The sequence below is a fragment of the Cyprinodon tularosa genome, unplaced genomic scaffold, assembly GCF_016077235.1.
Source record: "Cyprinodon tularosa strain WSP-4 unplaced genomic scaffold, ASM1607723v1 ctg40, whole genome shotgun sequence".
In the NCBI taxonomy this organism is placed as follows: Eukaryota; Metazoa; Chordata; class Actinopteri; order Cyprinodontiformes; family Cyprinodontidae; genus Cyprinodon; species Cyprinodon tularosa.
Window position 1 is genome coordinate 3,443,990 of NW_024039119.1, and position 61,695 is coordinate 3,505,684.

Sequence of the window (61,695 nt, forward strand, 5' to 3'; positions counted from 1 at the left end):
GCAGCATGTTTGGAATATCAGATGAGTTCGTTTGTTGTCGCTTTTAATATTGTTTTTGCACGAGATGATTAAAAACAAACAGAGCCACATTGCTATCAGGAGGGGGCCAATATGGAGGACTGCAGGATTCATACAGATTCAAAAGCTGGAATAATAAGACATGAAAATATTTTCTAGTTCAAGTTGAGTTTGCTTATCAGGAAGAACTCTCTTTATTGCAGGGGTGAATTATTTCAGTTCCTAAGGGCAGATATCCTGCATTTTTTAGATGTGCTTTTGATTCAATACATCCCTGCCTTGTTGTCTAAATCAGTCCTTCCCCTCAATTGTCCATTTATGGTTCTTTATTTGGAGCTCTTCTTCCAATCTGTTCCTCTAATCTGTCAGTTAATCATCTGCTGTCTCTTTTTCCACCTCTCAGGTATCTACGGTGTCGGAAAGGCAGCGGTACATCCTCCTGCATTAGCAGTGTTGAGCCACACTCCTGACGGGGCGACACAGAACATCGCCTGGGTGGGAAAAGGCATTGTGTACGACACCGGTGGACTCAGCATCAAGGGGAAGGTGAGCAGTAAACCCAGAACCATCAGTAGAGCGTAACAATAAGACGAGTGAAGCTAGATGAACTGATGTTAGTGTTTGAAATCTTTTTTTCTTTCATTGTCGTCAGACTACGATGCCCGGGATGAAGAGAGACTGTGGTGGAGCCGCCGCTATTTTAGGAGCTTTTAAGGCCACCATCAAACAGGTGAGGCAGCAGCCGGGGGGGGGGGCTTATACTCAAATGTGTTTGATCTCTATATAACTCTATAGTCTTAGACTGCTGGTGGACATAGGGACCATTTTTTTCATCATTCTGCTTCATTCTATCTCTATTCTCCCACTCTGCAGAATCTGTTAGTTCAATCTCTAACGTTCTGCTCTCTCTGCTTTTTCTCATAGTAGCTTCATCTGGTCTATTCCTGTTTGGCTGTGACTCCATCCTGGAGAGAAATATCAGCTGTGCTGCTGCCATCAACACCTTTGTTTATAGATGCTGGAGATCGGGCTGTTTTTCCAGTGTAGTCCTGTTTCTCTGACTGTGACTAACTGGATGTGCTCTCTTCGTCCTCTGGCATGGGAGCTGGCTCGGAGCTCGTCTGCCTGGCTGTGTGTTTCCTGGATGGGGCCGCCTTTTACAGTTACCTTTTGTATCTCTGCTTCTGTCTCCTTGAACCCCAGTGGGCCTCAGCAGATGGCCGCTCACACTGAGCCTGGCTCTGCTGGAGGTTTCTTCCTGTTAAAAGGGAGTTTTTCATCTCCACTGTCGCTACAAGCATGCTTAGTGTGAGGGATTGCCTTCGAGTCAATGAGTCGATGCAATCAACTGGTTTTCCTTAGGTAGAAAACTGCATAAATCTGACTGGATGATCTGGTGAACTGTAAAGTGCCTTGAGATGACATGTGTAATGAATTGGGGCTCTATATATAAACCTAAATGAATTGAATCTCCGTCTACAATCCTCCTGTCTCTGTTATCGCCCTCAGGGCTTTAAGGATAACCTCCACGCTGTGTTCTGTCTTGCTGAGAACTCTGTGGGACCCACGGCCACCCGCCCTGATGACATCCACACACTCTACTCTGGAAAGTGAGACTCTTTTAAAACCATTCAGTATTTCTTCCTTTCATGTCCATCTTAGTCCTCCGGTTTCAGATTCCCGTTTCATTTTCGTCACGGATGCATTTAATGTTGCTTTCCCAGCCGTACGTGTGCGTGACCTGGTGTTTATGTCTGAAGGACGGTGGAGATCAACAACACTGATGCTGAGGGCAGGCTGGTGCTGGCAGACGGTGTGGTGTACGCCTCCAAAGATCTGTCCGCCGACATCATTCTGGACATGGCAACTCTCACAGGAGCTCAGGTCTCTCTTTAATTCACGATCAAGGTGCAGGTGCTCCAACTTTCTGTATTTACAGCCTTCTTTCTGTTCAGGGAATCTCTACGGGGAAGTACCATGCTGCAGTCATGACCAACAGCGAGCAGTGGGAGGTTGCGTGTGTGCGCGCTGGGCGGAGCAGCGGCGATCTGGCCCACCCGCTCGTTTACTGTCCTGAGCTGCACTTCAGCGAGTTCACCTCAGCTGTGGCAGACATGAAGAACTCTGTGGCTGTAAGTGACAAAGCGCTTATGGTGGATCTCAGTTTGGTCCGTCTGCTGCTGGAAGGATCTAAGAGGATCTTAGGATCCAATCACTGTTTGAGCACATTGAGCTAAACGTTTACATTCACCCGTTACTTTAAAGGAGAAGCCCGGCAAGCAAGGAATAACCAATGGATCATTATTTATACCTAAAACTAATATGTTTGCCGTGATTTAATGAATTTAGCATTAATCAGTAAAAAAAAAGAATGTAAAAATCATTTTCATATCACTTAGTCCAAGAGGCCATTTTTGCCCAAACATAGTAACACCTCCCCCGACATCTTCCAGCAGTGACGTCACGGTGCGGTAAGCCTAGCGCCATTCTTCCCGCTTTACAAGCAAAATCAATGGGAACTACTAGACACATCTGCAATCAACAACAATTATCGGTCTCCGCCAGTCACGTGACATTTGTTGCTAAGACGCCATTTTAGGTGGAGAAGGCAGCATAGCTAAACGAAGGACTAAAGGATTGAGTTTGTTTCTCTGACTAAATGGAAAAAAGTAGGCAGAATGCGTAATTACCGTACCGGCAAAAACTTAATAACGAGGCCAGGGACCGTTACTTATCGAAACTGTCGGATATTAACGGCATAGATCCTTATGATCTCCGCAGCAAAGACTGGAGCTCCGACTTCACTTCACTGCCTCCGACCTCATCAGTGGACATAACAAACTACCTAGTGTTTGGCGTCAGTGCCTACACTTGCGAGGAATTCAAAGCATATAAGTCACTGGAAGCACACGGACAGTTCACAAATGGCTCCTTTTTTGTTTGATTTAGACAGGGGGAGCAGATTATGGCAGGTGACCTGCTATAATTTGTTCCCCTTATAACTTTAAGAAATAAAGGTCAATCAACTCCAAAGTTTCAGGGGTTAGTTGTCATCATAAAAGATGCTTATAAGCCAGAAATGAAAAAGCTGGGGCCTTTTTTGCCTGATTTAGACAGGGGGAACAGACTATAGCAGGTGGTCTGCTATAATCTGTTCCCCCCTTATAACTTTAAGAAATAAAGATCAATCAACTCCAAAGTTTCAGGGGTTAGTTGTCATCATAAAAGATGCTTATAAGCCAGAAATGAAAAAGCTGGGGCCTTTTTTGCCTGATTTAGACAGGGGGAACAGACTATAGCAGGTGGTCTGCTATAATCTGTTCCCCCCTTATAACTTTAAGAAATAAAGATCAATCAACTCCAAAGTTTCAGGGGTTAGTTGTCATCATAAAAGATGCTTATAAGCCAGAAATGAAAAAGCTGGGGCCTTTTTTGCCTGATTTAGACAGGGGGAACAGACTATAGCAGGTGGTCTGCTATAATCTGTTCCCCCCTTATAACTTTAAGAAATAAAGGTCAATCACATCCAAAGTTTCAGGGGTTAGTTGTCATCATAAAAGATGCTTATAAGCCAAAAATGAAAAAGCTGAGACATTTTTTGCCTGATTTAGACAGGGGGAACAGATTACAGCAGGTTTTATTTCATCCCATATTGCCAGTTCTGACAATATGGGATGAAATAAAACGGCTGATGTTAGAACACAAACTGTTTATTAAGGATAGTACAACATAGATAAATTGTACATTACTATAAACACAAATATAGATTTGAAGTACTAAATTTCAACCAGAAAAAAATTATTTTCCTTCTGCATATAGTCTTTAATGATTACTCGTGCACTCCATTTTCTATTTCATTTTTATTACAAGTATATGGTTTACAACAGTTTTCAATGGGATGAGAACATTTGGACACTGTGAAACAATGAGAGTTTTTTTCAAGGAACGTGTGGAAAAGAACAAGGATCTGTTTGCTTTCAGAGGGAGGAGTAGACACTGCTGTCAGCGACCTGCTTTCAAGCAAACGTTTGTGTTTTATTATTAGTTTTAAATCAATATCACTGGCGATATTCTGCTATAACATTTAAAGTAAAGAATAGAACAGTGAAGCTCAACTTTCATACATGTAAAACCTTTCAAATTTCAAGTTCTGCACGTTGGAATTGAAGCGGAGTTAACTCGGGTTGTTCTTCCTACTCCGTGCGCGCTCCCGACGAGGGGATACAAATTTTCGCAGGCATAACTACCTTGGCACGACACCGGGACTGGCAGCCTCTCACACAACACAATCGTGTCATTTCTAGTAAATAATTGTGCCGAAAGAACAGCCGCATGTGGCTTATCTCGACTTTCCACCTAATATGGTGGTTTTCCCACGATGCACCGCGCCCGAGGTAAACAATTGACGTCACCTGGCGAAGACCGATTGAAGATTTCCAGAGGACTTCATCATTGAAATTCACCAGAGCTATAGTGAAACTGACAATGCCCACGTGCATGGCAGCTGGATGTTGGAATACATCGAGTAAAAGTGATTCCTGATCAACTTGAAGAGGGAGGATTTGCCATCAAACTTCTGGCCAGAGAAAAAACAGGTAATATGTAGCCAACATTTGGAAGAAGAATGTTTTCAAGATGACTTGGATAATTGCGCGTTGTGACAAACACCAGATACAGCACTGGGACTTGATCAACAGCCAATACCGCACCGTGACGTCACAAACCAGTAGGTGGCAGTAGTGTTCTTTGAAAAAATTCGATACCTTCAGTAAAGCACATTCAGATGAAAATTACTCTTAATTAAAAACACTTATTCAACAGTAAGTTATAATTTTCTATTTAATGTATTTTCAGAAGTGCAATTTGTACAATTTTGTGCTGAAAGCCCTAAAAAGAAAAGGCGACGATGTATTTGGACAAAGACATGGCGGAGCAAACATGGCTACTACAGTCTTTCAATTTTACAGAAAGAACTCCATTTCACTCTCACCCCCGCTGTACTTCTGTGTTTACATCTGAGAGGAAGAAGAAGAATCCTTGTTGATTGAAAATCAAACATGTTTGATTTTCCCTCGAACTCACGATTCATGATTGGAAGGTGGTCGTGAGAGGCTGATCAGCCCTCGTTAACCTGTGTATACTACACGACTCACGATCCCGCTGTAGGTCGGCCCAATCGGAAAATTTACGTACGACTGGAAAGTTGCCCTGAAAAGGGCAAAAAATGGCACAGTGTAAGCCCAGCTTAAGTATTCTAACACCAGAGAAATTAAAAGCTGCCTGTTAATTAAATCTCATGTGCATTTTCAAAAAGTGAATTTGGTGGTTGTTTTTTCCAGGATCGGGAGAACGCCCAGAGTTCCTGCGCCGGCCTCTTCATCGGTTCCCACCTGGGCTTCGATTGGCCCGGTGTCTGGGTCCATGTTGACATAGCCTCTCCAGTTCATGCGGTGAGTAACTTTAGCTTTCCCTCCGGCACGTCTGATTGGTCAGATATATATATATAGAAAATCAGGTGATCGTTGGGACTTTTTTAAAGGGGATTTTTCTTTTATGCATATTTTTTACAATTACATTTTTCATCATGATCCAGTTTAACTTAGTATCTTGCAATCCAGATCTGTTTTGGCTGTTTCTGATTATTTTTTATGTCTGAGAGATTGTTTGACCCAAAACTTGACTGAATATAAAACCTTTACTTTCTACCATTTGTGGTTTAATACCGTATATTTCTGACATCATAGGTGAAGCTTCTGGCATCAGGATTCTGCCAGAACTCTACGCACGCAATAAATACTCCTATGAGCAGCTTTACTTCATACAGACACTCATATCTCACATGCACAGCAGAGTCCCTGAAAGTCCATGAAAGCTTATTCCTTCTCATTATTATATATAACATGGTGTGGATGAATACTGGATTCTGATTGGCTGTAGGATGTCCCTTAAACAGGGTTACAGGACATCTACAAAAAAAGTTCCAGTCAAAGCTGGAAACGGGAAGACTGTTTACACTGGTTACCTTGGTAACGTGTCACAATTCAAGATTCACAAATTCCTGAAAAGCAGCCAATCACAGGAGGGTTGCTTCGTCTGGCGGATAACGCCCTCAAAGTGACGAAGATCGACGGGGGCGAGCAGAAATGGATCCACATGTGAGGAGGAGGGAGGCTGAGCACATGTGAAAAAAACCACATCCATATATTGGGATATATTGGGACCCATTGGCCCCTGTTTGCACATTTAACATGTGCAAATATCTTTAAAGTAATCTTTAAAGTAAAGCTGCTTGTAGGCAGAATCCTGACCCTTATAGTAGCTGCAGTATTATGTTGTAATGTTTTTTGTTGACACCGTTTCTTTCTGGTTGGAGAATCATGCATCACTCAGACTATAAATTGAAACTCGAGGTAATTTTCCAGCACAGCTGCTTTATTTATACTTCAGAAGACAAACGAAGGACCAAGTTGTTTTATTAGGACTTTATAAGTTCTGTAAAAATAACACTAAAAGTTCAGCTTTGTAAACCGTTTTTTGTTGTTTGCATAATTTAAAAGAAATCCTAAATATCTGGATTAGAATGCAAAAAGGGGATTAAAAGTCCTGAAATGTATTTGTGCTTCATTTAAGCGGGTAAGTAAAATAATCTGCCATGGAATACGATTTTTTTTACTTATTTTAAGTGCAATAATATATACATTTCTAACTTTAGGGACTCAAAATACTCATTCCATTGATAATTATACCCGCCTGCTTAATTAAAGGGCCAGTGCATTCTTTTTAGAGGTTCCTTGTATTTTGACGTGTATTTTTGGCAACGTAAAACAAACATTTAAAGATGTTTTGGAGTTTTACTTTTCTTGCAGAATTGTCTTTTAGGTAAAGGTTTGACATTTTTTCTGTTTGTTTTTTCAAAATCTAAAGCAAAAAGTCATAAATTGTTTGCCTTCTGGGCGGTCCTAGCTGCTGCTGTTACAGACACGGAGCACACAGCTGCTTTCTCTGAACCTTCAGAGCCATTTTTAGACTCAGAAGCTAATCGTTGAAGATGAGCACCAAACTTAATGTAGATCCTGTATTCCAGGGGGAGCGTGCCACTGGGTTCGGCGTCGCTTTGCTCATGGCCCTGTTTGGCCAGGCCTCTGATGACTCCATGTTGAACCAGGTGTCTCCTCTGGGGGCTCCGTCCAACAAGTCAGAGGGCCAGATGGAGCGGGACTGCAAGAGGCGTAGACTGGTTTAGAGGCGACGCTTCACTCCTCCAACCTCTGCATGGCCGCCGCCTGGCCGTCGAAGCCCGTCCAGTTAGTGGAAACATTTTAAACAGTTTGATGGAACCTGATGAGTGAATAACAGGATAATAAGATGTAGTGTAAATGATCAACACTGCCCTCCACTTGTCCTCGTTACTCATCGGCTCCATAACTCATTTCCTTTTTTTTTTCAGTTTACTATGACAAAGATTAAATATTAGAAATAAAATAAAGTTGATTGAATTGTTTTCGTATCAGTCTATCAAAGATAATTGTGTTGATTTTTTTCTAAAGACTAAGATTTTAACACCTCGCAGATTCTTCTTAAACATCAGCAGGAAGTGTATTCTTTTATGTAAATCAAGGAGTACGCCATCATGTCTTACACGTTGTGTTTTTTTTATTGGATCATTAAACTTGTCAGGAACCACCGCACTTTGTATTAATGCTAGATGACAATGTGATCCTTGAACTAAGAAGCATTAAGCACCACCGCAGGTTTTATCGGTTGGTTTTTGGGAGAAAACATGTTTTGTCAATTTCAAATATGTCAGTAGCAGTGTTTGTCAGAGTCCTGCACAATGACGTCTATCCACATGTCTGACAATCATGTCCTTGTTTCAAAGCAGTGCCATCAGAGAAAATTAATAAAAGATCTAGTCTGTCAACGTGAAGCAGATCTGTTTGTATTTATTTTAATAAATGTCCTTTAATGTTGGAGTCGCATGCCAAAAAAAGTTTGTTTCCAAGTTTGAAGACGTTTCATTTCCTACCTTGGAAGCTTTTTCAATTTAAAGTGTCAGAAATAGTGTTGAGTTCCAGGTTTTATACAGTAGCCCATCGAAACCTTGTTTTTGTTCTGAAAAGATGAAATTGAAACGGAAGAAGGGGTCCACCCCTTTGGAATGGGGGTCGTTTGGCTTCTTTAGTCAGCCTGCAATGCCCCATACCTGTCTATCTCTCTGAAAGGGGGGACGTTAAAGGGAATTGTTGGCCTGGCTGGAAAAGCGAGGTCCTCTTTTGAAGGCCAGAATGATCACATTTTGGACAAAGAAAATGAGAGCTATGAGAGGGGTATGAAGGAAGCCATCTATGTTAAAGTCGTAGGGAAGCAGCTATTCCAACCTTTGCATCTCTGAAAACTCCAAAGTGGTGCATGACTTTACACGAGTGAATAAAGTGAATGTGATTTGTCGTTTATCTAGGGTGCGGGGTTGTTGTGGCGGAAGTCTCGCAAACTAGTTTCATTTTGGCCGGTTTTTCGGAAGCATAGTTGCTAACTAGGGGTGGAACGATTCACAAAATCCACGGTTCGGTTCGATTCATGGTTTCGTGGATACGGTGTTCGGTTCCGTATACACTCACCGGCCACTTTATTAGGTACACCTGTCCAACTGCTCGTTAACACCTAATTTCTAAGCAGCCAATCACATGGCGGCAACTCAGTGCATTTAGGCATGTAGACATGGTCAAGACAATCTCCTGCAGTTCAAACCGAGCATCAGTATGGGGAAGAAAGGTGATTTGAGTGACTTTGAACGTGGCATGATTGTTGGTGCCAGAAGGGCTGGTCTGAGTATTTCAGAAACTGCTGATCTACTGGGATTTTCACGCACAACCATCTCTAGGGTTTACACAGAATGGTCCGAAAAAGAAAAAACATCCGGTGAGCGGCAGTTCTGTGGGCGGAAATGCCTTGTTGATGCCAGAGGTCAGAAGAGAATGGCCAGACTGGTTGGAGCTGATAGAAGGGCAACAGTGACTCAAATAACCACCCGTTACAACCAAGGTGGGCAGAAGAGCATCTCTGAACGCACAGTACGTCGAACTTTGAGGCAGATGGGCTACAGCAGCAGAAGACCACACCGGGTGCCACTCCTTTCACCTAAGAACAGGAAACTGAGGCTACAATTTGCACAAGCTCATCGAAATTGGACGATAGAAGATTGGAAAAACGTTGCCTGGTCTGATGAGTCTCGATTTCTGCTGCGACATTCGAATGGTAGGGTCAGAATTTGGCGTCTACAACATGAAAGCATGGATTCATCCTGCCTTGTATCAACGGTTCAGGCTGGTGGTGGTGGTGTCATGGTGTGGGGAATATTTTCTTGGCACTCTTTGGGCCCCTTGGTACCAATTGAGCATTGTTGCAACGCCACAGCCTACCTGAGTATTGTTGCTGACCATGTCCATCCCTTTATGACCACAATGTACCCAACTTCTGATGGCTACTTTCAGCAGGATAATGCGCCATGTCATAAAGCTGGAATCATCTCAGACTGGTTTCTTGAACATGACAATGAGTTCACTGTACTCAAATGGCCTCCACAGTCACCAGATCTCAATCCAATAGAGCATCTTTGGGATGTGGTGAAACGGGAGATTCCCATCATAGATGTGCAGCCGACAAATCTGCGGCAACTGTGTGATGCCATCATGTCAATATGGACCAAACTCCCTGAGGAATGCTTCCAGCACCTTGTTGAATCTATGCCACGAAGAATTGAGGCAGTTCTGAAGGCAAAAGGGGGTCCAACCCGTTACTAGCATAAACTAATAAAGTGGCCGGTGAGTGTATGTTGATTGTTACACCGAAATCCCATAAAAATTTATGAAATTAATGAAAAAATCCCCCAAAAAATAATGGATTGTAATTATTTTAAATGATCCTCGGAAACCCTGGATCATTTCCGCATGTTTTGCTGCTTTGAATTTAATCATCTGGCGCATGCTCTCTACCATCTCCAAGCGACTCAGAGGGGAGCGAACGGGAGCCACAGTGGGGGCTGTAGGCTTTGCTTTGAGCAGCCGGTCTGGAGCGCAGCGGGGGTTGCTGACGGAGTATGAGGGATTACGGGGTTAGCATGACATGTTGATCATGTTGCTGTTAGCGTAAACAAAACGTGTTGCACAATGCTTGCACTCTGTTGCACTTTTATCCACAACTGTGGATAAAAAAACGACACTGTCAAGGAACGATATGGACAGCGGAAGCACGCAATAGGAGGAGAGTTTAGTGTTGGAGGTCGTGGATGAGTCTCCTTCGTCATCCATTTTTTTATTTAGAGGAGGAAAGCGGGGATGGAGATGTTGTGGAAGAGGACGCCAGGGCGGCAGAAGCTTGGTTTGGTGTAGAAGGCTTCCAGCCGTACATGTTTGAGCCCTTGCCTCGCAATGCTGCCAGTTCTGTTAGCTCTACGCCTGCTGAAGACACAGACGTCCATCCCCGTGAACACTGGGACGGAACTCAATGGGAAAGGAAATGATTCTCATTTCTTATTTCAACCGTTGCGTATATTAGCTGCTACATATGAATCAAGATGCTATAACCAGAAAAATTTGATTGACAGATGATCGTTGATACATGATTGGCCGAAATTAGGTGTTCAGGCTGACGTATAACTAAGCGGCCTGCATAAGATAACGGAAAAAAACTGATTTTAAGACTGGATTTTTTTTTTTTTTTTTTTATAGAAATTTTCTAACTTTTGGGACAATATAGTCTGATAAAGCCAGTCATATGGACATTTCAATATGACTTCCCTACGACTTGGAGAAAGAAAAAGCAACCTTAAACAGAGGGGTTGGACTCAGGTTTCAGCTTTCAAAAACCTACAATGCAGCAATTGAGTTAATCCCTTCCCGCTATCACTGCAGCCCCACCCCCAATGTTTCAGCAGAGCAGAGGACCTCGCCTTTCCAGCCAGCCCTGTAATGACCCCCTTTCAGACCCTTAGGCCCTGTCCACACGAAGTCAAAACGAACACGAAACACTAATATTTTCCAGAACGTTTGTCGTAAAGACGGAGACGTAAAATAAATGTGATCGTCCACAAGAATGCATGAAAACGCTGCAAAATGTATGCCAGACCTGTAAGTGGCGCTGTGGTGCCAAAGCAAAAATAGGTGACGAAATGTTGGGCATGCGCACTAATATTTATACATGGTTGCCCTGCGGGTCCATTTTCGTGGTTCAGTCAAATTCAGGTGCTGAACTATGTCGTCGATATTGCTCTGTTCTTCCTGGAGATATTCCAGAAGAAGAATATTCTGTTGTAAGCCCGACAGCAGGGTGAGTAGCATTAGCAGCAACCATTCAACACAGTACGGCGCCATTGTTGTTGTGATACTGTGTTGCGCATGCGTGTTTAGAGGCGGCGCTATGACGCATGCGTGTAAGAAAAAAAATGCGGTTAGAGCTTAAAGATGGAAACGCGAAAACGGCGTTTCAAAATCTTCCCACTCTGAAGGCTGAAAAAAAAAAAAAGATCGTTTACAGACCCCCGAAACGCCGGCTTCGTATGGATGAGAGGCTGGTTTGGTGAAAAATTTGTGCGTTTAGGCTAGGGTTCATCTTCGTGTGGACGGGGCCTTAGACGGGTATGGGGCATTGCAGGCTAACAAAAGAAGCCAAACGAGCCCCATTCCATAGAGATGGACCCAATCTTCCGTTTCAATTTGGATGTTTTCAAAGAAAAAAGGCTTTGTTGGGCTACTGTAGAAAACCTCAAACTCAACGCTATTCCTGACATTTTGAATTGAAAAAGATTCCTGTATGGGAAGAGAAATGTCTTGAAAAAATTTGAAACAGTCCAGTGGATTGTTTTTAATTTTTCTTTTTTTGGAATGACTGTGACCTGCATGACTGAGAACCTTCACCAGCATATTGGAAATGATTAAAGACCTTTATACCGCAGCCAGTCGTGACGGCAGTTTTATGGAGGGAATTTGTTCCTTTGTTGTTGCAGGCAAAGAATGGACTTTGTAAATTGAAATTAAAAGAAAAAGCAATCTAAAGGATTTTGGTTTTGCTGTTTTCTTAGGTTTCATGTAATTTTTTTCTTCAGATTTTATATATATATATATATATATATATATATATATATATATATATATATATATATATATATATATTTTTTTTTTTTTTTATTATTATTTTTTTTTTTTTACAAATGTTTTGTTTTTTGGTTGAGGTTTACAAAATGCTATCTTCCAAATTGTCTTTAAAAGCTAACATTCTGTTCTTCCCAAAGGCTCACTTTGGGAAATAGAAATGTGGCTACCATTACTCCAGAGGAAAGCCCGCCCCCAGCAGTGAAGAGACTAATCTGCTAAATGTAATTTGAAAAGAATAAAATTATTAAAGCTCAATCGGAAAAGCTGATTTTTTATTTTTATTTTTTATAAAAATTGTTTTTAGTTTTTTTTTTTTATGAAAAGCAGAAAGTTGCAAGAATAACATTTATTTAAAAAAGTACATTTGAAAAAAAAAAGAAAAAATAACCCTTATAAAACTGCAAAGTTACACTCTAAACTTATGTTGTTAACATTTTTCAATGTTTCAATTCTGGATTGGATTTTTTTCTAATTTCCATTTACAAAAACAAATCCTGTTCTTTGCTTGAAGACGATGGAACAATATTCACTCCATACAGTTGTTACAACTTGTTAGGGTTTCTATGGGTCTTTAAAATTATAGAAAGTAAAAAAAGAAAAGCTAAAGGCTTAACATTTATGAAACTGCCCTAAAGAGAGGTTTTAAATTTCATGCATACAGCATTTTATTCTTTTCATATTTTATTTGTTAACCTCTGGATTTCAGTGTTTCCTCTCTATTTCTCTGGTGCATCTAATTTTCTCACAGATCGATTGCCTGTCAAGTTGAAAACTTGAAAAACTGGAAAAAAATCTAAATCTAGATAGCCAACTTTTCCTAAAATAAGTGGATTCGTTCTTGAATTGAGGAGGTAAGTGAGACACTTTGCCAATGGAACAAGATAACTTACATTTAAATCATGTATGCAATATAGACAATGCAATAAAATTATTGCATTGTCTTATTTCAAGTGCTTATTAATTACCTTATTTTAATAGAGTAAAAATAATAATTGCATTTGGAAATCATCTTATTTACCTACCCAAATTAAGGGCAAATATGCTTAATTTAAGAAATGTTGACTTATTTCCAGATAGTTTTTGTAATGTAGTCATCAAGTTGGCGAATAGCGCCTTGCCTGGAAAGTGTGGCTGTTAAAGGACCTAAAAATTGAACATCCTGGTTTCTGTCAGGGGTCTGAGATCATTCCCTTTGACACCTCTGTGGCTTGTCTGGTCTGTTTTCCCCAAAGAAGTGTTCCCACAATTGAATCCATTCAATACTTCTGTAGTGGGAACTGGCTTAAAACAGAAACTATACTGAATAGATTGAATGTAAACAAGCCAGAGGAATGGTTACAGATGTCAGCTCAGGATTTCCTGAAAGCACGCGCCTGCGAGTTCACGAGGCTACGGAAACCGCGGCAGACCAAACCAGATGAAAGTGCGCATTCAGCTCGGCAAAGAACTCATGCTCTTCCTCAACACTGAAGTCCTCAGACATTTTTCTTTCGTAGTTTCTTTCTTTGCACAGGTAAACAGCAAATTTCTTCTTCTACGCTTGCATTATCGGCAGAGCAGATGCTGAATGCGCACTTTCATCTGGTTTGGTCTGCCGGCTTCCGTAGCGTCGTGAACGCGCAGGTGCGCGCTTTCAGGAAATCCTATACACTACTGTTTATGCAGACATCTTTGCGCTACGGCAGCGCAGAGCCAACAAACTAGCGATTGCGAGATCGCCCATTACGCTCGAAAGTAACTACGGCAAGTTGAGAGAGATGAACTGAGACGGTACTGAAATCTATACCCTACACAGACTAATGAAATACTATCTGTAAAATGATCTATGTAAACAAACCTCATCACTTAAGAAGGTAGGTGATGCGGACGTCGTGGAAGACATTTTGTCCCGTAACGCTCACCGTACTGTTGGGGGGGAGAAGCGGTGGGGGGGAGATGTTCATGTTGCTGCGGTCTGCAGTCTGACCGCTAGAAGTCGCTAAAAATTACACATTGTAGCTTTAAGCAGAGCACAGAGAGAAAGGGGAGAGCTGCAGATTTAAAGGTGAAACAGATTTACTGGGATATGCAACATGCAATATAATATATATCGAAGTTTACAAGAAACAAATATGCTATACTATATTTAAAATGCAGCATATCCATATTTTGGATGTTATAGTTGTTATTTGTTATTTTTTTTATACATTAATGTTTTTGGTCTCTTTATTTGTAATGCACTAAAAGGCATCTCTCTAACATCTATAAATAGAAATATCAGTGTGTTATAGTTCTCCTGTGTTCTCAACAATAGCATAGCATTCAACAAATATATGTTTGAGCTCATTTTTGGAAAATACAAAAACCTAATGAAAGCGTTCGGGTGGAGTAACTGTAGGTCCATCAGCCCCCACCCTTAGAGTGCCTCCACCAACTTTCATCACAAAGTCACACCCTTGGTAAGGGAAAGCACCTGGAATAGTTCATAACTGGCCTCTTACAGATCAGCAGGCAATCCCCCTCATGTCGTCTGTGAAAGATGCAGCATCAATGGGAGTTATCTGTGAGACGGACATAGCATAGACTACAAGGTTTATTCACATATACATGCTGCCCAGAGATTCGTCATTTATGCCAAGTCTGACGCCCAGTGTCCATGAATTATCTGACTTGATCTGCTTTTAATGGTTTCACCAACCTGCAGTTGCAGATATCAGCGGCTATATGAGGCTTTGGGAGATCAAGCATTTTTCTGAAGGGCTTTTAGGCCCCAACCAATCCTAACCTCCCTGAATATATCAATGTGCTGTGGATAGGAATGTTCACTATCGGTATTCTTGTTAATATGGGCTAGATATTCAGTCCTCTCTGTTTACTTATTCTCATCCAATAGCCTCTAGTCCAGGGTTCAACAAGGGGCCTTCAGGGGCCTCATGGGGCACACAGCATCTTCTGAAAACAGCACAGCTCACCAGCGAGCTAAGATTAAAGCTGTTATTTTTTTTTCTATTGCCCTTCTTTTTTAATCATTTATAGAGCTTTTCATAATTTTAATCATACAGGTTGGGATAAGTGTGATGAAAAATGGATGGATGGATGAAGTTATAGTAAACACCAATCCCTCCAGTTCATATGTCAGTACTGACAGACCTTCCTATGACCCTTGAAGTAGCCCTCACCCTTACAAAAGTTGGCGACCCCTGTTCATTTTTTTCTTTTATTGAATATGCATTGTACAAAAAAATGCTCATCAGGTAAGTTTACATGTACACATTTTCACGATCAAATTATGTCTATTTTCATTTGAAAACAAAACAAACTAAATAATCAAATTGCACCATTTATATTGGAATAAGTATTGGGATAAAACAGCCGATAGGATTAAAAAAGTCATCCTGTAAACATACCAAATAGAATCTGCTGATAGCATCTACCCACTAAAGGGAAGAACTGAAAAAATAACATGTACATGTTCTATTTTTTGCAGGGGAAAAGGGTTTTTTTTCCATTTATTTGTGCAGGTAAGACAGTTTGTTACTAAAACTAACCTACCTAATTTCTTTTGCATAATTATCTCATTTTAAGGGCAAAAACACCCATTCCATCGGTAGATCATAACTGCCTGAGCAAATATCTGATTTTAAGACAAGTTTTACTTTAGAATCATTTTTTGCAGGGAAATGCGTCAAATTGACGTGGGGAAGACATGCACTCTCAGGTCAGCTTATCTCATTCAGAATAATTTGATCAGGTTGCCAATCAGCATGAAACACCACCCCTCTCAGTCAGATTATAACGTCAGATTCTGCCAAAGTCGATCAGAGTATTCTAATTGGCCTTTAGTTCGTATTCCTTTGTCCATGTAAAGGCAGCAGTGACAGCAGGGGGTAAATGTTGCCACACATGTTTGAATTAGAGGAAATTTGTCCTGGAAAGTGTTTGAAAGTTCTTGAATTTCATTAACCAAGTTGTGGACACCCTGAAGTGTTCTTTCTCCTGTTTTAATAATTTCACATATCTCTACTAGGTGTTACAACAAAATTTGAAAGATTTGTCAAATCAAAGCTGCACCAGTGGTGGCCGGCCCATAGGGGGCGCTGGGGCACAGCCCTCCCTGATAAGAGAGAAACGTAAAATATATTTTTACAAATAAACTCATAAATGTCAGTTTTGCTCTCTAGAGTGTGTACCTATAAGCAAAACAAATAATAACTACATTTCCCTACCTACTGTCATTCATTTGTGGATTTCCACAGACAGACTCTGTCTTGTGGCGCTGATCAGACTGCCCCACATGTGCAGAGAATCTGCCAATCATGTACTATTGCTAGGTCAATTTAATAATTTAATGGCCAATCAGCGTCTCAGAATTGTGTGGTCTTGGGGTGCTGAAAATACTGCCCTTTCACAGAAATCCTTTAAAACTCAGAGAAATTCAGAAAAAACATGTTTCCAACCTCAGGGAATGGAGATGGGTCTGTTTCTTTTTGTGAGTCTGCATCGTTAACAGTGGAGACATCGGGCAGTGGGTCAGGGATGGATGTTGGACTGAAAAGAATAAATGAAAGTTCATTAGGGCTGAGTGGATGAAAATGGCAATGACAGATGTTGCATTATTTTTGTTCATGTTTTTTGGGGAGATGGATTAAATAAAGTAGAACAACTTTGCAACAAATGTTCTCCTTTTTTAAGGAGAAAGTCATCATTTTATACACCCAGATAATGAAAAGTTGTTTCTTTCCAAAAACAGAGGTCAGTGCTACTGGGATACATCAAATTAAGCTAAGAAATATGAAAATGTGAGAAACCCAGCTGTTATTTACCTTTTATTTTTACCGTTCACACTTAGTTAAAGTTTTTAAAGCAATTCTTTAACGAAGCAGATGTGCATAAACTACTGGCTTCTAAGATACATTGAAAAATCTATTCTTCTGTTTATCTGCATTAAATTAAACTCTTTCTGCTCCATTTTTATGTGATGTGAAGATAAAGGTTCTTTTAATGTATTTATTTATATCATAGAATGTATTTTGTTGCTTTATTTCAAGAAAATTCTTTCGATTGCTTTTTCAGTGCTTCCATACAAATAAACTCGCTTTGACTAACATTTTGATTTTATTAATACATTTTTATTCTTTTTACATTTTTAGCTTAGCAGTAGATGCTTGTACCCTAAATGAACAATTTGTGGATTAACCACAAGGGGGCGAACTAACTTTAGTTCAAAAGAGGCTCTTGTTTATGCTGCTGTAGAAAGAAAAAAACTTTGATCACCTTCCTTAAGGTTAAAGCTGTACTCACTGCACTACTTTATATTCTCCAATAAAACGTGTTAACCTACCTGTCAGGTTTGGACGGTTGTTCAGAGATCTCATCCTCCTGGGGTGATTCACTGTGAGATAAAGTCTCAGTAGGTTTATACTCGTCATTTGTGGAGTAACTGTTAACCTGAAATTAGGAAGAAGAGACCAACATTTGAGGAGACGGAATGAGGGATGACTCAAAATATGCTTTTGATGTGTTGGCCAAGGAAGAAGATCTGTAAACATAACGTGGACATATTGGGAAAATTGTGCAGATATCTCTAATTCAACTCAACCAATGCTCCACAGGAGAAGTTCCTCTCTCCTCTCCAAATTGGAGCTTTCTGTGGTTTAGCCAATGCAGGGGGGGAAATGGCCCGTTTGCTTTGCCATCATCACTACTACAGGATACAGCATACGGCTTTTAAAGGAATAGTACACCCAAAACATGATTAGCCTTCATTTTCTACTCACCCCCATGCTGAACAACACTCTGGAGTACTTTTTTGATATCTCAAATGCATCTGGAGATCTGGGAGGCTTCTTGCTGTCTGCTGACATTCAAATAATGGAGGTCTATGGTGCCCGAGGCAGAAAGGTCCATAAAAGTCCACAAAAAACGTGTCAATATTCCTCCATACTGCTCATCCAATGTATTCCAAGTGTCCTGAGTGGGTAGCATCCAGAATTTACTCGAAACGAAGTCATTTAGAATGTTTTTAGAGCATAAACAGTAGTGTATAGGATTTCCTGAAAGCGTGCGCCTGCGCGCTCACGACGCTACGGAAGCCGGCAGACCAAACCAGATGAAAGTGCGCATTCAGCGTCTGCTCTGCCAATAATGCAAGCGTAGAAGAAGAAATGTGCTGTTTACCTGTGCAAAGAAAGAAACAACGAAAGAAAAATGTCTGAGGACTTCAGTGTTGAGGAAGAGCATGAGTTCTTTGCCGAGCTGAATGCGCACTTTCATCTGGTTTGGTCTGCCGCGGTTTCCGTAGCGTCGTGAGCGCGCATGTGCGCGCTTTCAGGAAATCCTATACACTACTGTGAAAATGAAGGCTAATCATGTTTTGGGTGTACTATTCCTTTAATGAGCTGGTCACAGAGGCTGAGCTGTCCTCAATAAACACCAGGAGCGTGTGCAAAAAACTACGGGCTTAGTGAACAGAATGTTTCATACTTTTATAAAAGTGTACTTTTATCCTACAAAATAGCCTCGGTCAGAATGTTTATGCAGATTTATTCAATATGACAGTATTTCAAAATACCGGTAGTATGAATATATTTGTGCATAAAAGCAATCTTTCCAGGGTGTACCCTGCTTTTTGCACAAAGACTGCTGGAGGCTCTCAGTATATTTGTGATGTACAGTTTAGCATCATTTTGACAAGATGCTCTTTATTATTTTAGGGGCTGTTTATTAACAGGGAAAAAACAATTAGAACACCATTAAAAATCTGAAAGAGATAGATTCAAATTTAGAATAGAGCATAGTGTATAGTTGATTCTATGAAAATCTATTTATATTTTGCTTTAACGCTCCTAAATAGAATTTTTTATATTTTCTGAGCATTACTTGGTGTTTCTTTAGAATTAGTCTTAGACAAACGTTATTGTCATTTTGTATACACAGAGTGCATACAAAAATACATTTTGATTTGTACAGCTCTCATGAAATTTCCATTTCTTATGCAGCGGTGATCAAATGTAAACTTTGAGGGGAAAAAATGGGGGCATAGAAAGAAATTGATATGGTCAGTTTTGAGTCTTTTTCAACATTCAGCGGTCTGATGGTGGTGGGGAAGAAGCTGTTGCAGAACCTGAATGCTGCAAAGCCTCTTCCTAGAGGGGTCATTGATGATGTTACAGGCTCGGGACACATGAAATGTCTTTTATGGAGGGAAGAGGGGCCCCAATGATCCTCTCTGCAGCTCTCACTACTCTCCTCACCTTCTTCCAACCTGAGGCGCTGCAGCCTCCACACCACACAGTGATACAGCTGGTCAGAACGCTCTCTATGGTGCTTCTGTAGAAGGTGGTGAGGATGGGTAGGGGCAGGTGGGTTCTCCCCATCTTCCACAGGAAGTAAAATTTATTATTTATAACTACCTAAATTTTGACAGATACTAACCCTGGCCCCATTTAGACATAAATAATGCATTTATAAGGCTCTTAATCTGCAGGAGATGAAGAAGACCCGACCTCTCCACTTTAAAAAAACCCGCTGCCAAGAGGGAACACCTAGTAATGTGTGCAAGAGCATGCAGGACCTCATTTCTCCTTGTGCACACTCTACTTAAAGGTTGCTGTTTGCGTTGATCATACAAACTTACTTTCCAAAAGAAGATTTCCAATTTTTCCACTATGTAAGACTCACCACATCAACATATCACCAGAATGACTGACAATTAGGAGGACCACTTATTTTGATGATCCAACCAGAAAAAGAAAATCCTCCACTAAACATTTAAAGGAATAGTACACCCAAAACATGATCAGCCTTCATTTTCTACTCACCTGCATGCTGAACAACACTCTGGAGTACTTTTTTGATATCTCAAATGCATCTGGAGATCTGGGAGGCTTCTTGCTGTCTGCTGACATTCAAATAATGGAGGTCTATGGCGCCCGAGGCAGAAAGGTCCATAAAAGTCCACAAAAACGTGTCAATATTCCTCCATACTGCTCGTCCAATGTATTCCAAGTGTCCTGAGTGGGTAGCGTCCAGAATTTACTCGAAACTAAGTCATTTAGAATGTTTTTAGAGCATAAACAGTAGTTTATGCTCTAAAAACATAATGCAATAATGCTCTGGAAAAGCCCGAGCATTATTGCAGTATGTCAATAATATAATTTAAATTTTATCAAACACTGTTTCAGACAGTGCAGTTTGTACGTTTTATGCAGAAGCAAAACTGCCTATGGAAATCTGGTCACTTAAACAAGTTTGATGAGAAATAATTAAAAAAAGTTACAATAGTAGGCTCGGTACCTCCCAAAGAAAACCCATAAACAAATTTCTTGGTTAAAATGGTATAAAATATTCCATATATTCCTTATAGAAAGAATGGTGAAATATGGTGAAATTAAATACATAGCTGAATTAGTTGTTGTTATTCAAATATAATATAATTTTTCTAGATGTTTGTTAATGTGCATAGTTGCTCCTAAATAAACACATTATCAGAAAGTTTTTATATATTTAAAAAAATAAAGCTAACTAAGAGGTTCTCCATTATTAAACTGGTACATATTTTTTTTAGGATTGTGACACAATGTTAGACCATGCAAAACACAGATTTATCTCCACAAAGCCTCAGAAGGGCAAGATTTATGTACAAAAGTAAACCTGTACATGAAATTATGTTTTATTTTTATAAAGTGTTTTTATAATTTTTTATTTTTTTTTTGGCATTCACATAAATATACTGGTGTGATAACAGTATAGGTTTGGTTGGTTTTTGGTATACGGCTATTTTGAATTAGCCCCCCTGTCAGATTAAATAATACCTACATAAAACTTTGAGATGCTTCATAAGTTTTAACATCTGCATGAAGTGGCATGTGTGTGAACATCAACATCTGCTTTCCATTGCATAGTTTTGCTGCCCCTGTGCCCTGGAGGGCCACAGTTCAAATTACCTCTCGGAGCCATGGTGTCGGAGCTGCAAACTTCATTCCTTAAAAGAAAACCCTTCAGGGTGCCACGTTACTGTGTGTGTTTTAATAAGTCAAGTTATATCCAATGTTTAGAAGCAGGAGGATGGGTTAGCATTTAAATATGATCTGTGTGAGGAGGTCTTCCAAAGGACTGTTGATGTATTTCTCACACACCCATAATAGAAATGAAACCCTTGTTAAAGGTTTACCATTAGCCTACAGTTAAGGCCAGGATAGGGTTGGGACTCTTGAAGGTGAAGTTTGGGTTAAAAACTCATAAAACAAGAGACTCAAAGACAGCACAACTATGTCATAAACAACCACAGCTCTTTAAGGCTGCAAAGAAATTTCTAATTAATGCATATTTATTTTTTTTTTCTCTTTTGTATCGTGGTTTAAATTGTCACATTTTAGCTATTAGAAAAAACAGGGCTTTCACAGCATGTTTATTGCGCTATAAGGAAGGATGTTAACGCTACGTTTACAAGCATGCATATGGTGTAAGACAAAAGCATTCAAACTCCCGTCATTTCACTTTGAAGAAAGAGTTCATTTATATATAAATATATATATATATATATATATATATATATATATATATATATATATATATATATATATATATATATATATATATATATATATATACACACATTTGGGGCAGATCAATACAAATTATAGTGCAGAAATTTAAAAAATGCTTAGGTTACTAACCAGCATTGCTACCAAACATTTAGTAAGTAAGTAGGTAAAACTTAACCAATGCACCACAGTTCAACAGTAAAATCAGAAAGTGCTTTGACAAACAAATATTTATCAATAAAACATTAGTCAAGCAAAAGCAGATTAGAAAAGTTTAGCTTTTCATCGTCCTTTAATAGAAGCCGCTGAGTCCGATGATCTGAGAGCCAATGGATAGGAATCAGAGGAGAAAAGGGTCTGAGGCCTTCAGTTTTTAGATTTGTTTGGGGGACAGTCAGCAGGTGTTGTTCACAGAGCCTTAAGGCCCTAATGAAGGGGGCGTTACAAGGTAAGTGATGTAAATACATGTAACTCTTGCCTGGTGAAAACCAAAATCTTAAAATGCAGTTGCTGGTGGACCAGAAGCCAGTGAAGTTGCATGACAGAACTTTGAAGATCCATCCAGGAGTCAGACTTTAACAGGTCTAATTCAACACGAGTAGATGGCATTGCAAAAATGGAAAAAGAATGAAACAAAATCATGGATTAAGATTTCCATTTCTGGATGAGAGACAAAAGGACTATGTTTGGTAATATTTCACAGATGATAGAAACAGGAATGGACCAGATAGTTTACATGATTTTCCATGGTAAATCCTGGTAAAAAAGTTATCTCAAGGTTACTTTGACTTAGAGAACTTTTATTGTCATTTTGTATACAGAGAGTGTACAAAAAACTAAATTTCATTTAATACTGCTTTTCAGACAGTAAACTCACATTTCCATTTTATAAAATGCAGCAGTGATAAAATGTAAAAGGTGTTGGAGAAAAAACAACAAAATTTGAGTACTTGGGCTGATAACCACGAGGCTCAACAGGGGTTGGCGTTAAGGATTTTTACCATTTGCCCTTTGGGCAAGTGACTTTCACATTTCATTTGCCCAGAAACAATTTTTACTTGCCCAGTATAATGTTTGATAAATATAGTTCCTAATATTCATTTTTGTATATATATCAATGAAACATGTTTGTTTTTTAAATGTTTTTTTGTAATTCAGTAAGTTAACAGATTCCTGGTGTGTATATGCATGCGTCAGATAATGAACTCAAGCCTACATTACCGTGTTAACATGCTTTTCAATCCTTCCTGCACATTCTTTTCAAACTAAACTTTGCTTTAAACTGTTGTGTGCTTGGAAAAAATATAAATTGTAATGTTAAAAATCTAAAAAAACTTGACAGGTTAAAAACTTAAGATAAATCACAAGATAGAAGTCAATGTCACAAATGAATAACTTATTTTAGAGTCACGGTATGTTTATACAAGATAATACTATTAATATAATGTGACTTTTCTAGAGAATCATTATACAGGTATTTTATACAGGGTTTCCACAGTCTTACATAATTGCAGAATTCCCTGACTTTTAACTGACTCAGGATTAGTTTCCCCTGACAAAATAAATGCAGCAACAAGACAATAATAATAACATAACAGGTCACCAATTTAACATGTTTAGCTCTATAACATTTAAATGCACCTCTCAAATGTCTGAGAGAAAAAAAATTAATGAACATATTTTAATGTATGACCTGCATCACTGTACAGAAGACAGCCATATGATAGCCACTGTGCGCATGGCATACAATTATGCCAATTTTCCTAATCCCTGACCGATAATTTTTTATCTAGGGTTATCTGGGTGGTTGGTGAAATGGGTTGAGTAAAAAAAATGTGTCTGATTCGCACCAATCCCAGACAAAAATCATGCCATCTGGCAGAAAATCACGTGGCTTTTTCAAATCAAGCAATAATGTGAACAAAACAATGGCGCCGGCAACGCTTCTGGGTCGTTTTCATCGAATGTCGCTGATTTTAAAGTAATTTTGACTAATAAATAATTTTTTTTTTTGCGATCTTTGCTCTTGCGAAGCTGGCAAATGCAATGAAATTTGTACTCTCCTAACAATAAAAACTACTTGCCCCGGGAGATCGGGCGATGGGTAACATCGAGCCCTGCTCAAGGATCTGCCTTATCTATAGTTATTTTTTTCTTGTGGGGAAATGTTGGAGAAAAATATCAGACATCCATCTTTTATTTACATCTAATGTAGGAGAGACAATAAACGTCTCAAGTAAGTTGCTCTGGTCAGATGATCTGATGCAATGTGTGGGAGACCACAAACTACGCACTGACAGATTTGTGGTGAGATTTCTCGGCTGAAGTGGAGGAGTTTAAATATCTCTTTAAGTACTGGAAGACAAACTTGTAATAAAGCCATGAAATCGGAGTCAAGACCAAAAGAAAAAGATTTCAGAAAATGAGCTTCAGCTGTGTGGTGGCTGGTTATTCCTTGGAATCCTGGAGGAGGTCAGAGATCCTGAGGGGCTTGGAGCAGAGCCACAGCTCCTCTGCTTTGAAAGGAGTCTGTTTGGAATGCCTGCAGAGAAAGCCTTTAGCATGTGTTCCAGAAGAAGGCTCAGGCCATGCTGGAGTGACCATGGGCCTGATCTTCAGAAGGTTTGTGTGTCTTGAAACTGATGCAAACATGCTTTTGGATCTTCATAGAAGGCCAAAGTAATCTGGAATTGCAATTCAGCAGGCAGCTTTTTTTTTTTTTTTTTTTTGCATGTTTGCCTTCATTAAGATTTAAATCCTTTTTTAATGATCAAACTGCACAAATCTGTGGGTGGTGGACATGTCATGATCTTGGCATGATGACTGGCTTAATTGTTCCTATCATTCACCTGCCCAGCTCCGCCCAGTAAAAAATCACTGTTCATCTCATCCAACTGCTCCTGCCTCTTTTTAAGCTGCTTGCTCCCAGTCATCAGTGCCAGATTATTTGAGCCTTCCGTGAGAGTGCTCTAGCGTACCTGTTATTGTTCTGATTTCCTGATGCTGACCAGTTCTGCCTTCGGACTTTAGACCCTGCCCGTTCATGTTTCGGATTTATTTGCCCGACCTTTTTTCGGAGTCCTGCTGGTTTCTGGCTGCGGACTCAACCCGGTGCTGCCTCCTTCGACTTGGATTTCTCCTCGGTAAATCTTTGGATCTCAGATCTTCTGGCCTGGACTCCTGTGAACCTCTTCCCCACCGGCTTTGGCTTCATCTTTTGGATTCTCCTGCCTTGTTTCCTCTGCTTGGGTCTGTTTGTCGGCCATTTCAGCAGCCTTCATGCTCCGGCTCCTGAAACTCTCTGGGCGGCGTTCCCTGCATGCTGTTGGCAGCCATCTGGCTGGATTCCACTCCTTTTTCTGGGTATAGACTGAATTCTCAAACCAGGTTAGTGACTCACACTCTCGTAATCGCTCTCCTTCAGATTTATGTGGTCAGTTTTCCCTCTACAGAGATTAAAGCCTTAGATGTCCTAGCTGCTGAGTTGCAGACCTGTATATTTATAAAGGACTTTCTGAATCACACCTATCTGTCTGCCTTGAGTTCTGGGTCCTCACTTCTTATCCTGACAGGACATGCACATATTATTTACCATGTACAAAAAATAGATTTTTGCAATTTTCCCAACAACAGCAGAGCATTAAATAAATACTTGGATTTCAAATTTCTGTTAGGGCTAATTTTTTTTTACAAAATCTAAAAAAAAAAAAGTCCATTAACTGCAGGCGCATCAGTCCCCACCCTTAGAGTTTTCCTCTCCACTGTCACTGCATGCATGCTGGGTGTGAGGGATTGCTGTAGAGTCAAAGACCCAATGAAAGCCAATATTTACTGTCGTCACAAGCTCATCCAGGAGAAGCATATACTGCAAAGTAAATGACTCGATGCATTCAGGCTGTGTTCCTTAAGTAGACACTTTGAACCAATCTGACTGGATGATCTGGTTGAATTGTCTCTGTAAAGAGCCTTGAGAAGACATGTGTTGGGAATATTTGTGCAATATAAATAAACTGAATATAAAGAGTTAAATACAAGAGAATAAACAAGTTTTCTTCTCTAATTTAATGTTCTTTTTAGACACTGCATAAACATAGTTAGTTTCAGCTTTTTCAAAATTGTATATCCTCCTTGCAGTAAAAAGTAATATCTTAAAAGTTTGTAGCAGAAGGTTAATAATGAAAAATCCAACCGGCTCTAATTTTAGTCTTTGACATTAAGCACTAAATTGGGGATGGATGTTTTTGAGTTCACTCAATGTCCTATTTTCCTCCCTTTGCTTTGAAGCTGAGTGAATCAATTATCTTTATTTAACTGCTACACTCTTTCCTTCCCTTTCTTTATCTTTAAGTAAACAGCTTTCTGCAACAGTTAAAGCAGGTCTATCAGCTTGACCATCTCATGAAACCATATCTTTGGAGTTAAATTTGGAGACTGATTGACGTCTGTGGCTCATGACGTTTTGTACATAATGAAAAAAAAAACACACAAAACGAACTTCACAGAGGCTAAACATACACCACACATTGTGTTAGAACCATCAGCATTCGGAGATACTATCTTTACTCAAATGAAACCATTTAAAAGCTGAGATTGTTATATTAATGCTTGCACATGGGCTTGCAAGGCTCACTTTTTGTTTTTTCTGTTTTGTTTTCACTGCATCTGGTGTCCACAGCTGCCTGAGGGCATGGAGGAATGAAAATGTCTGAAGTGGTCTAATGCAATGCAGACATCAGGCATCTACACATGATTGATGTTTAAAGGGTTTTACTTTCTGATGTTTTACAAAAGGACTATACAGTCTGAAAATGTGACTAAAATATTGTTTACAGCCTGTAAACTTTTATATCCATTTCTTAATCAGCAATACCTCAGGCCTTCCTTGATTACTCCATTATAGAATCTCACTCATAGTTATTATCATCGCTACAACCAAGATACATCTATTTTCTAAAGGTTGTCTGGGAACGGCAGACTAGGTCAGATAGTTTCACTAAAGGTCTCTTCTGATTACATCTAGTTGTCTGATACCTCATTGTTGCTGAAGAAGAACCCCTTTTTTGCTCAGCTACAGGAACACGATGATTCCACAGACTGCTCAACCACAGAGAAGATCAAATAAACAAGCTGTTTACATACTGATCTGTTATCTGTTAACCAGAGACTTTAATCATTGGGTCAGTGACAAAAGTCAACGTCTCTTTAGTGAAATTATCTTTTTCCAGTGATCTCATACCGACGTCCTCTAGATCAAAAGCTGATGGTGAAACATATGGAATCACTCCTTTGCGGGGCGTTTAATCAATTGTGAAACTTTTTTGGTATATTACAAAAAAAAAACATCTGCTTAGAGATGTTTTGCTAATTATGGGAAGTGCAAGCTGACAGAATTGACAAATGCTCCTGGATAGGTGTCAAAAAGTCTTTAGAAAAACAGTGAAGGTCTGGGTCTCAGAATAGAAGATGTGAAGTTAAAATGCAATCATGTTCTCATCTTTTTTAATGTATTGCTATACTGCAATGAATAGATTTATTTTATTTCATATATTGATTTATGCTATTTAATCACTAGAAAAGTTTTTCACTCAGTCTGTATCACCTGCAAGGCCACACAATGCCAGAGTGAGGGGTGGTTGTAGACAAGACATAATTCTTCCCATAAAACGCCAAATTCTTTCTCAAGGTTTATTCAAATCATGTTACTGTTTAACTAAAGTGTCTGTAATTTGTTTTGACTCTGATTACTTTCCAATATTGTAAGTAAGGGGAATGAAGTCCATATCAGAACAGGTCTGATTACTGTGCAATGAATGTATGATGAACTGTTCTCTCTTTGCAAAGATAAAATAAAGTACAGACTGAGTCAAATCCATTGATCTTCAGTTATTTAACTGGGGTGAGTTGTTAAATACTCTTTTCCCACTACACTCAATAATGCAATTCTGACCTGATCGAAGTCCAATGCAGCAAAAATGTATATTCCTCCACCAATGTTCAAAATTAATATAATGGTTATGGGATGACGGAGTAAAAGTTGTTCTGAACATAAGGACAACACTGTTTCAGCTGACTGAGGCTGAAGGGGACATTATTTCTCTGATGTCTGACAATAAGAGAAGAAGTTAGTGACAACACATGATCCCTCACACATTTAAAATTTCAATTCAGTTAAAACTTAGAAAGTTTTCAAAGGTAAAAAGCTTTTGCTTCTTTATGATCGCACAATGATGCTACCTTATTGGTTTCATATTCTAGACTGTAACAGACTGATTGCAAAGAAAAATAACTGTCTTTAGTGTAGAAGGAGTAGCTGAACACCATGTTGTAATGTATGTATTATGACTCATCTGAGAAAATAATAGTACCGGTATACATGTACAACAGGGCTGTGGGATGAGGTAACCAGCTTCCGATTGTGGAAGCACTTCAGATTTGTTTTAACCTTTTTACATATGTTTCTTTACTCAACGTTGAAATTTTAAATGTTTACTATATTTTTGCATTCAAAAACTTTTTTCTTTGAATTTTTCTTTTCATAGAAGTGAAGTTTCTAATATATGTTTTGATTAAAGTAACAATTTTCAATTGAATAATAAAGACACAAATCTACCTTCATATACTTTGGTAAAAATTTGACTGTTTAGATTGACTATAGAGGTGCCGTCTGATCTTGTATACTTTTTAAATGAAAAATATAATGAAACCGTTTTCTTTATTTATTGCCATTCCTGTCGCCTACGAATAGGAAACTGAGGCGAATGCTCATACTGTCATGTTGGGTTCAAGGCGTCTAACCCACATGCAGAAACACTCGTGAGACAGAGAAAAAGTTCAAAGGTTTATTTACAAATTTACAATGAGCATGAACTGGTTCTTGACTCGGCAGACAGGTCACGAGGGGGAACACCACTGAGGAGGACAGAGGGGTTAGTGTTGATCCAGGTAAACTGCAGGTTTTCAGATGTTGGAGTAAATACCTGCTCAAAGGTGGAGTGAGCTGCAGGGGGGGAACCTTGAGGGTCCAGAGGCTAGTCGGCAGGCAGAGGGCTGAGGGCCGAGGCAGAGGCTTAACTGAGTGCAGGCAGGCAGATTCCAGACAGAGATTATTCTCCAGGATTTCAGGTCTTCAGACAGGACTCAATCTGTGAGGCAGAGAGAAACAGGGTCAGGCAGGTTCACAAAAAATCAGAGATTCAGATCTGGTTGTTTGGCTCAGGTCTCTACCATTACTGGCAAACACTCTGACAGGGAAGTGTTAGCCTCCTCCTCCTTAAATAGGGCTTCCTGATGAGCAGATGGAAGACAGGTGTTGCAGTCAGCTCATGCCCTCAGGAGATCTCGTGCACCCTCTGGTGGAGAAAGTGGACAAAGCCTCCAGATCCCAACACATACAGGCTCCCGAAATAGAGGAATGATAGAGTGGAAATAGGTTTTCTTAGATTAAGTTTATTTATTTCATGAAGTGGAGTGAGAACTTATGGCTTGCCAAATTTCTTATTTTTTTTGTCTTTTGCTGTATTAGTTCAGTTTGTTTATCTTTTGCAAGGTCTAGTCTATTTCTCCTGGGTGTTTCTTGGTTTTGTCTTTTTTTTCTTTAGATATTATGTCTGTATTTCTAGATAAGGTTTCTTAGATTCATTTCTTCCTTAGCCATGGCTATTAAATCTTCTATGTACCTGTGTTTCATCATTTTTATATTGTTTGCACAAATTAGGCCACTTCTGCCTCCAGTTTCTAGTATTCAGAGGGTCCTCAGTTCTATTTTGTGTCTCTGTAGTCTGTGCCTTTGCTTGCCTCCCTTTAGGTTTGCTTCAAGTGTTCTTCTTCTGTCTCATTATCTTCATTAAAATCTCCAAACCTACTATGCTGCTTCCATGTGACTGTGTACACTTTGGTCCAGAACATCTGAATGTGACAATCTGTTGGTTTTTGGCATCTTCTGACCAATTCAATCAGAATGATAATAAACTGATTTTGAGTATTTTTTCCCCCCCAAACAAATGATTTAGGGATTTGCAGCTTGGATATGCAGGCGACAAATCTACCCCAAAGGTGAGAGCTACTAGGCCACTATTTAAAGGGGAACACCATGTTTTTTTTTTACATTGGCCCCTTGATTTTACGTTATTACATCATGTTCTACTTTATATTTTTTTTAAACAGGAATATGACGTCATCCGCGTGCGCCGGCTAGCATTCATTCATCCTGTCCGCTGAACTGCTGCTAGTTTTACTCACATGCCTGGAAGATGTCTAGTGCTACTACCACAGGTGATCTCTCTCTCGAAATGGAATTGAACGATTCAGATTAGGTAGCCGAACAAATAGAAGGGGTAGAGCGTAGCCGCCTTTGGTCTGGGCTGCCTGTCACAACTCCAGTCCGGCGCGCGGATGACGTCATACCCACGCCACTTTGTTTGAAAAAAATATAAATATAGAAAATATAGCCTCGGATGTCTGGGAGACATTGATTCGCCTACAGTACATGTTATAAATGCTGGCGTACCATAAAGAATAAATTATGAAAAGTTTAGTGTGTGCCTTCAAGTTTTTGCCCATAGGAAGACGTTACTTTGATTACAAAATCGTCAGATCAGCTCCAAATGACACAAAATAATATGGGTGAGTAGAACATAATAACGTAAAATCGAGGGACCAGTGCAAAAAAACTGTGTTCCCCTTTACGTAACAAATGTGTGTACTTTTGACACCACTGGAAAACATACATGAGAAGCCAGGAAAAGACGAGGAACCAGCACTGAGGAACTGCACAGAGAGAGTATATATGAAAGACAGAACAAAGACAGGACTAATGAGCTGGTTGGGAGCAGGTGTGGATGGAAGGAACTAGAAGGAAGCCAAGGAAAAGGAAACAAACACAAGGGGGAAACAGAGAGTAACTCAAGAACCAAACACTGCTAGAAAGCAACTAAAATACAAAGAAACTAAAAGTAAATTTAAACGGAGGGCAGAACCCTGACATATACTGTTCTAAAGAAATTAGGAAATAATACTAAAGCTAAAACCTACATACTAATACTAAAGAAATTAAAATACATTTTCCTTTATTATTGCATTCATTTGCTGTGCTCCCTTTAACCATACTTTAAATACTTTCACATGCATTATGTGAACTGTCAACGGCTCATTTGACATCAACAAGAAAATGATGTGGGATGGATTCAATGTTCTCCAACTCCCTGCGACACTTTTACATGTTGTAGAGAGTTAAAAGAAAACAGCTGTTGGCTCATACTCTTACAGTGTCTGTCTGGTTTTTGATGTGGGCCTCTTCCTTCTTCTTTCAAACCGGTGCCCCATCTGGAACTCAATTCTCACGCTTTTATCTTTCATTTAGCTAAAAAGTAATACATTTTTACTTGTTTTTATCTTTTCCAATACATGTTTTCATGTAATTTATTCTATAGGGAAATATTTTACAAGTATACATGTCATAAGGGAATATATCTGTTGCTCCTGCCTAAGCTGACACATTTACACATATTCCATATCCTCGTTTTAAATTACTGGGATTCTTTGCGAATGTGAGCATGGCTATATTACAAAAAAAATAAAGGAAAACAACTTAGTTTAAACTTTGGTGATATATTAAAACATATGAACATATTTTGTAGACAAAACAACATTGAAAGAGCTTGAAATTTGGGGTTAGATCTACAAAAGTATTGTGCGTCTGTCAGGGACAGAAGAATCAGGTATTCAAGGCAAATAAACTGATTTCTCAAAACATTTATTTAAAACTGAATCATGTGAGCAGCGTCTGAGGCAGGAACCTCTGCAGGTTGAAACAGCAGCTTAGTGACCAAGTCTTTCTGGAAGTGGATGATAAGTATTGATGGTGAGATAAAGCCTTATGAGGCATTGGACCATTTGGCCAAATTGCTTCAACAATCCCCACAGTTCATGAAGCTTCATCTGAACATGTCACCACCTACTGGTGGAGTGCAGAACTACAGTTGGTAATATAATCAGTGATTCTTTTTTGCAATTGTTTTCCTTATTTTTCCAGTTAAGTTCCTTTGAAATTGTTAATGACCGGTGTGTATAATACAATCTAAAAAATATTTTGTGTAAAATGTCTTAGAAGAGAACAATCATTTAAGCCATTTACACAGTTTTTCTGCCATTTTAGTGAAAAAAGCTTAAGGAAACAGTGATAGTGCTTGTGCAAATTAGGCAATGATGAGCAAAAGGAAAGGTTTTAGTCATTTTTACTCAAACATAATAGTTTTTCCATGGTTTGTGACGACCAGCCAACTTAATTTGGCAGTGTTTTAACCCAATCTAATACAAATTAGTCACATTAACCAAAATACTTTCAAAAGTTTAAGGTGTGTCTCAAACCATCAACCTCAGGGGTGAAAGTCAATGTCTTACAGCTGTTAACTGCTCACTGGACAACAATACAACTTAATACTTAAGTTATAGTATCCAGCGGCTTGCTCAGATTTTGATCATTACATTGTTTAATCCAACTAGAAATTGTTTTAACCAACTAGATTGGTTGTTTTTCCGAACAATCTATTCTTAGAATCTATCTAAACTCTATCCAATTGACAGCAACTCTCCTACAAACTCCCACATCTTAACTGAATACTGAGGCTGTTTTATTGCCGAAGTTCTTGTGCTTTCTGAACCACTTCCTGAAGCGGTCACGCGGTATCACGGTAGCAAGGCTTCGGACGTCATCAATTTTGGCCCTTCCCCTAAACGAATCACACGACTCGAGACTCGTTTCGAAGCCTCGTCTCATCTCCAAACATTATTTTATTTATTATGCTACAGTACACAGACATTCTTTTTTTTTTGTTTTCTTTTAATTTATAGGAATTTATTTCAGACAATTTGACACAAAAGAGTCTAGTTAACATCAACCAAACCAAACACCAATTTCCAAACTAATTAAATTCACCTGAACATAAATAGAAACAAAACCCTCCACCAAATAAACCTGTCGGTGTATACAGCCAGAGAAATGACATCAATTAATCTAAATTGTCTGAGAAGGGTACAGTATAGGGTATATTATGAGCTATGGGGTATATTTGTCAATTACTTGGACCATGAAGACAACCACAGGTCAAACTGAAGCCCGCTTCCCTGAGTTGAGACCGCCCACAAGCTCCCGGTTGGCCGACCCTCCGTCTTATCTTGTGTGATTTGCTGTCATTGCTGTCCCTCCTGAGAAGCTCACTTTACAAACATCTGATGCACCAATGAATCGGGTAAAACACGCTGAAGTTAGTTATACTAAAAAATATACTTGCATCCCACCAACTTCTGAAATCTAAATTTCGTCAATGGCAACAGCAACAGGATGAGGGAGGGGAGCGTTAAGGAAATAAGCAACCAAGGAGCTCAGAGATCCACAGGGAAGATTTACAAAGCAGCTGTTATTCATTTGAAAATCTGCTCTTTATAGTGGAGAAGACAGGAAAGCCTTTGGTGAAGAAATTTATCTTTGCTCTTTGCAATGTCCAACCAGGCATGAAGGGGAAAAAACTAATGTGTGAAAGAAGGTGACCTAAAGGATAAGAAAAAAAGCTGAACTACTTTGGGCGGCATGCAAAAGCGAATCCCAGAAAAAAAAACTTTGATATTTGAACATTTTAAGAATTATGAATATTTTTCACAAGGCACCAAAATTAAAGTTCAATATCCCGTCATATTTATGAAAGAATATTTTGAGTTATTTGATATGACTCAACATAATTTTCTTTTTGTACTTTATGGGATATACACTTTATTTGGCTTTTTCCACCTTACAACTTTTACATTTTATTTGATTCGTTTGTTAAAAATGTCACTTGTCTTTGAGTCGGCTCTCCCAAAGTTTCTTGGCTAAGATACGTGATGTGTGGTTCTGATCATCCTTTTTTATCATATCAACAGAGGTGTCAAGTAACTTTTTTTTCAACTTCTGACTTCTACTCATTACATTTTTACACCAGTATCTGTACTTTCTATTCCTTAAATTTTTAAAACAAACATTACTCGTTACTCTTGGCTTCGGTTTAATGTTTATAAATAATTATTTCACGTCATGTGGGCCATCCAGTGCAGATCATTAGCTCCATCCACATCTAGTGAAAACTAGTGGAATTGGATGAGTAATAAAACGCAAACGCTCATTGATTAGCTAAAGGAAATCATCAGAAGCAGGTGTTCTTCAAACTGAAAACGTGAATTGTCTATGCCACGCTACAATGTTGGATTCAGAAAAAGATGCTGAAATGTCTGAAAGGTCGGACACAGGCGAGAGCGTATCAGGAGATGGAGACCAGCAAGACCTCCCTCATCCTTGGACCTATCTCAAAGAATTTTTCAAAATAGTGAAAAATTGAGCTTTCAATTCATATAGCGGCATCTGGCTGTTTTTTTTAAAGGTTACTTTATACTTTTATACTTTAAGTGTTTTTGGAGCACATACTTTTCCACTTTTACTTGAGTAAAGAGGTCAAGTTGATACTTCAACTTTTACCAGAGTGTTTTTAAACTGCAGTATCTATACTTCAACTTAAGTATCAAATGTGTGTACTTTAGACACCACTGCATATCAATCCACTTTTCTTACCCAAACAAGGGCAAAGGATCTGCCACTGTGAGCCCAAGTCCCAGTCCTGGTTAGAAAGCAAAGGGACTCCGCCGACAAAAAGGGGCAACATGAGGCGCACACAGATGGGAACAATCCTTCACATAAGCTGCATCATTGACATGTGAGCGTCACTGTTAGCTTCACCCTAAATTGAGCTCAGTGGGGTTCAGATGATTTAATAAAGGGGAGGAAGTGACCAGCAGATGGGGAACAGGCAGAGAGGTGGAGTGAGAGATGGCACAATGGAAAAGAGAGCAGGGAGGGGATAAAGGCTTTTCAGCAAATAGTTTCACAGGGTCCCCTCCACTCATAAGCACACTGAGGGAGCAGGGACAGGGCCTCTCTGATCAGGTAAGAAGCTTTTTTTTGTGACAACTGTGTTCTTCATCTGCTTTATATGTTTATTTAAGGTTTTAAACATTTCTTTTTTGCATGTTCCTTATGAAAATGCACAGTGACTGCATTTATTTGTTCTGCCTGTATAAAAAATACATATTATTTTTGCAATATAATTTTCTTTATATATTAGAGAAAGAAAGGCGTCTTTAGGTGATTTACCTTTCTAATTTGGCAAAAAAAATACTTTTGTTGTTTTTATGTGTTGAAGTTTGATGTGCTCAAATAGTTGACTTTACTAAGTAAATCAAGTTACCTTTTGAAAATCAATTAAATAAAAGCACAAAAAAACACATCAAGAGGCTCTAAATAATAGTAGATACACTTTTAATGTGACACTATCTATATCAAAATAGCTAAACTAGCTATTTGCAGATTGATAACATGAATGAATAAACAAACAACGCTTAAAAGATTGGATTTAATTTGACTTCCTCTTCATAAGAGTGTGTGTAAAATAAAAAAAATAAATAATTTATATTCTAACATCTCCAGAAATCGGACTGAACCGGTTGAAAAATCCTGGAACCTACATATTTTTCCACATTCGCCTCCCTGCAGACTGAGACTTTGAAGAATGTGCCTGTCTGTGGACACACATGTCCAAAAACAGAGTAAACAGCTGTGATTGATCATTTGAACCCCTGCAGGAGAAGAGACATAAAAAAAGCCTTTTGGGAGAAAAAAGGTCCTTGAAAGAGTGTAGTCTAAGTAATAATAAGAAAAAAGTAATGATTTACGGTTTAAGTGACTGAGAACTCCAAGCCGTGGTAAATCACTTCAACACTTTTATCTCCTTTAATGTCAGATTTATTAGTCTGCTTCCAATGATATTGTCTTTTTGGTTTAGCTGTAAACTTATGCAAGGACATTTTAAAACATGATTTTATTTGAAAAGATGCCAAAACAGTATGGGGAAAAATAAAATTACGCCCCATCATCATGATTAAAAGATATTTAACTCCGTTAAGCTTAAACCATTTAATTATTGTCAGAAAATGGTCTCATTTTAACTAAAGGCCTTTATTAAACATTCTGCAAAGTGAAATAATAATGGAAGAATATCAATTTGCACAAAAGAGTTATTATTGTGTCATTTATGATCATTTTAGTATTTATTTGCAATTTAGCTCACATTACGCTCATATCAGTCATTACTTGTTATGCATTTTCTGTTCATGTGTCTGATTGTGTACATTAGTTTTTTTTTAGGAAAAAATAACAAACACACTGAAAATGTAGAACAGGTGTTCCCAGACTGGGGGTCGGGAGCCCTCAGGAGGACAGGAGGTACAAAGTGGGGGTCATAAAATGGTTTTTAAATCATTATGATGTGATTTTTGAGTGATAGAAATACACTATATTGCCAAAAGTATTTGCTCACCCATCCAAATTATTGGAATCAGGTGTTCCAATCACTTCCATGGCCACAGGTGTATAAATTCAAGCACCTAGGCATGCAGACTGTTTTTACAAACATTTGTGAAAGAATGGGTCGCTCTCAGGAGCTCAGTGAATTCCAGCGTGGAACTGTGATAGGATGCCACCTGTGCAACAAATCCAGTCGTGAAATTTCCTCGCTCCTAAATATTCCACAGTCAACTGTCAGCTGTATTATAAGAAAATGGAAGTGTTTGGGAACGACAGCAACTCAGCCACGAAGAGGTAGGCCACGTAAACTGACGGAGCGGGGTCAGCGGATGCTGACGCGCATAGTGCGAAGAGGTCGCCAACTTTCTGCAGAGTCAATCACTACAGACCTCCAAACTTCATGTGGCCTTCAGATTAGCTCAAGAACAGTGCGCAGAGAGCTTCATGGAATGGGTTTCCATGGTCGAGCAGCTGCATCCAAGCCATACATCACCAAGTGCAATGCAAAGCGTCGGATGCGGTGGTGTAAAGCACGCCGCCACTGGACTCTAGAGCAGTGGAGACGCGTTCTCTGGAGTGACGAATCGCGCTTCTCCATCTGGCAATCTGATGGACGGGTCTGGGTTTGGCGGTTGCCAGGAGAACGGTACTTGTCTGACTGCATTGTGCCAAGTGTAAAGTTTGGTGGAGGGGGGATTATGGTGTGAGGTTGTTTTTCAGGAGCTGGGCTTGGCCCCTTAGTTCCAGTGAAAGGAACTCTGAATGCTTCAGCATACCAAGACATTTTGGACAATTCCATGCTCCCAACTTTGTGGGAACAGTTTGGAGCTGGCCCCTTCCTCTTCCAACATGACTGTGCACCAGTGCACAAAGCAAGGTCCATAAAGACATGGATGACAGAGTCTGGTGTGGATGAACTTGACTGGCCTGCACAGAGTCCTGACCTCAACCCGATAGAACACCTTTGGGATGAATTAGAGCGGAGACTGAGAGCCAGGCCTTCTCGTCCAACATCAGTGTGCGACCTCACAAATGCGCTTCTGGAAGAATGGTCAAAAATTCCCATAAACACACTCCTAAACCTTGTGGACAGCCTTCCCAGAAGAGTTGAAGCTGTTCTAGCTGCAAAGGGTGGACCGACGTCATATTGAACCCTATGGATTAGGAACGGGATGTCACTTAAGCTCATATGTGAGTCAAGGCAGGTGAGCAAATACTTTTGGCAATATAGTGTATATCATGAAAAAACACATTTACCATGAATTTTTGATTTATTTGTTTACATTAATATAATAATCAATATAAGACTTAAAGCTACAGTGTGTAATAATTACAGGGATATACAGTCAGAAATGTAATATATTATACATAACTATGTTATTTATTATCATCTACGAGCTCAGCCTCTTAACCTTAATATTTGCGTTGCCTTAGAATTCGTTATTTATAATTACATAGGAGCGGGTCTCGCAGCCATGGAGGCAGACATCTTTGCGCTACGGCAGCGCAGAGCCAACAAACTAGCGATTGCAAGATCGCCCATTACAATAACATGCTGCGTGATGATGCTGTTACTCTCCAGTATACTTATTCAGCAACGTCCCTGACGTTTCACAGGTAATGATTCAGTAATTTTCTGTAAAATAATTTTCTGGATGTATACCTCGGTTACTTCTCTCCGGCTCCTTTGGAGATCTTCAAGCCTTTCCTCCTCTGCTCTAGTCACCCCGCTGGCACCCCTCCCTCGCCTGGCCCTGGCTGCACGCCCACCCCGGCCTCTCTGCCCTCTTCCTCTCCCTCTTCCTCTCCCTCTTTCTCGCCTTGTAACCCCCGTGCCACCAACAAGACTTGGACTCTGTAAACGGGGAATATATATTCTTCCAGCGAACACAATCTCGCTGTTAAACTAATGACTACAATTACTTCGTCTGTTTATATCACCATGCAAAGCAGCTCACCAAAACGTCACAACGATGTAGGAAAAATAACGGGTATATTTATTATCTTAAGTCTACATGAAATCTATACCCTACACAGACTAATTAAATACTATCTGTAAAATTATCTATGTAAACAAACCTCATCACTTGAGAAGGTAGGTGATGCGGACGTCGTGGAAGACATTTTGTCCCGTAACGCTCGCCGTACTGTTGGGGGGGAGAAGCGGTGGGGGGGAGATGTTCATGTTGCTGCGGTCTGCAGTCTGACCGCTAGATGTCGCTGAAAATTACACACTGTAGCTTTAAAATGATATAATTTAAATTATAAATATAATTAAATGTTTAATCAAACAAGCAAAATTACATTAGAATGATAAATATTTAATTGTCATTAAAGAAAAATATATCAATGCAATACCATGATGTAGAGGTCTCAAAACCTCATGTAACGAATATATATATATATTTTTTTGTTTTTGTTTTGTTTTGTTTTTTTTTTTTTTTGGGGGGGGGGGGGGGGGGTATTTCTTATTTTTTTCCACTTTAGAAATAAACTATAAAAGGTTTCATCCAGCCTAACAAAAAGTCTTGAGAAAAAGGAGTCCAGAGCACGATGCTGCTAGTTTGTATCATGTCTTTAGTTTTTTTGTTTTTGGTTCTGTGTTATTAATGCTTTATTTGGCAGTTAATTAATTTATGTTACCTCAAGCAACTGATATAAGTTCTATTTTATATTAAAATTGAAAAAAGTTCTCAAATAAATTTTCCTGGTTAAAGGAGAATTCCGGTTTTTAACACTTTTAGCCCATTTTCTGTAGTGTCCAGGATGAAATCGAATGATCGACACCAAAATTTTGACAATTGGTCCTGTCTCTGCTTTTTGGCTCATGCAGAATCCCCCCCGGCTGCTTCAGAATGGCTTCCCTAGTGCATGTCCGATAATGTCCTTAAAACAACCTTAAACGTTCTTTTTTTTTTAATATGCTACTCACCGGGTCGTCAGCGCTGTTCAATGACGTTCCAAAAAACGTTTTGTGAAGAAAAAACGTTCCTGTAGTGTTTTATTTAGCATTTTGTAAATCCCATTGAGTTCTGTAGGAATAGTCAATATTCCCCTGCCACCGGAAACGGAAATGGGGCCTGTTTACACAGTTGTAGACTTTTCGCTTCACTCTGTGTACTCCGACGTCGAGAATCAAGAATCCACCTTTCGTATTCCATTTTCAGAGTTTTTTAAAGTGTTTAACAGAGACGTTAGCACCTCGACGTCGGAGTACACAGAGTGAAGCGAAAAGACTACAACTGTGTAAACAGGCCCCATTTCCGTTTCCGGTGGCAGGGGAATATTGACTATTCCAACAGAACTCAATGGGATTTACAAAATGCTAAATAAAACACTACAGGAACGTTTTTTCTTCACAAAACTTTTTTTGGAACGTCATTGAACAGCGCTGACGACCCGGTGAGTAGCATATTTTTTAAAAAGAACGTTTAAGGTTGTTTTAAGGACATTATCGGACATGCTCTATGCAAGCCATTCTAAAGCAGCCAGGGGTTGATTCTAAATGAGCCAAAAAGCAGAGACAGGACCAATTGTCAAAATTTTGGTGTCGATCATTCGATTTCATCCTGGACACTACAGAAAATGGGCTAAAAGTGTTAAAAACCGGAATTCTCCTTTAATAATTTTTTTAACATCATAGTAAACCTGGTGTTTTACGAGTATTAGGGCCAGGCTATAGATTTTTTTCCCCTTCTATTTCGAGAATAAAGTCCTACAATTACGAGAATAATGTCATAAAATAATAAGAATAAAGATGCAAAAGTCATAAAAACGTGAAAAGTCATAAAATTACAAGAATAAAGTCTTAAATTACGAGAATAATGTAGTAAAATTCTGAGAATTAAGTCGCAAAATTATGAGAATAAAGTCGCAAGGAGAATAGTCATATAATTACGAGAATAAAGTTGTTTGTAAAATTATGAGAATGAAGTCATAACATTACCAGAATAAAATCTAAAAATCAAGAGAATAAAGTCATAACATAATGAGAATAAAGTTGTAAAATTATGAGAATAAAGTCATAAAATTATGAGAATATTGTCGTAATATTACTAGAATAAAGTCCTTAAATTAAGAGAAATAAGTTGTATTTTATGACAACTCTTACAAGAAGCGCTTTCTTGTGAAGTTATACTTTGGTTTCGGTTTGACCAATAAGGAAATCTTTTAGCACCAGCATCAAAATGGGCAGGATGTCAAAATGGCCTCAGGTTGCTGATTGGTTGAGCTGTCCAGCCGTCACATGTTGATCGGAGGTCGAAGCTTTCTTTCTGAAACGGGTTGCTGTTGTAATGTTACAATTTTATTCTTGATTATATTACAACTTTATTCTCGTAATGTTACAACTTTATTCTTATAATATTACGACTTTATTCACGTAATGTTAAGACTTTATTCTCCATAATATTATAACTTTATTCTTGCAATTTTTACAACTTTATTCTCGTAATATTACGACTTTATTCACGTAATGTTACGACTTTATTTTTGTAATATTACGACTTTATTCACGTAATGTTACGACTTTGTTTTTGTAATATTACAACTTTATTCACGTAATGTTACGACTTTATTCTCCATAATATATTATAACTTTATTCTTGCAATGTTACAACTTTATTCTCGTAATATTACGACTTTATTCACGTAATGTTACGACTTTATTCTACATAATATTATAACTTTATTCTTGCAATTTTTACAACTTTATTCTTGTAATATTACGACTTTATTCACGTAATGTTACAACTTTATTCTCGTAATATCACGACTTTATTCACGTAATGTTACGACTTTATTCTCCATAATATATTATAAATTTATTCTTGCAATGTTACAACTTTATTTTTGTAATATTACAACTTTGTTCTCATAATGTTACGACTTTATTCTCGAAATAGAAGAAAACAAAATCTCTAGCTTGGCCCTAATACTCCATCATAGTGTTTTAATAGGAAATGTCAGCCTTTTTACGGCTTCTTGGATGAAATGACTTTAAATTGAATCCGCCAAGTATTTCAGTATAGGAGACTTACTCTGAATTCATTTGTCTCTCTTTTGTTTGTCAGGCAACAGTGAAGATTTGTTGTGCTTTGTGAAAATGCGTCTGGAGACGGTAATCCTCCTTTCTGCCCTGCTTCCACTCTGTGCCTCCCATGGATGGGACCCTCTGGGCTGGCTGTTTCACCGCCAAGGCCATGCACAATACTTTGGCTCCCTGCAGGCAGACACACCAGGAGGGGAGTGTCCAGAAGAGTGTGACTGCCCCCCTACATTCCCCGTAGCCATGTACTGTGATGGGCGGGGCCTGACAGCTATTCCATCCATTCCCTCCCGCATCAAGTACCTGTACCTCCAAAACAACGCCATCTCCGCTGTGCCTAACTTGGCTCTAGTCAACGCGACTAATTTGGTGTGGCTCCTGCTGCATCACAATCAGCTGACATCCGAGGCCATCGGCATGAAGGTAGCGTCCGTGTGATCACAGAGCCAACTCCAGATGTGTGTGAGCTTAAAAGCAGAAGGCCAACAGATGGAGGGCAGATGTTTGTCAGGGTGTCATTTTGTGTTTGATTTTTGGTTTGTTTTAGAGAAGTTAAGTTATTCTATATTCTTAAGTCAAAGTCCACTTCTATTTCCCATTGAGGATTATACTGTGATGCTTTCCCTGTGATGCAATTACGATTGACATGTTTTGCAATAAATATCCAAAAACTTCAGTCTCTAGATTAACCAAGCAAATGAAAACATACTGTACATCCATCCATATTCCATAATGCTTTATCCCAGCTGGGGTCATAAGGGGTGGTGGTGCCTATCTCCAGAAGTCTACGGCTGGGTCCACCCTGGACAGGTTGCCAGTCCATCACAGGGTCATACATAGGACAAACAACCATTCAGGCACACATTCAGAGAATTTAGAGAAACCAGTTAACCTACCAGTCATGTTTTTAGACTGTGGGAGGAAGACAGAGTACCAGGAGAGAACCTATGCATGCTCAGAGAGAGCATGCTCCATGCAGTAAGACTCCGGGCGGGTAAATCGAACCTGGAACCTTCTTGCTGCAAGCAGCAGTGCTTCTCACTGCGCTACTGAGCATCCTACATACCGTACAGTGGTTTCAAACCCTTGGAAAAGAAAAAGATTGCTTTAAAAAGCCTTCATCTGGGAGCTGAGTGCAAATGCTTGTCACCCTTTTCAGATTTTTTACTTTTTATTAGTCACAGTCCATCACAATCCCAGTATAATATGTTGGAGTAATTGCATTAGAACAAAATGTGCCCTGATGTTAGGGGGTAAGATTCCTCTTGCACAACTCTGTTTGATTTGTCTTTTTTTTTTTTTTTTACTGTTTTGAGTTGTTCATTATTTTGAAGCAAAATTACTAAAGATGTTGCTTGTTGTTTAAAGAGGGACTTACTTTCACGTCTATGAAGAAGGTTAATTTCTAAAGTGGTCTCTGCTGGCAGCATCGTCATTACTTCTTCCAAATGTGTAAAAGCGTAATAAAACCTCCTTTCACCTTTCATTAATAAAAATAAGAGACACCCATGGGCCTAAATCTCCACTGGCTGTCACTGGGTTGGGGCTAGGTAGGATTCCAGGTTGTATTTTATACAGCAGCTTTTAGTAAAGATATTATCAATAAAGAAAACTGTTAAAATGAAGCAAACAAGATGTAAATGATAACGGAGCACATGACTTAGCATTGCACAGTTAATGATATATTTCTACTGTATAATCTACCATATAGCTGTAGCAACTAAAGGGGGGTGAGTTTGTGTAAGGTATGTTATTAAGAACCATTTAAATATATATTAAATATTGTGTGCAATGAATTATGTCCAGCAAAAATGCTCTATGAGAGCTACAAAACAAGCAGCTAGATAGTTTGCCTACTCCATGACATTAAACTTAATTGAAAACTGCTCATTCTATGATCTTTATATATTAACCATTAAAAAAATAAAATTAGTACAAACAGAAAACACTTTTTAAAACTAGGAAATGTAAAAAACAACAACCTTATTTTACCAATATTTGTTTGATTGTATTATTTTCTTTCTCCTAGTATGATTTACTCTTAAGACGGCCATTTATATTGGTTTATATGCAGATTATTAAATAAATAAGAATAATCTCCAGATAAACAGTCAATAGAAACACAATAATCACAGTATTCCAGTCTCAATAGACGGTCAGGGTATGAAGGACTGATGCGTGGCATTCTGCGTTCATTATTATCTGTAGTATTTCTGTTCTGAGCCATGTGAATCCCAGCTATGCACAGACGCCACTGCGCGAGGGAATTGATTCTTCATACTTATTTCCACATTTTGAAAGCTTTTCCTTCTAAAGAAGCGCTGGAGAATCAGGTATAACTTGGGTGGCAAAGAGCAATGTAGGTGTGGTGAATCTGTCTCTAGGCAACAGCAGCAGCTGATGTGAAGCTGAGGAGGTCCAGCTTTGAAACTGCTACTACAATTTAGTTGGCTTTAATAGCTTTCGCGTTTTTGTTTTTTTTTTATATTTTAGTTAGATTTAGTGTTGATGTTTGTGTTACAAACATGTGTATCGGACTTTTAAGAAAATGCCGTAGAAATCGCATCTCTTTTTTAACTGCCAAATAAAGGATGCTTCACAGTGGCGGCTGGTATACCAAAAACTAATCATGTGATAACTAAGTTATCACACAAGCATACTTATATGAATGCCAGCAACAAAAAACATTATAAAAACACTAAAAGCAAAACATAATTTCATGTCCAGGTTTACTTTTTCTACATAAATCTTGCCCTTCTGAGGTTTTGAGAAGGGGAATCTGTGTTTTGCATGGTCCAATATGTCGTCACAGAGCTAAAAAATATATTGTAAAGTATAATTTAAGGGATTAATTTTGTTTGCAAATGAACAAACATCTAGAAAAAGGACACTATATTCTATTATTTTCCATGTGAATCCCAGATTGTTCATTCTTCTTTGCCTTTTCTAAAAAAGTGCTTTAAATCAGTCCTACCTGTCAGAGAGGTGTTTTAGGTATGTCCAGTCTGTGTCCACGTCAAATAACTCCGGTCACTTTTGAAAAGAAAGCAGGGGAAACATAAAAGTACATTAGCTGTCCCACAGGCTGTCAGCCATGATTTACGCTTGAACCAGCTCCTGCTAAAAGTCTGATTGAAGGATTTAGGTTTTTCGTCGGTTCTGTGCATTCAATTTATTTTGGGCTTGTCAGGGCCCAACTCCTGTACTGTACATGGATTTTTTCCACCATCACTATGAATTGTGTAAAAGCTGCTCTTCAAGTTCAGCTGTAGTTGTCACCATAATCTCTACCTCACAGACTGACTGACTACTAGCTACATCACCTATATCATTGTAGCAAGGGCCAAAATTCCAGGAGCCCCAAAGCCCTTTATTTTAGCAATGCTGATTGGCCAAATATTTATTCATATTCTCTAGCATCATTATACAATTGGTTATTTCGGTACACTTCAGGGGCGCTTTGAATGAGCGCCTAAGAAGAGAAATGATACGGTCTATCGGTGGAAATGCACTGTTGAATGAGAGTCAATTGGTAGAAGTGTTGTTTTAATAATTCATATTACATGTAGACACATACTATTAAGCAAAACTGACATTGAATATACTTTTAAAATCTATATATCTTAGGCCCCGTCCACACGAAGCCAAACCCTGGCCTAAACGCACAAATTTTTCACCAAACCAGCCTCTCATCCATACGAAAACGGCATTTCGGGGGTCTGTAAACTATCTTTTTTTTATTAAGAATTATTATTCCAGAAGAAGAAGATTCTGTTGTAAGCCCGACAGCAGGGTGAGTAGCATGAGCAGCAACCATTCAACACAGTACGGCGCCATTGTTGTTGTGATACTGTGTCGCGCATGCGTGTTTAGAGGCGACGCTATGACGCATGAGTGTAAAAAAAAAAATGCGGTCAGAGCTTAAAGATGGAAACGCGAAAATGGCGTTTCAAAATCTTCTCACTCTGAAGGCTTAATAAAAAAAAGATCGTTTACAGACCCCCGAAACGCCGGCTTCGTATGGATGAGAGGCTGGTTTGGTGAAAAATTTGTGCGTTTAGGCCAGGGTTTGACTTCGTGTGGACGGGGCTTGAGTTTCATTCAGCTGTAGCTCAGCAGTCAGGGCACAGCAGGGGTTCCTTTGTCTCAGTCTTACACAGCAGGGGTCCTCTTTGTCTCAGTCGTTTAAGACAGGGTAGGCCTTCTCTCCAGTCTGGCTCTATAAGTTCTGAAACTCAAGAGAAATGTGTTGCAAAAGGGCTTTCTTGCAGTAGTTTGGTTCGGAAAGATTACAACAATGACTCATCCTTGGAGATTCTGGAGATTTGGGTCCCCTTGGGCTCCACTGTGGTGGAGAACCAGCCAAATCAGGCCCCAGCTTTATGAGCAAGAGAGAGAATCTGGTTTTGTAGGTAAAATCCGTGAAATAGAAACCTTTATTTTTTTACAGTTATTTTACAATGAAATACTCCATACAACATTGAAATCAAGGAACCTTTTACAGGCCCAAGCATTTGTTTAACAAATAAAAGTACGGTATAAACGTTGTTGTTGTCTGTTTTTTTTTTTTTTTACAAATAACTACTGTACTGTACTGTAAAATAATATAGTTATAAATAAATAAGTAATAATTTTAATCAGCAATATGAAATGAAGGGTTAATATTGCGGGGATCAGCACCGCCCCGCCGTGGCATTCTTACTTTGCTCTGTGGTGTTTTTTTCTTCTAAAGCCTGCGGTGCAGGTGTGTTTTTTGGAGAGAAGAGTTATCAGTAGTTGTTGTCGCTCTTTTTTCTTCTGGGCCAAAAGATCCTTATAAACCGACATGCCACCATTAATATGTTTGACAATAAAGTTTAACAATGCATGATGCAAATCCGTGAAGCAGAGAGACCGTGAAAAGTGAACCGCGTTATAGCGAGGGTTCACTGTATTACATAAATTAGTTTAATATAGTTGTGAATGTGTCCTGACAGGAGTAGCTACAGCCATGTTATGGAGTCAGAACGGTGTCAAAGTGTTTGTAAACTTATAAATAATAATGCAGCGGAGATTAAAACCTTTAAAAGATGGTAAAAAAAAAAAAAAAAAAGGTTAATATGATCCTACCGATGTATTCTGTGGTGGAATTTTATTTTTTCAGTTTCAACTCAGATTTATAAGTTTACAAACATTTTTATCCCCTTCTAACTCCATACGTTAATCTTTATGCAGCTACTATTTGGATTTTTTATTTCTGGTATTGTGTTTACAACATTGTTAGTTGATGACAGAGATTGTCGCTGAAAGATGCTTTGCTAACATTTGTCATGATTCTGCCCTTTTTGGTTCTGTTTAAGTTTTCTTTTTGAGTTTTTAGTTTTACTTTGATTCATATTTTTCTGTGTTTTCTAGTTTTATTGGTTTCCTTTCCACTTTGTGTTGTTGAGTTCTTCAGGGTCACTACTGCTTGTGTCAGTATTACTTATGCTTTTGCACATTTGGAAGAGTTCCCATTTTAACCACAAATCCCTTTAAATGCATTAAAATTACCCATTAAAAGTATTATGTACAACTGTGTTTTGTTTTTACAAAACTGCTGTTTATTTATAGGCATTTTCAAAGCTGGAAGGGTTGGAGCGTTTATTTCTACACCACAATAACTTGACCAGTATTCCACCAAACCTTCCTCGCTCCTTGCGGGACCTGAAGATAAACCATAACAGGATTGAAAAAGTAATGTTTCACCCTGCTCATATTCCTAAACATTTATTATTTGTTTTTCTTTAGTTTTCTCTGAATGTGTATCAAAAAAAAGTAAATGACTTTCATTTTGTTTTCATTCTTGTCTAGGTATTGCCAACAGATTTAGAAGGAATGGATAATCTCACTATCCTACACCTTCATGACAATGCTGTGACGGATCTGGGCACATCACTGAAGTCTTTGAAATCCCTCACTCAGCTTGATATGAGTAACAACAAACTAATCAAGGTATTTGGACTGGACACAATATTTTATGTATATATACACTCACCGGCCACTTTATTAGGTACACCTGTCCAACTGCTCGTTAACACTTAATTTCTAAGCAGCCAATCACATGGCGGCAACTCAGTGCATTTAGGCATGTAGACATGGTCAAGACAATCTCCTGCAGTTCAAAGCGAGCATCAGTATGGGGAAGAAAGGTGATTTGAGTGACTTTGAACGTGGCATGATTGTTGGTGCCAGAAGGGCTGGTCTGAGTATTTCAGAAACTGCTGATCTACTGGGATTTTCACGCACAACCATCTCTAGGGTTTACAGAGAATGGTCCGAAAAAGAAAAAACATCCAGTGAGCGGCAGTTCTGTGGGCGGAAATGCCTTGTTGATGCCAGAGGTCAGAGGAGAATGGCCAGACTGGTTCGAGCTCATAGAAGGGGAACAGTGACTCAAATAACCACCCGTTACAACCAAGGTGGGCAGAAGAGCATCTCTGAACGCACAGTACGTCGAACTTTGAGGCAGATGGGCTACAGCAGCAGAAGACCACACCGGGTGCCACTCCTTTCAGCTAAGAACAGGAAACTGAGGCTACAATTTGCACAAGCTCATGGAAATTGGACAATAGAAGATTGGAAAAACGTTGCCTGGTCTGATGAGTCTCGATTTCTGCTGCGACATTTGGATGGTAGGGTCAGAATTTGGCGTCTACAACATGAAAGGATGGATACATCCTGCCTTGTATCAAAGGTTCAGGCTGGTGGTGGTGGTGTCATGGTGGGGAATATTTTCTTGGCACTCTTTGGGCCCCTTGGTACCAATTGAGCATCGCTGCAACCAGTGTTGTGCCTGAACGCGTTCATTGAACGAAAGTTCATGAACTCGTTCATATTTTGGGCGAACGTGAACTGAACGTACTGCATTACTGCCTGATGAACGTTATTGTGAACTCGTTCACTCTGGTGTCTGTGAACGGCACGCTCTCTCAGTTCAGCTCCGTTCAATAGGTTGCCAGATTTCTATAGAGTCCTCCAGGCGAAACCCCGGCTAAATCACACCGTAAACAGGCCTTAATATGTAGCGGGAAAAACACCCAATCTGGCAACACCAGCTACCAGCGTCGTAGCCTACAGCCGCGTGCGTCATCAAAACAAAATGGAGCGTGGAAGCCATAGCAGCATGGAGGCTACCGTGGAGGCGACAAAGCAGCAGTATGATCACTTAAAACAGTTTTATGACCAGGTGGTCGGTGAGGATGATGGCAACAAGTTTGCCCGCCGGCTTTCAGTAAAAAAATCCGCACTTCAGTAACCTTAAATTCCTACTTCAGCCTGGTCCCTCAGTTTGTGTTAGTAAAATCTTCTTGAGCTGAGGTCTTCAACAGGGGATCCGCGACCCCTAGGGTGTCTACGGAGGTACTGCATGAGGGTCTGCATGGTTAGTTGATATTTTTATATTCCCCCCTTGCAATTTTTCCCCCACTAATTGAAATGTCTATAAATACTCATTAACATGAAATCAACACACTGTAGTAAACAGATAAATGGAGACAAAAGATGTCTTTCAGTCATCAATGCTCACATTCAGCGACACACAGGAGCTCTTTCAAGCTGGGCACCGTTTCCTTCACAACAACCAGGAATCAGAATCAGAAAAACTTTAATAATCCCAGGGAGAAATTAATTTCTTTACATTACTCCATCTGTAATAGAGTGACTATAGGACACAATTTCATACAATATATATAGTTATGGGGTCTCCGCTCCATCTCGCCATCAGTTTGGGGGTCCTTGGTCTGGAAAACATAGAAGACCCCTGTTCTTGAGGGTTTTACTATCCATGTAACTTGTTTGTTAAACCTGCCTGGTATAATTTTCCAGGATTCCTTTTTAGTATGTATTGAAATGGAATTTCAAATGGAAAAAATTATTAAAATAAAAAAATAAACATTTGCACCTTAAAGACTACTTTCCTATTTTTCTTTTAATAATTACTCATAAAAAAGACCATTCAAGCAGCACATTTTTTTTCTGATGTTTTTGAGAATATACTGTAGGGGTGAAAGCTGCAGCTGCTACTAGTGTGAAGTGAATGGACAGCAACAAAGCGTTAAAGCAACAATGGGGAAATCTGTCCCCTCAATGCTAATGTAAACCCTGGTTGGATAAGGATTCAAAACTGGATATGAAGATGAAATCTGACGCACAGTTTCAGAGTTACAACTGATAAAATAATTGCTGTCTGTGGTTCTACAGTAGGCTATGGTGTAATTGAGCAATATATGAAAAAAAAAAAAGAACTATGAACTAGTTCATTTTTTGGTTTTGAATTATGAACTGAACTAGTTCATTTTAAAATGTGTGAACTGAACTTTGAACTAGTTCACGTAGAAAGAGAACTTTCCCAACACTGGCTGCAACGCCACAGCCTACCTGAGTATTGTTGCTGACCATGTCCATCCCTTTATGACCACAATGTACCCAACTTCTGATGGCTACTTTCAGCAGGATAATGCGCCATGTCATAAAGCTGGAATCATCTCAGACTGGTTTCTTGAACATGACAATGAGTTCACTGTACTTAAATGGCCTCCACAGTCACCAGATCTCAATCCAATAGAGCATCTTTGGGATGTGGTGGAACGGGAGATTCGCATCATGGTTGTGCAGCTGACAAATCTGCGGCAACTGTGTGATGCCATCATGTCAATATGGACCAAACTCCCTGAGGAAGGCTTCCAGCACCTTGTTGAATCTATGCCATGAAGAATTGAGGCAGTTCTGAAGGCAAAAGGGGGTCCAACCCGTTACTAGCATGGGGTACCTAATAAAGTGTGAGTGTATATATATATATATATATATATATATATATATATATATATATATATATATATATATATATATATATATATATATATATATATATATATATATATATATACATATATATATATATATATATATATATATATATATATATATATATATATGAATATATATATATATATATATGGGGGAACTCAGGGCTCAATCCTCAAGCCACTTTTTTTTTTTTTTTACAATCCTTATGCTTCTTCAGGTTTTATTTATACAGAAATTCATTGTCTGCTGATGACACACAACTTTATATGTCTGTGGCCCTCATGTAAATGACCAAAGCCCTTTAGAGTCATAGAAACTGTATATGAGTATTATTGGTCAGAATTTACTCCATCTTAAGGTTAAAAATATTTCTTTATGTACAAAATATTCAAGGCGATTAGGGCTTAAATCACCAGTCTGTAAGATTTACCCCAATCTAAATAAACTTCAGACAACCAAGAAACACACTGGTGCTGTAAGCGTGTAATGACAGAAGGCAGCACGTGTCATAAATGTAACAATTTCAAAATCCTGCTAAAGTGTCCTGTCAGGTGATGAGGTCAGAACAACACATATTTTACATTTTATCTTGTTTCACATGAATTTATTTCAGCTGATTTATCGAGGGAGGTGGGCAACATATTATTTAAAACCCAATTTTTATCTGCAAGGTCAAAACTCAGAACTTCTAGCTGAGTTTCGGTCGCATGTTCACCAGTAAATGTTTTTAATTCCATTAATCACATTTGACCTCCTCCAATACTGTAATTATGTACCTTCTAGCACCCTCTTTGTCTCCCCTTTCTCTTCCTGCCTCTTCATCTACAACAACCCCTGCCTGTGCATTTCTCTGTTCATCTTCTCATGTCTCCTCTGCTTGGCATTTCAGACATTTTAAACGTATAAACTATTTTTATGTGACCTTTCTTTTGAAGCTTCTTTCCACAAGATTTCAGAAATTGGTCACAAAAGACATTCTAATATTACTGAAATGAGTTGCTTTATGTTTGCTTTACTTTAAACTACATTACATCACAACATTTTACTTTAAAGGAAAAGTCCGGTCAGCAAGGAATAATCAATGGATCATTATCTATACTTAAAACTAATAGTGTCACGATGATTTAATGGATTTAGCGTTAATAAATATAGTAACACATCACTGCTGACATCTTCCAGCAGTGACGTCACGGTGCGGTAAGCCTAGCGCCATTCTCCCCGCTTTACAAGCAAAATCAATGGGAACTACTAGACACATCTGCAATCAACAACAATTATTGAAGATTTCCAGAGGACTTCACCAATGAAATTCACCAGAGCTATAGGCCCCGTCCACACGAAGTCAAAACAAACACGAAACGCTGATATTTTCCAAAACGTTTGCCGTAAAGACGGAGACGTAAAATAAATGTGAGCGTCCACACGAATGCATGAAAACGCTGCAAAATGTATGCCAGGCCTGTAAGTGGCGCTGTGGTACCAAAGCAAAAATAAGCGACGAAATGTTGGGCATGCGCACTAATATTTATACGTGGTTGCCCTGCGGGTCCATTTTCGTGGTTAAGTCACATTCAGGTGCTGAACTATGTCGTCGATATTGCTCTGTTCTTCCTGGAGATATTCCAGAAGAAGAAGATTCTGTTGTAAGCCCGACAGCAGGGTGAGTAGCATTAGCAGCAACGGCGCCATTGTTGTTGTGATACTGGTCGCGCATGCGTGTTTAGAGGCGACGCTATGACGCATGCTTGTAAAAAAAAATATGCGGTTAGAGCGTAAAGATGGAAACGCGAAAACGGCGTTTCGAAATCTTCCCACTCTGAAGGCTGAATAAAAAAAAGATTGTTTACAGACCCCCGAAACGCCGGCTTCGTGTGGATGAGAGGCTGGTTTGGTGAAAAATTTGTGCGTTTAGGCCAGGGTTCGTCTTCGTGTGGACGGGGCCATAGTGAAACTGACAATGCCTGACAATGCAACTGGCATGGAAGATTGGATCTTGCCTTTCACGTGGGCATGGCAAAATTCCACGTGCATGGGATCTTGCCATGCACGTGGGATCTTACCCAATACATCGGGTAATAGTGAAAAAAAAAAAAGAGTTATCTCACCTTTCCGATTTCTGATCCTCCACGGACGGGTTCGTTGTTGGATGTTTCAACTGCTTCAACTTGAAGAGGGAGGATTTGCCGTCGAACTTCTTGCCAGAGAAAAAACACATAATATGTAGCCAACATTTGGAAGAAGAATGTTTTCAAGATGACTTGGATAATAGCGCGTTGTGACAAACACCAGATACAGCACTGGGACTTGATCAACAACTGATACCACACCGTGACGTCACAAACCAGTAGGTGGCAGTAGTGCTCTTTGACCAACATGGATGCCTCCAGTAAAGCACATTCAGATGAAAATTACTCTTAATTAAATACACTGATTATTTGTTGAACAATATGTAATAATTTCATATTTAAAGTACTTTCAGAAGTTTGAATTCTGGACATGGAATTAAAAATAGTCACCAAACCCATATTGCACTATAATATAAATGATGGTGTCTAATCAGTTTGCTCTTGTTAGAAAAAGCCATCTTTTAACATATTTCTTTTTTAATCTTACAAAACACTTTAATTATCATGCATTTAACATTTGACTTTTAAAACATACTATTCTGGCGCAGTATCTTCCTTTTCTAGTTCCTGTTCTCCCTCTATATTTCTCCTCACTGCTCCTCTTTCTGCTTGGCCCAATGTGGAGCTCGGTTTTACTCATCCTTTTCCTCCCGCTTTAATGAAGAATATCAACACAGGCTAAAACTAAAATGATACAAATGAAAACAATATCCCATTTTAACATCATGTTTAAGGAGTTTTATTTGTCATTTCAGGCATTAACATGACATGAAACAGAATAAGTTGCCCTGGTTTTCAGAGCAGCCCAATGTCAAAGTAGTAAAACTAGCTAAAGAAGTATAAATATTAAATAAACAAGATAAATTATGGTGATTTAAGCAAGTACATACATAAATCCATATATAGGAGTCTACAACATTACAGCAGTTGTAGATAAAATGGTAATGATGGATAAGAAATGGGTAATTCTGATGCTTTTTGATGGATCATTATGGTGACTCTTGAAGTAAGGGCAAGTTACCACAGAAAATTATTTATTATTATTTTGAAAATTAAGCGGATGTTTTATTGTGTTTCTTGGCACCACTTCCTGTCACGTATAATTTGTTCAGTGACGTCTTGCTGCGTTGGGCTCCAGCATCTGCAGAAATAAAAAACAGGTTCAACATCCAACTGTGAGAAACCAATGCTTGATAAACATTTCATTTTCAGTAGAAAATGTCACTAACATATCAGTTGCATATTGAATGTTGATTCGACTACTGGAAATTGATTGATGACTGTACTGATGGAGTAAATTAAACTTTGGTTTAATGTTCCCTAGCTGTCTGAATAGTACCCTGGCCTGAAGTCAAAATATTTCCTCATGAAAATGCTACTTTTTTCTTACAATCAGCTACAGCTTAAACTGCTCTCCACCTACATTTGAAGCTTGATGTCCTCCTTGATGTGCTATCTACTCATAGCTTGTGTGCGGCTCTTACCATAGCAACAGGGTGTGTTATCAATGACCCGCAGTATATACGTCGAAACCTTCGACATACTGTTTTATTAAACAGTCACGCTACTCTTGCCTGACACTGACACCTCACAGTTATGTAGGAGACCAAAATCATCATCCTACAGTCAGTTTTAATGTTATTTATTTTCAGTTTATAAATCACAATTTAAGCAAAAAATAAAAAAAATAAGAGAATATTACCTCAGTGTCCTCATAGGTAGTTAGGACCATTCTCAGTGTTATAATACTTGTGTCTATAGTAATTTTATCACGATGAGAACATAGTATTACTTTTGTCTATCCTTTCTGAATAGAGAGAAGGCATTATCCCTCATCACCCTTGACAAATTCTTAAAACTAAATTATGAAACAAATGCAAAATATGTAGGAAGGTATGTGGCATATGGTTACTTGCTTGTATGACTTCTAAGAAGAACAACAGCAACTGATAACTGTTGCTACAGGGAGCTCATCCAGTTTAAGCCAATTAACTAGGCCTCTCTGCCGGGAGGACAGAGTCGTTGCTGAATCATGCTGCCTTGTTTCTAACACAATGGAAAAATGAATCTCTGCTTCAATTTTTGAGGCCTTGCTCCCTGACAAATTGTCTCCAGCTGGTTAAAACCACGGCAATTCTGACATTTTCCCTCAATTATTACTTCTTTTACTATCTCTGTTACTTTCTTTCCATCTTACCGGACAATGAGTATGGATGGTCCTTCTTTTCAATTAAAAACAGATGGCCGCTCACACTGGGCCTGGTTCTGCTGGAGGTTTCTTCCTGTTAAAAGGGAGTTTTTCCTCTCCACTGTCGCTACAAGCATGCTTAGTGTGAGGGATTGCATTTAAGTCAATGAGTAGAAGCAATCAACTGGTTTTCCTTAGATAGAAAACTTTGAATCAATTTGACTGTATGACCTGGTTGAATTGTCTCTGTAAAGTGCCTTGAGATGACATGTGTTGTGAATTGGCGCTATATAAATAAACTATATTGAATTGAATTGAAAACAGCAAGTAGAATGATCCATGCTTGTCTTTGCATGTTGTATACTGTTGATGCTACCGACAACACAGATTCATATGAAAATATAATAATGCAAATAGCCTCAAGCTAACAACCGATTTGGCTCCCATAATCAAAGATTGCAACACAATATGGCATCTTCCATTGTGTGCACTGCAACCTGTATTTATAGGTCATAGCAAGCTGTAGTGGTGATCGTTTGTCAAACCAAACATCCAATAAAGTTCCAATAAGCCACTACTTAGGCACTGGGGTCACGTTTTCTTGACGCAGGCAAAAGAAGTTGAAATCCAAACTTGTACCGTATTTTCACGACCATAAGGCGCACCGGACTAAAAGGCGCACTCTCAGTTATGTGTCCCATTTCTGTATTTAACACACACATAAGGCGCACCGGACTATAGGGCGCGTTTTTTATATACAGGTACATGTCCTCTACTACCTTTAAATACCTCTACTGCGTATTTAAAAATACAGCGGGGGCAAAACTGAGTATGACTGTGCTTTATTCATGTATTTATTACAAAGTATTAATCAAACCTGCAGCTGGCCGTGAGACAGACACATCGCAGATGACACAGCGCTGTGGTCACTCCTAAATTAACTTAAAATCCTGAAACCTGCTGACGGAATATGTTCGCTTTTATTGCCGGTATCCTGGTGCCTGCAGCTAAAATTATTTAGATGAAAAACACCTGCCAGCAGCCGCGGTGAACCCCAGGCTGCCCAGCCTACAGGCTGCTGATGAAGAGATTTCTGCTGTCAGCGCACCGCTGGTATGTGGGGGTCTGAGCGCCTCCGACAGAAATAGATAATCTGGATGAACTGACTGCAGTTATTAAGTTTTCAGGTGGCCTTTCTCACTTAAAAACATATTAAAACTACTTTATTCCCACTGATCACAGCAAATATAGCTGCAAGATTTAGATTATTTAGATGAAAAAACACCTGCCAGCCGCCGCGCTGAAGAGGAGGAGACGCGCCCAGAGGCGGCTGTTGAATTAAGTTTTCAGGGAGAAAAATACAGCGGGAGCAAAACTGAGTATGATTGTGCTTTATTCATGTATTTATTACAAAGTATTAATCGAACCCATCAAAGTCATCATCCTCTGTTTCTGAATTAAACAGCTGCGCTAAATCAGACATGCCAGTTTCCCCTTCTTCGCTGTCAGTCACTTTCCGGGCAGCGCAGCTCCTCAGAAATAATGCCGGCTTTTGCGAAAGCTTGAACAACAGAGCCAGCAGACACAGTCCATCTACAATCCATCCGCAAACGGTGGCGTAACTTGCACGGCGCTGCCTTCCATTTATCCTGAAACTGTGGTCTCCGTCTGTCACCCATCGCTCCCACGCAGCTCGCAGCCTTACTGTGAACGGCCGCTTCAAACCGATGTCGAGCGGTGGAAGTTCCTTTGTCAGACCCCGGGATAACGGCGAGCACAGCGTTCATTTGATTAATCTTTTTTTCACATCGGCTGTGAGATGGGCACGCAGCGATGGTGATGCGTGGAAAAAAACACCTAGTCTTCTCACATACACCTGTCTCAGCCACGCATCCACCCAGCCTTTTCATTTGCGTTAATATCATATGTCATCAGAGCGCTGTCTGTCTCGCTGCCAGCTCCCAGATCAGCTTCTCTGATTGGTTGATGCGGCGCGTCCAGCAGCAAAACTTCAATTTTTCCATCTGAGCAGCAGCAGCGCGTTGGCGGCGCTTCAGATGCTTAAACGCTCCCGACGTGCTGCACCAAAACGCGCTGCAGGACCTTTTGCTGCACCTATACGCGCGTCAACCATTGACTTTGCATGTAAACTCGCTGCTTCTGCTGCACCTGCTGGGTCCGGTTCACACCGATGTCGAGCGGTTGAACAGCGAGCACAGCGTTAATTTGTTTCCCCATGTTTTTCACATCAGCTGTGAGATGGGCACGCATGGAGTTACAGATTAATGGTGATGAGTGGGAAAAAAACAGCTGGTCTCCTTACATTCAGCCACTCTTTCATCATCTCCTCAATGAGGTGGTCTCAAAAGTCGCAGTTACAACACACATAGGGCGCACCGCACCATAGGGCGCGCCGCACATTTTAAGGAAAAAATAAGACGTTTAAGTGCGCCTTATAGTCGTGAAAATACGGTAGATGTTCAGTTGATATATTTCCTATATTTTTGCAACATTACAGAGTTCAAACATTCCCTTGCTCTGTCACCTCTCTTGCACTGGTAAAAACCCATAGGTCCCTAACCCAAATGCCTGCTGGTCCTTACTAGGCTCCTGCATTGACAGAAAGTGGACCGCCCACATTTCTTCCTGTTTTACATAATAAAGAAAGAAAAAATGATAAAACAACAAAAAATAAATACACAAAATTCAACAATGAACCTATAAATAAAGTCTGTAAATAATACAAAAATATATAAGTTAAGGAATTAACACAATTCAAATGGATAAAGAAACAAAGAATAAATGGCTCCAACACTCCGGCACCTAATTGTGAATACTTTCACAATTAAAAATAAAGAAAAAGGAGCTATTCCCTCAAACATGTCCTTAATTCCTCAGGTTGATGCTTCCAGTAGCTAAACAAGTTTGGTCACGGGTCTTTCGAGAATGCTGGTTGTTTGTAATCGCACAGAGTGCACCAAGCCTTTTGCATCCTGGTTTACACTCAGGACCTTGGCCATCATCCATGTTCCTATTGGAGCTGTAGAGTCTGCAATTAAGACAACATCTCCAGGAGTGAGACATTGTTTAGTTCTTGTCCATTTTTGTCTTTCCTGCATCAGAGGTATTCCTTTTAGTCCATGGGCTGGTTCCTTACTTGTTCCACAGGGTGTTTTTTTACTTGATCCACAGGTGGGTTTTTACTTGGTGTTTGGTTTGACAAACAATCGCCACTACAAGAGCTATTTGAACACTTTCCTTTTTTTTTATGCAGCTGTTATTAGACTTTGGCAGTGTATATATTGATTTAGCGCAGCTTGCTATTAAAGTCTGACATTAAATTGTTCTTTCTTAAATTGCTTTTTAACTTTTTATTTTCAGTGAAATTATCTTATATCCTGCTTTCTTTGAATTATCTTGTTTATTTTTGAAACCATGCAAGATTATTTTTATTTTTACCTGCTCCAGGTCCCAGATGCTCTTCCTGAACATTTGCACCAGTTTTACCTTGAGTTCAACTTCATTAACTCTCTACCCGACGATTTCCTCGGGGGATTAGCTCAGCTACAGTACATAAGGATGTCCCACAATCAACTGACAGACAAGGGAATCCCATCCAACACCTTTAATGTAACCGGACTGGTGGAGCTGGACCTGAGCTACAACAAACTGGAGAGAATCCCCATTGTTAGCACCAGACTACAGCATCTTTACCTGCAAGCCAATCAGATCAAAGGTAAAGAGCTTCTCTATAGAGTGAAAGTTGTTCCATCATAGTTGCAAGCAAAGTACATGTTTCAAAAATGAAATTTTGCACACAAAAAAAAAAATCGAAATTTTTTCTGGTGAGTTTCTATTTTTCCATACATCCATTTTCTCCCGCTTATTCCAGGGTCACGGTGGGGCCGGTGTCTATCTCCGGCAGTCTACATATGGGTAAAAGGCGGGGTACACCTTGGACAGGTCGCTAGTCAAAGGGCAACAAAGAGACCCACACCCATGCACACACACACACACCAGAGGACAATTTAGAGACACCAGTTAACCTAACAGTCATGTTTTTGGACTGTGGGAGGAAGCCGGAGCAACCGGAGGGAACCCAAGCATGCACAGGGAGACATGCAAGGCAACAATGTTACAAACTGCTAACTAAATGTACATATATATTTAAAAAATATACATATATAATTAAAAAAAAGTTTTAAAAGTAACTTTGTTGTTATTTCAAATATTTTTTCAGGTATAAGATCTTATCTTTTCAAATGTTATTATATAAAGATAATATATAATCTAATGTTAGATTTTTCTAAATACATTTTTCAAGTTTTCTTTTTTGTTCAAATTTCAGTTTTTCAGACTTTCACAGATCTTGCATTCGTTTCCAATTGCGTGTCACAGATCATATTCACTTCAAATGCTTGCTCTTCATGCACACATTGACCAATTAAAATGTTGTTGTTAACGTCTATTGTCGAAGAGATATCCTATGTCTTCTGTGTTTTTGTTTGAGGTCATGCACAACAACCAAAGCAGAGTTAAAAACAAGCACTTTTGTTCATACAGAGATCTTTGCAGAGATCTTATGCTTCAAAACAAAGTAGTGACAACAGCCCAACAATGTGACCTGACTCACAGTATCCAAATTCACAATTTAAAAAGCTTGGAGCTTCTCCTTTATATTATCGAAATCCTCTCCGTTTCCCTCAGTCACAGCTCGATACAGAGTCAGGATAAATCTTGTAAACATAACCTAAATCAGAGGCGTTTGCAGTGCTGTAAAACAATCAGCCATAAAACCCCAGCTGCATGGGCCTGGGACTGATACAAAACACATGAGATCATATTCCATTCATTTCCTCACATAATTATATATACAATTATTAAAAATCTCACTATGCTAATACAGTATGTCTACATGAAGTTTAATGAACTAAGATGAGAACAGGACTTTAAATCCAACACTGTGCAAACCAATGGAAATGCATCTGTCCTTGTAACTCCATAGGAAAACCTACCCCGAATGAAAAGAGATTATGTTCTGTAAACTGCAATTTGAAAACTATAAACTTGGGAAAACACAATCTAAGAGGGAAAAAAAGAAAAATAGAAATAGAAAACCTGTTTAAAAATTGCAAAAAAAAAAAAAAAAAATTTCAAATAAATAAAAAAAAAACTAAGAAAATAGTAAAGTTAGCTTTAAACCCTTTATTTGATTAATTATATTTTCAAATTTTCCTTTCTAGGGTTGCATTTATTTAAAATTTCAGCTTACGAAAACACTGTGTTCTTCACTTGCAACAATAATCGAACAAACTAACTCCATACACTTTAAGCAATTGTTCACAAATAACCTAAAATTGTTATTTTTAACTGTAATTGCTGATTTATTTATTTATTTTTTGTTACCTTTAGAAGTTATTGTTCATGTCTGGGTACTGCTGTTGTTAATCTAGTGGGTTCACACTTTCGGCTCGTTTGTGTAACCTTACCGCCCACCCTCTCTCCTATGGTTGCAGAGTTCAGTCTGGGAAGTTTCTGCTCCATCGTGGATGTGACGAATTTCTCCAACCTGCAAACGCTGCGACTGGAAGGGAACGAGATCAGTAAGGAGGACATTCCCTCAGAGTCCGCTCTCTGTCTGCGTAGGGCTTCCAGCATTCAGATCTAACAGTCTGCATGGAGAATTATCCCCACTGTTGGCGGAATGTGCAAACACCAAACGAGTGCAGATCGAGTGATACAGCATGGTGCTACCAAAACCACAAATGTGATTGTTATTCAAGTGTGAAAACATAACTGACTACATTAAAGGTCACCAAACCTTTATTTAACTTAGTTGAGGGCAGCCAGCTCATCATGATTACATGTTGTACTCTGAAACAGTTCAGAAGCTTTAATGTATTCTGTATTCTATGAAACCTCTGTGACCATGATCCTTTATTTGTTGTGGGGATCATTGACCTTCATATCTGTTTATTTAGCTTTTATTTCTGTTTTTCTTTAGTTTTCTCTGTTAATCTGATACATAATGTATACCTAAAATCAAAAGGTTAAGAAAAAAAAGTGTCACAATTCTCTGCAGTTTTTAAATCAAGCTTTGGAATACTTTCCAAAAAGATGAAACAGGAGCAAAACAATTAAAAAGTAAACTGGAGAGAGTTTCCTTATGTTTTCAAAAAGTTTTTTAACCAGAGTTTCCAGTAGGCCTGTAGTTACAAAGAAAAATTTAAAAAGGATGACTTTGCAAAAGATGGTCGCGGTATAGAAAGGATTATTTCTTAGTCAATCTCCACCCTGCCAATTGAAAAAAAATGTTTTTTCACTTGGTTAGATCAATAAAACCTACATACAGGCTTAGGCAAGCTTATGTCTCCCCCTTCTCAGAGTCCTACTGTATGTCTGATGAATTCAATTCAGTTTATTTCTATAGCGCCAATTCACAACACGTCATCTCAAGGCAGTTCACCAGGTCATACAGTCAGTTTGGTTCAAAGTTTTCTATCTGAGGAAAACCAGTTGATTCCAACTACTTATTGACTCGAATGCAATCCCTCACATTAAGCATACTTGTAGCAACAGTGGAGAGGAAAATTTATCTTTTAACAGGAAGAAACTTCCAGCAGAACCAGGCTCAGTGTGAGCGGCCATCTGCCGAGGCTGAGTAAGATTCTGCGCACATCCAGCCAGTCACAGTCAGAGAAACAGGACTACACTGAAAAACAGGCCAATCTCCAACATCTATAAACAAAGGTGTTGATGGCAGCAGCACAGCTGGTATTTCTCTCCAGGCTGGAATCACAGCCAAACAGGAGCAGAAGACGTGAAGCTACTATGAGAAAAAGCAGAGAGAGCAGAACGTTAGAGATTGAACTAACAGATTCTGGAGAGTGGGAGAATAGAGATAGAATGATGGAGAATGATGAAAAGGGGTCCCTATGTCCTCCAGCAGCCTAAGCCTATAGCAGCATAACTATAGAGATAGCTCAGGATAACCTGAGCCACTCTAACTATACGCTTTATCAAAAAGGAAAGTTTTAATCCTACCCTTAAAAGTAGACAGGGTGGCTGCTTCATGGACTAAAACTGGTAGTTGTTTCCACATCTGATCTTATCCAGTAAAAGTCCAGATGGGCAAGTTTGGGGTGTTGAAGAAGATGTGGCCCTTTGAAGGCGTTTTCTATTCTTTAAGCTCTTCTCTCACAGATTTTGGACTAATTAGTTTCACTAAGGCACACAGCAGCCTGAAGTGACCCAAATCGGATTTTTTTGTCCATATGCAGAATTGTTCTAATGCGACCCAGGTCACTTGGTATGTGGTCCTGAATCCGATACAAATCAGATTTTTTTTTAAATGCGACCTGTGTCTGATCAGGCAGGTCACATTTATCCAACCTGAATGCCATTAATACCCAACAAAGGTCTATATTCTGAGTC

The 61,695-nt window shown here is 39.1% G+C and overlaps 2 protein-coding genes across 2 annotated transcripts in view; both read left to right on the forward strand.

Moving 5' to 3' along the window:
- The window catches only part of npepl1 (aminopeptidase like 1), a 14,872-nt gene extending 6,927 nt beyond the window's left edge, over positions 1-7,945 (forward strand). Inside the window, exons 6-12 of the mRNA XM_038298050.1 lie at positions 422-564; positions 671-748; positions 1,528-1,628; positions 1,779-1,902; positions 1,974-2,150; positions 5,358-5,468; positions 7,103-7,945. Coding sequence (XP_038153978.1) covers positions 422-564; positions 671-748; positions 1,528-1,628; positions 1,779-1,902; positions 1,974-2,150; positions 5,358-5,468; positions 7,103-7,261 — 893 coding nt within the window. The 3' untranslated portion in view covers positions 7,262-7,945. The remainder of the gene's footprint in view (positions 1-421; positions 565-670; positions 749-1,527; positions 1,629-1,778; positions 1,903-1,973; positions 2,151-5,357; positions 5,469-7,102) is intronic.
- Positions 7,946-34,502: 26,557 nt separating this feature from the next.
- On the forward strand, positions 34,503-60,623 carry fmoda (fibromodulin a). Its single transcript, XM_038298096.1, has 6 exons — positions 34,503-34,658; positions 41,147-41,544; positions 46,714-46,836; positions 46,954-47,094; positions 57,730-57,997; positions 59,778-60,623. The coding sequence occupies exons 2-6, from the start codon at positions 41,179-41,181 to the stop codon at positions 59,927-59,929; spliced, it is 1,050 nt and encodes a 349-aa protein (XP_038154024.1). The 5' UTR covers positions 34,503-34,658; positions 41,147-41,178; the 3' UTR covers positions 59,930-60,623.
- Positions 60,624-61,695: the final 1,072 nt, after the last annotated feature.

Excerpts from the sequence above, each read along its gene's own strand:
- fmoda (XM_038298096.1), top strand. The coding sequence starts at position 41,179 with ATGCGTCTGGAGACGGTAATCCTCCTTTCTGCCCTGCTTCCACTCTGT. Across the intron at positions 46,837-46,953 it reads ACCATAACAGGATTGAAAAA|GTATTGCCAACAGATTTAGA; the intron begins GTAATGTTTCAC and ends ATTCTTGTCTAG. Across the intron at positions 47,095-57,729 it reads GTAACAACAAACTAATCAAG|GTCCCAGATGCTCTTCCTGA; the intron begins GTATTTGGACTG and ends TACCTGCTCCAG.